We start from the raw sequence: 72,089 nt of genomic DNA, 5'->3' as shown, positions 1-72,089 counted from the left end.
GAATTTGTCTCTTCTCAGAGAAGCCCATGGATTCATCCAACTCCTTGATACCCTATGACTGATGGAAGGGCAAAAAGTGCAAAAGGATCTGCAATGCTTCTCAGGGCCAGAGGGTGCCTCCAGAGGCACTGAGGGTCAGAAATACGAGCTTGCTGTCCAACAGCAACAAATCTTGGGAGCTATAGGCTCCACAGCACTGCACATCCAGGTTTGATGTGCTTCAGCAATGACCATGACCAATTATTAGTAGCAAATTTGGGGAAATTTAAATTTCCCTGAATTACTTAACATTTACATAGTCTTTCTGATGACAGCCCAAATAGATATGGGGAGGTTTTCTGTTTGTTTGTTTTCTTAAACTTTAATTTGCTGTCGTTGTCATTGTTAGGGTTTTTGTTTGGGTTTGGTGGGTTTTTGTTTGGTTGATTGGTTGGGTTTTTGTTGTTTGTTTTTTGTTTTGTTTTGTGTTATGTTCATGTGCTTGTTTTGTCTTCATTTCTGTTTTTCTGCTTTCTGTTTTTCCAACACTGGGAGACAGTCCACCCTTGCAATAGTTCTGATGTGACTTACACCCAATGGAGCTGGCTCCATATGACAGAGACTTCCAGCCTTCCTAGGCAATTCAGCCCATGAACTACAGATTTCACATTACCTTCCCTTGTTAATCAACTGCCCAAGAAATCCCAGCATTCGAAGAGGAACAAGCATATTCTTTACAGGTTGTCCTGGAGAAAGGGAGAAGCCCATGAAGGGATACTGCATAGCCCTGTGCATGCAGACTGCAGAGGAGACCAGCATCATAAACCCAAAAATGAGCCTGTCATGCAGGCTTGTCCATCTCCAGAAGAATTGGCACCATCCTGTGACCACGTGTGTTGACACCTAATAATCTGATCCTTTAGTACTCTGACAACTTGGGAAATCTACCTGTGTCCATCTTCTGAGCTTGGTTCTGAGAATCAAGTTTGTCTGTATTTATCTTTGTAAGACTTTAACACTGGTGTTTGTTTTGCCCCTGTGTGTGTGGGGATGTGCACATTTTATTTTTTTTCATTCTCTTTCATCTTACATATGAACTTCTGGAGCCATAGGAAGAGAAAATTCTTGCATCACCCACAGACATGAAAATCACCTCACAAATGTCATGTACAAACAAAGAGGCAAAATGATGGCACTCTCTGTCAAACTAGATTTTTCCATCACAGCTGTGTGCTGAAGGGGGTCTGGGTGGGAGGGATGGACATGTCACTTTCTACCTCTGGTCTGAACTCCTGCTGTGACATGTGAAAGAAATCAAGGAAGGGAAAACCGTCAGGCTGTTTCCCTGTATTTAGACATCTTGTGTCTTTCTCAAGCTGGTTGAAGCATCTGCACGTAGAGCCACTGCCACTTGAGCAATCTGTCTCTGGGACAGCCCCAGGGGTGTTTGTGACCTGTGTGTGGCCGGGGCTGTGTGACCAGGGTTTGCACAACCTGGGCCAGACAGCTCCCTGGTGCAGAGCAGGGTGAAGCAGATGTTGTGAAAGTCATCTGGGTGGCAGTGGGCTGAAGGCAAGTGAGACCTTCATTTCTCATCCCTTACCTCTCCTGGGCACAACCCAGCTCCCACTCTGGCACTGCATTCCTCTCACATTGGGGTTTACTCCTGAAGAACTGCTACATCAAACCCAGGATACAATGGCGTGAACATGGCAAAACCAGAGCCATTGACCTCCCCAGCAGCCCCTTCTCTCCCTCTTTGATCACCCATCAAGTGCTAGGCAGGTTGTATTGCAAATACCTGTTTTCTAAATATGACTTGACCATTCATTTTTTCCATTTCTAGAAATCAATGAGAAATGGAGAGCTTGGAGGGAAGCTCTGGCCACTTCATGCTGCTGCCAGCAGCTGTGGTAAGCCACTTGGACCTGAAGCAAGCACAAGGACATCTCTTCCAGCCTCCTCATACCAGAAGCCACAAAAGCTCCTGCAGGATGCTAAAATAACCTTGGAGACTTCTGCATCAAAGACTCAGATCCCTAGGGAGTTCACTTGTACCACACTCAGAAAGTAGGAGGACCCTTCTACATATTTGGCTCCTACAGTGCAGGCAAGTCAAGGCCAAAGTTGCTGAGAAATAAAAACAGCCCATTCCTCTGTCCAACAGCCAAAGACAATATGATGGCAATAGAGATGCATCTCAAGGATTTGGAAACAAGAACTTTCTCTTAAATTGTACTAATAATTTTCCTGCAAGAAGTGAACTTAACTTGCCCTCTCCATTGGCAGCCACAGCTTAGGAAGCTTCCCTTGTGTCTTGGTTTGCATTGTGCTTTCTTCCAGGGCAGGGTAGATAGGTGTATTTTAAACTGGGATTAAGAAAGGCAAAATGTCTGAGCTCAAGAAGATTAGCAGTGAAATTTTGTTTGGCTAGACAGATCACTGACTGCACTGTACTGCAAGAGCTCCAGTTCAGCTGGCCTGGCCCAGCTGTTGAGGTAACAGGCAGTCTTACACCTTTCAACAATGCTGTGGGTTTATTTCCCAGCAGAAATACTTGAACTCTGTCCAAGTGAATACTGCCTCTCACTTTTCCCCCTAGCACAGGAGGACAAGCAGGCCTGCTTGGACGGGAGCTCACATTTCTTCCTGCCTTGCTCTCCCAAGGCATGTGAGCTCAGCCGGGTCTTTATCACTCCAATCTCTGCGGGTCTGAGCCTCTGGGGTTAAGAGAGTTCAGGACCACACAGAACCAGATGCTGCATTAGATGGATGAGTCCAAAGCTGAGGCTAACACTGAGAACTGTGCAGTGGGAAAGCAGATACTGCATTAGCTGAGTGCCATGATGCTTTCAAACACTCTTTGATGCCATGATGCTGGGGTGTGTGTTTTATAAGCACAATTTGAACACCTTAGTGAGATATTTTGCAAAATTCTGCTAATCAGTTGCAGTATCACCTCTGTGTTTCATCTTCTTTTAATCAGAATGTTACCCCATCACTTATTTCACCATAATGATCCTAAAAAAGTCCAAAAAGGTTAAATGCACTACTCCATGGCAAGGAGCTTGGCAATGAAAGCATAATTTTACAAGTTGCTGCCAGACAGTGAGTTGCGAAAGATTCACCATGACCAACAAAGAGATTGGATATGGCCTTCCCCAAAAGTCTTTGCAGTATAAATATTTTTTATCAGCTGTGTAAAATACCAACACAATGAGTGTGTGCTAGAATGCCAACCAGGCTGCAGCATGTCTGCCTGACCACAAAGGCAGTCTGGACAGAGAAGGCTGTGATGGATATAGGCTGGAAATCTTCTCCTTGGGACAGGCAGCAACAAAGGGTTTCTAGGATTTTTCAAGACAATAATTTCTCCGACCTCCGAATGCAGAAGGACACTCATAGCATCTATGCCCCCTAAAGGCTGATTGTTATTGTTCTGGTTACTTAAGCACCTCCCCAGTTCTAAACAAGTAGCAGCAGATGCCAGGCAGCACCAAGGCTAAGAAATGGACTATTGGTAGCTCAGAGAGATTCTCCCAATGCTGGTTCCCTCTCGTGTGGGTCCACTACTGCTCCAGCTGTCACCAGGGAAAAGTTGCCTTTGCTGCAATTTTGTTTTATATCTCCTCCCTCTATATCTCTCCCACAATGTAAATTATGGAAAAAGTAAGAGTAGGCAATACTCTACATTCACTGAGCAACAGCAGTGAAGTGAAGTAGCCTTATCAGGGAGATTTTCCAAAATTTCAAGGTCTGGTTTAGCATTTCATTTTGGCACTTGTTTGTTTTGATTTATCTCCTCAAAAGGGGACCAGCCAACTGTGATATTCCAGAAGGTTTTACTCAGTTGAGTATGGTGAGAAGTGGGCCAAACCAATAGGAGAAGGTTTGGTGATGTTTTCATCCAGTATCATCTGGTAATTGTAACATGTAAAATGTAAGGCAGTATTGAGTCATACATGCCCTGACCAAAGCTCCCTCTTCCTCAGCACCCCATCCCTGCTACTGCAACCTGCAGTTCCTCAGCAAAAGTGGAAAATATGAAGGCACTTTCTCAGAGGTACTCTCCCAAATTCCAGCTAACTATGGCTCAGGTAACAGAAGCTGTCCTTATTCATGTCCTTCGTGAGCTCTTCTTGTATGAAGTGGTAAAAATTGCTTATGGATGCTCCCCTCCCTTTTCTCTTGTATCTCAAACTGAAGTACAAAACACAAAGTTCAAGACAGAATGAGGGGCTCATGGCTGTGGCCTCAAACAGCAGCAGGAATTCTGGGAGAAGGGTGAAAAGGAAAGGAAACCAAAGTAGTTGGCTGTGCAATATCATGGTATTTTTATGCCACAGCAATGTCAGATTCAGCGCCTTCTTGCAAATTTCAAGAGTTTCAGAGATTAGGTTTTCAAATATTGCTGTTTCAGAGAAATTTTATTTCTACCAAACATATATCAATGTATTTCATAGCTTAGTGCCATTTCTCTAAAGAAGGGATAGGACAAATACTGCGTGACTTGAGTGACTGATTACACTTCATTAAGAGCAACTATTGTATATGTAAAAATCCAGGGCAGGAGCAACCTACAGGAAAGCACATTCCTGTAATCCTTAAAAATAATCAACAAATTCCCAGAAATTAGGGAATGATTAGAAGGCTATGCTGGTTGAATAGTTAAGCCTGAACAGATTGATTCACTTACTCTAATCAGCAAAAATACATGGAGAGAAACTTGAAAACCACTTAGCTGCTGAATTGCTTGGCCCAGTGGTAGTAGCACTTGTTTTTATTGGCCATTAATTAACGGATACATTTAAAAAGGCTAAATATAAAAAAGGCCCCTTACAAAAAATGACGGTGGCAAGCCGAGCGCTGTGTTGGACCACGACAGCTGGAGCAAAGGTCTCTGTGTGGTTATTGCCATCACTCCAACTCACTCATCTGCAACCTCTGCTGCCGTTTTGCATCTGCCTGCTGTGGGCACAAGAGCTGTTTGTCTCAGGGCTGTGTGCTCCTCAGAGCCACAGAGAGCACTGGGAGCAGCCCAGGGCCGTGGCTGGGATGGAACCCCCCCACCATGCGCTGCATGCGGCTTTTCCCCACTCCAGCTGTGGAGATAATTTAATTTGTCCATGGAGCTTTGGTCACACTTGTCTGCACTTCTGAGTGCTGGCAACTGTGCTGCCAGGAGGTGGGGTGGGCTTCAGGCATCTCTGTGTGTATTTATAACTGCGCCTGCGCCCCGCCACCGCGGGCAGCTGACAGCGGCAGCCGGGGGGACTGAGCCCAGGACCCCCGTGCCTCCTCTCCAACCAGCCACTGTCAATCAGGATGCTGAGATTTAAATTTCATGAGCTAATCTGGTTCTGCAGTGAAATGTCTCTCAGCTGGAAACTGCTGCTTGCATTAAGACAACCTTTTTTTTGGAAAATTTTGGGTTTTTGCATGCAAGTTATTTTCAAAAAATTTGTCAGAAGCCATCAGTCAAAAGCATTCCTATTCAGCCTTTTTGAGATAAAATTTTATTTTCCATTTCAAAGCAACTTTTCCATTTTGTATTAAGAACATTTCAGATGTTCTAAGTCCCAGAAAAACATAGCATTTTAATTTTTTCCCAAAACTTATTCTGACCAGAAGCATTATTTTTCTCTTTTCAACATTGTCTTCTAAATGGTTTATTCTTTTTGTCATTTTCTCATCTTCCATTCCCAAAAAGCAAAAAAATTTTGAATCATCAACTGTTCTTTGAAATGTAAAAAGTTTGTTCCCACAGAGCCCTTTTTAACAGAGGGAATATATTTCAGTGAGTGTTCCTACCATAAAGATCTTCCAGTAAAAACTGGTTTAAAAGTAATTTAATTTAAATTTCCTTTTCTGCATAAGCTTCTGCTGGTGCACACTATTGTTTCTAGATCTCTGTTCTTCATTCATAGCAGACTCATTCTGACCTCAAATCCCTCTTCCTACTAAGCCTGGGAATAGAGATTCACGACTTCACTGGGTATTGAATACTGTGGATTTGGTGGAGATACTGCTTTTACAACATTTCATAAGTTCCTCTCCTCACTACATTCTCCCTGTCCGATAGGCATAAATGAGGAGACTGTCTCTCTTTTCCTACTAAAATGAAGTCTACTTTACAGGTCCCAACAACCTCCTTTCCAATCCTCTGAAAAATATCTGCTTACACTCGGGGCATTTGTTCACAATCCCTATTCAGCTTTGAAATTTGCTGCTTCTCTATAAAGCCTGAAAAACCTCTTGCCTACCTGACAGTCTGTCTGCTTTTTCAAACTACATTGTTTGTCCAATTAGAGAAAGTATCTTACCTTGACTTTTATTTCAGCTCTGCTGTACAACAATTATTATTTTCAAGGACAGATGTCGTGAAGCAGAGCATGAGACAGAGAGGAGAGCAGAACACCGTTATTATACCAATATCATGTTGTAGGCCCTGGAATAGGATTCAGGAGACCAAATACAGACATATCTGCTTGCCTCCTCTGTCTGCCAAGGTGGTCCCACTCTTGGTGTCAGGATAAGGCCAGGCTACTTCACACAGACCCTGCTCTTCCACAGGAACACTCCACATCACACCACACAGAACAGCCCCCCATGCACCTTCCATCTTTAAGAGAGTTGCTAAAATAGAGCAAGAGGGTCTTCTAATTTGAAGAAATCAATGCAACTAGAGCTAAAAGCCCTTTGAATATCCAGTGAAAAACAAAGCCAAAGTCCAACAGTCCTTCCAACCTCGTAACATACAATCCTGCTTGCAATTCTTCATCAGATAAGAATGTTTTGTGTACATTGGGCCAATTTATTCCGGAGTAGAAAGCTGTAGCCACACACAGCCCACCCCACTGCCTCCTGTGGGAGTCACTAAAAAATCTTCTGTCCTTCCATTCCCCTGACCAAAATATTTCTAAATATTCTGGGAGGATATTGCAGGCAACCATATGACTACATTTAGGAAGCAAGCAGACAACAGCAGGCAGTCACCAAGGGATGCACATTCATTCCTTCTGTATCTCGCTGAAGTTTCTATGAAAGAGAGCTTAATCTTTCTTTGGCTTGCAAAGCCCTGATCAATTAACTGCTATTTATACAAGATAATTCCTTATAATTGTAATAGGAAGAAATTCCCCTTATCCAAATCCTTAGAGGGCATAAGAAATACAAGAACAATAAAGAATATCTAGCCCTGAATATTTGACCTCTTCTACCAAATTTTAGAATCAGAGTGGAGTAATTATTCCAGTATAAATTCCCTTCTATTTCAGAACATAATGTCTACCTAGGGAACTATCATGGAATCACGTAATCTGTTGGTCATTTCCCCATGTAGATTAGACCTAAATCTTATTTTCTTGCAGTTCCTCAACTACTGTCCTGCTTCAGATATAGTTTAAAGAAAGGGAAATTCATACCATGTGCATGAACTCTTCTGCCAAATGAAATTCAGTAGGGTATTCTGTTTGTAATTCTTAAAAACTATAAAGTGGAGTAGATTATTCAGCAAATCTCAGAGACAATGAATTAACTTAAGAGCTATATAGGAGATAATCCTCCAAATAAGATAGATTACCAAGCAAAAGTTTTGTAACAAAGGAGAGCAAGCTGAAGTTAGGCCTGCGGGGAAAACTTTTTCCATAGTTTGAGTTTTTTCCTCTTCCTGAACCTGTTTCATCATTATAATGGGATTGCCCATGTAGAGTACCCAGATTATCCAGTCCTCAAGTAGAGGACTTAGGATCCATGAGCTTCATTTTAGGGTGCACCTGGAAAGCAGCTGGGTTACAAGAGAATTATGCCTGAACTGCCTCCAGTTCTGTAGAAAGTTCCTGTGGGAATTTGTTACAAATGGAGATGTGGGCTTAGACAAGTCCTGCCCTTGACTCAGATTTCTGGCAGTACCTCTGTTTGGGGTGGCCTGCACCCCAGATTGCTGTCATTCACAAGTTCTTAATAATGGCCCATTAGGCCTATTGCAAAATGAATTATTTGTTGAATGGACACAAAATTAACAGACATAAGACTTTTAACAGGCTACTTACTGCACCCTTCAGGTGGTTATCACAGATATCATTGTGGCCTCTTTCCACCGCAACCTTAACTTGCTCGCAGCAGCTTAAACCTTGGGCAGTAGTGTCAAAATTTTTTACCCTTGACAGGCAGACTAAATTCCCCCTTTGGGTTTTTCCACAGGAGGCCCTCAGCCCAACCGCAGCAGACTGTATTCTCCTCTCTAGTATGTGGCTTTCCTTACTGGGAACATTCAGTTTGGAGGGGTTGTGCAGCCCTCAGCTACCTTGGTCACGCCCAACATTTCCTATAGCTCTGTCACAGCCATCACCTGTTCCTGCTGGGCCCCTCTTCTGCCTTCCCACCCCTTGTCCTTCATGCCTCCAAAGCAGCATGTCTGCAGCCAGGCCAAGAAAGCTGCCATGGCAGCTTAGCTCTGCTGCAGGGAGCACTACAGGGGTTGTTGAGCAAACTTACAGAAAAGTTACATCAAGCTTGCAGCCAAGTTTGTGTAGGAGCTGGTGGATGATTAAATGGTATGGTGTGAATTGTTGTAATCAGAACAATAAAAAAAACAGTTTCTGAATGCTCTGAACTGCAGCCAAATAAGGTGTCCTGAACTGCAGTATATAGAAAACATCAGAATTGTCATGCTTGTTTCACATTATTCCACGATCTTCCCAACAACTCCATCCTCAGACAGGCACTAGTTTATTCACAAGTTATTGCACAGAATCAGATGCAAGACTGGATATATAACAATATAATTAATATTTCAGAGAAGTATGATGTAGTACAAATACCTAGAGTACCCCAGGGTATCCTAAAAATGTGGAAAGAGATCACCTGTGAAAGTCAAAGAGCTTTTTCTCTTGGCTTAAAAGAAATCAGCATATAACCTTAAAAAATACAGAATGTTCAAGAAGAAAGTCAGAGGTCACTGAGTTTTTGTCACGTTTTTAAAGTGCTTCTGCTATAAAATAGAAGTCTTTGCTGCCATTAAAACACCATCCAAAATATGATAGCCTTGATATTGTTGAGTCTGCAACAGAGTATAAACACATTCTATTGGCAACGTTGCATGAAATAAGTGCTTTCAAGTGACCTTCAGAGTGGTAACACAACAGATCATATTCTTCATTATTATTATTTCGAGGCTGTTCCCCATAATATGTGAAGTATGAGCCAGACAAGCAAAATTGCATCTCACTGAGCTGATTTTTAATGTCTTGATTTGTCAAGTAATGGGGTGTCTGTTGGCATACATGATTCTCATTCACATACATTGGTGATAATTGCAGGAGAGTATCCTGAGCAGCTATTTTTCAAGCACTCAATATTGACGATTATCGTGAAGAATTTCCTAGCCTGTCCTGGATATAATTAACAGCTTGAGCAAAACATCTTATTTACTGCTATTGCTAAGCTCTTCTGAATACACTTTCAGGGTGGTGAATTGACTGGTGCATGCAATCTTTAAAGGATCAGATTGATGGTGCGTGCTGAGAAGACAAAAGGCTCTCTTTGACAAATAATAAGTCTAGTTTGTGGATTTCACTGAAGAAGGGCTTCAGGTATTAAGAGGAATAAATGCTGCAGTATGGTGGGCTGTATTTTAACTCTGTGCATGGACTTGATCAGCAGCCCTGAAAAACTCTTTTAAACAGTAATTTACACAGTTCTGGAGGGGAAAAAAGCTTCTGTTCATTGTTTGCATATTAGAGTAAATAACATTTGATGACAGGAAAAGGAACATTTGGCTCTCTCCGCCCTAGGACTCTGAATTTGTCTTTTAAATTGCTCACTTATGGTTATGCAGTGGATTCTTTGATGTCTTTTTTGTAGCATTCTGAGTTTGGAGGTTGCTATATTTTCTTTTAATTAGTGCATCCCTGGCCCACCTTGGGATGCTTGGCCAGGGCTGGAAAAGGTACAGTGGCTGAATTGATGTCTGCCTCTGCCCCACCAGAGCTGCCGGCTTTTAAAATAACCGTGCCTGATTACAGGATGGCCATGGACTGACTGACTGTGAGGGCTCAGCTCATTAAAATTGGACTTGAATAGTATAGCTTGACCCACTTACACAACCCAAGCGATCAGTCACTATTTTTACAGAGAAAAACGCTTCAGGAGGCTGAGTGTGGTCTCTCCAAAGCAGTGGGAGGGGTTATTCTCCTCACCAGCTTCTTCTCTGCTTCTCATAAACACTGGGAATGCTAGGTTTAACATACCAGTATCTGCTGATGAGAGAAATATTTTGCTGCTGCAAACCCTGGGCTGTTGTCACCTGAGGCTGTCCCCAGCAGACCATGCTGCTTTCTGGGGGCTTGCTCAGAGGTTACATATCACGGGCAGAGGTAGATCTGCCTGCACAGTGGACTCGCAGCCATCAGGCTATGGCTGGTTTGATTGTTATTAACAAGCACTGGAACCTTACACTTAAATTTCACTGTAAAAGCTCCCCCTACCTTCTCCTTTGCTCCTCCCAGAGGAGAAGGTGGCTGCTAGCCAAGCAGCTTTTTAAAGATGTTTTTCAGACAGGTGCCTATGGAGCTATTTTTTGGGAAAGGGAAGGAGAGGTAACGCCAGAGGAAGCCATAGCTGCTGAGCCTGTGCTGTGTCACGTAGACTTTGCAGTGGTCTGCATTCCAGGAGGATCTCATCCCATGGCTGGGGAGCCTCTGCACCAACACAGAGCTGCAGTATGATTTTCCTTAACCATGTTTGTTAAAGTTGAAAAACAAACCAGCCATAAATCTTTCCATAGGTTTTGGTGCCTTGTTTTGTTGGCTTTTTTCCAAAACCCCAAATATAGAGCAGAATTGAACCTGACAGTGTTTTCGTTATGTTCATCATAATCTTGCCACTAATTCACCTCATGCCATACTGGAAATATGCCTGACAAGTGTTTTTAATTTGAAGGCAAAGTACCAAAAAAAGCTATATCACTTGCAAATTAATGAATGTATTTTTTTTTCTTTTTGAAAAATGATCTGCTCTCGTTTCCAACACCCTGTTCTTGTAGATGTTATCAGTATGAGAAAATTGAGGTAATGCTGGAGCAGGCTGTTCACAGATCTGCTAAGAACCATTCCAGGCCTTTGCATGTTTGTTTGTTTGGGTTTTTTTAAGTGCATGAATGGTTCAAAAACTCAGCAGAATCTCAGGTGACTTTGGACAAGATTCTGCCACTTTGTCTCCCAATATATACTGTGGTACTGCACGGCTCCAGATGCTATAGACAAGGCTGTTAAAACCATTTAGTTACCTCACTCTTGCTGGTAATCTGGGCCCTTGATCTTCCTGAACCCCAAAGTGCCCTAAACAAGCATCCTTTGTTACACCTGTTTTCTCAAAACTGTGGATTTCCACACTCTAGACTGGTCCTACAGAGACTTAGGAAGTCAAGTGGAACGAATAAACTTTTGAATTGTCTCAGTAATTACAAAAACTTGTGTTTGCACCACAAAAGAAATTAAAAAAAAAAGAGGGAAAACAGGAAGGGGGAGGAGGGAAAATTACTTTGAACACATTGAGTAGCAAAATAAAAATTCATTAACGAAGCTGGAATGAGCATTCCAGTGAAGACCATTTCAGAAAATAACTGGGAAACATAAACATATGCTCATCTCATCTCCTCTAGGGCCCTGTTGGAGAGGAAATGCAACCATAGAGGAACTTTCAAAGCAAAGCACAGGATTTCTGGTCCTCCTCCTGTTTTTGTCTCTTGGACACAGACCAGAGCAGCACGGCAGTATCCACAATAAATACTCCTTGCTGGTCAGTGCCAGCAAGAGGAAGAATATAGGTTCAAGCCAAACATCACGACTGACCTGGCATGCCCTGAGACCCAGAAGCCTCTGCATGGGGAGAGGGGCAGCTGAGAGTCATTGGCCTGTGCCTGCTGCAGCACTACCAGGGCAGAAGCTTGGCAGAGCGCTCCTTGTTACCTGTGTGTTCCCCATCTCCGGCATGGTTGGGCAGAAATGCTCCTTTTGATCAGATTCCTGAGAGAGAGCTTCTGTCACAAGTCAGGCTGCATCTCTAGGGCACAACAGAGACTAGAAGGGTAGGGAATATAATGCATGCAAGGGAACATTCCGCATGAAAATACCACATCCACCCCAAATCTAGCAGGGGGGTGGTGAGCTATACATTTACTAACACATGCAGTATTTTTTAACAGAAAATCTGTCATATTTTGGCTCAAGCAGTAGACAATAACAAAAACTGCTGACGGTAAAAATTCAGTTCAGTAGTTGCTGAAAAAGCTGATTTCAACCAGGAAAAGAAAGACTGTCTTACCAAAGCTCGCAATTACTGCACCGCAATGAGTTAATACAGACTACAGCTTGTTAAAAGGCCAGAGATGAACCAGCAGATATATGTAGGGAGGTTTATGCTAGCACCTACTCCTACAGGGTATGAGTCAGGCCAGTGCTGTTGCTCTTTCACTTTTATAAGCATTAAACTTTGCCAGCTGTTGAACTACTCCAAAATTTCAGGTACGGATTTTCAACTGACTAACCAGCTAAAATGTCTGCCTGGTAATAGAGGCAAGCTTTAAGAAAAAATTTAACACAGGTAAGGGAGAAGGAAAAAAAGAAAAAAAAAAAAGAAAAATAAAAATAAAAAGAAAAAGAAAAAGAAAAAGAAAAAGAAAAAGAAAAAGAAAAAGAAAAAGAAAAAGAAAAAGAAAAAGAAAAAGAAAAAGAAAAAGAAAAAACTGGGTCCATTTAAGAGTAACAGTACAAGAGTAAAACTGAATGTCTACACCTTGAATGTTTGAGGCATTATACAGGTGTATACTGTTTTAAAGGTGATTTGCTAACTTGACTTAATCAGGGATTTACTTCTTAGCTGTAATCCAGTCCAGCCTCTTTCTTAATTTGAGCTCTGATCTATAGTGTTTAAAGTATATTAATTCAGAGGGTACTACTCTCTCCTTTAAAGCAAACAATAAAAAAATCCCAAATTCATTGCAACATGAACTATGCTTTAGAATTTACTTCATTTCCACAGGTTTCCTTTCCTTCAGACAATTAAGTCTTGTGAGTAGTTTTCATTCAACTGTTTTTCCATAGTATCTACAGGTGGAAGGAATTTTTTTATTCCTCTTTAAAACCACACATACATGGACAAGGCCAATTTAGCTTCAGAGGTACCATGTTAAGTTAAAGGATGATAGTGGTACACACACAAACTTACACATAATATGTGTAAAAGTTGGTGTTGTTTGGGCTAAATTATGGGTTTAGAAACTCCTCCCAATGCATCAGCAGGAAATCAGAGAGCTCATAAAGATAGGTCTGCTACAGATCCTCACCACAACATGATACAGACCTCCTGCAAGTGGACCAGCACCCTGGCCCTTTTCAAATATCCTGATGGAGATACTGAAGCTGGGAGTTATGGCACTCCTGAAAGAAGGTGGGAGGGTGTGCCTTCACAGATTCTTTAAACCTGGTTCCCAGAAGTTACAAACCCTACTGGGAGTTATTTGAATAGAACTCATCCATATGGCCAACACTGAACTGCACGGCCAGGAAAGTGAACACTGAGCAACATGTAGCAGCTAGCAGAGAAAGCACAGGAAAACAAGGACAATTATCCTAATGAGCCATGGCTGAGAGACATCCTCTAGGAGGCTCCTGCCAAGAGAAGGAGGGCCAGAGCTGTCATTCATGGCAGTTTTAAGGGAGGTACAAATATGCAGAAAAACCCACAAAAGACCTTTGACGTAAGAAGGGCCAGGACTTTCTGAAGAATTTTCTTTCTGACACACCATTTGCTGGGCTGCACTCAGCCATTTCCAGTTTTGAAGCCTTTGTGCCTTTCTTCTTTCACATATAAAACTTAAAGTAATAATACTTTAGAAAGTCTACGTCTGACAAAATTCAACACCTCTCTGGGTAAATACATCCCACTGCACCCTGTAGCTTTCATTGTGAATCAGAAGAGATGACTAATGCCATAACTGCTTATTAAAAAGAAAATTATTAATTTCTTTGTGAGCTAAAGTCTTAGAATTCTTTTTAACACTTTAAAACCAAGGAAAATTAGTTTTGGTGATATAAAGCACAGGCATTTGGGTTTTTTGTAGATATAAAAGAGCATTTTTTTCTCAAGAGCTATTGCTGATTTTTCTTTTTGCTTGACAGATGAGCTTATCAAGTGTCACTGACATTTTTGCAGTACTGTGCTAAAATATGCTTCATTTGCTACTCATCTGAGCACTTCAGATATGTGTCATTCAGATGGCACTAAAGGCCTGATCCAACAACCCTGTGGGCTGGAAATGCCTCAGTTTCCTAGAGACCTCTTGGTTTCACTCCCAGTGCCTAAACCAAGAGTAACAGATAACCTGGTGAAGAGAGCTCTTTCCCAGGCAGTGGGAAGTGATGATTTGAACCTCCTCAAGCTGGTCCAGAATGCCTTTCACCACCTTTGGTGCACTTTTCTCAGTCTTCAAGACAGCTCAAGGATGTACTTAGGCATTCAGTGCTTTTTTAGGCGAGAATAAACCTACACAATGAAGAATCTGTTGCTTACCCTCTGCATCTGTGAGGCTTTAATCCTCAAAAACCACCAGCCATTTGAAACAATACTGTAACTGGGGCTCAAACAACAATACCTGACTGAAAAGCTAAGTAGACATTGATAGAAAAAAAAAAAATTGAGTGATAGAGACACTGCAGTCACCTCATCCAGCCCTTTACTGAAAGGGGAGCCAATTTCTAACCTAGATTTCAGGGTGGGGTGTCCTGTAAGCCATGATCTGCTTATATCCAAGGATGTAGATTTCCCCAGCCTCTTTGGACAATCTGATCCAGTTCTACAGAAGTGATTTAACAAGCACGAAATGTTGAGGAAAATCGCTTCCCTGAACCAGCTGGCATCTGCTGATACAGCTCAGGATCCTCCTGACCTTCTTCACCCAAACTTGTTGTCCTCCTGGACCCCCAGGCTGCTGTCTCTAGGGCTGCTTTCCAGGCAGTTTGTCCACAACCCATAGTGCTGGTTGGGATTTTTGCACATTTGCACTCACCTTCATTAAACTTCATGAGGTTTCTGCCAGCTTGCTTCATGAGCTTGCTGACACATCATTGAACAGGAGCCCTACTTTCTATTTCCTCTCCCCAATTTGGTGTTGTTGGTGTACTTGCTGTGGGTTCACTCAGTTCCATCATACATGCATTTAATAAAGATATCAAACAGTACTAGCCCCTTTATCAAACACTAAAGAATGTCAATGGTGATTAGTTCAAGCTATTGGCCTTTATTATTTCAGTGGGAAAGCCCAGATAGATTTTTTTCACCAGCTTTGCGATCCACCTACCACATCCAGACCTTCCCAATTTCAGCACAATGGCGCTATGGGACAGTGCATTTAAAGCCTTGCTAACAGGGTTTTCTTTTCTGAGCCAGTCATCTCACCAAAGAACAGAATCAGACAGGTCAGGCATGATTTGCCCTTGGTACTGGGGCTTCTCCTGGAAGCCATATCCAGGCACATGAATTGTGGTCGTCCCGTGCAGAGCCAGAAGTTTGGCTTTGATGACCCTTGTGAGTCCCTTCTAACTCAGGATATTCTATTATTCTATGATTAAGTTATGATAATTCCATGATCAAGATGCCAGGTCAGTAATCCTTCTTTCTTTCTCTCTATGTCTGGATATGCCTTACAAATAATTTGCTCCAGTGCCTTCCCAGGGACTAGGGTTGGGATGATCCCACCCAATAATCAATTGACTGGTTTGCAACTCATTTCATAGCAAAACTTCTTGCTCTCAAGCCAGTCTTTTATTCAAAGTGGAAGCTCCCCACTTCACCTCCTCTTTCAGACCTTTTTAAAGACAGTCCATGGCACTATGCATCAGCCAAAATCTTATTTCATCCCTCTGATCCTAACTGAAAGATTGTGTCAGGCATACATTTGTTACTGGAGATTCCTATTTACTTCTCTCTTAGCAGCAGATCCAGCCTCAAGAAGAAAACATCCAAAGGGACATATTTAGTTCCAGAGGTTATATTTGTAGTTTATGTTATTACAGCACATGAGCTCCTTTGCCTTCCACTATCAGTTTTCACATGCTTTGCAGAATTTGAGGATTCTTAAATGCTGGAAAATAGTCTTAATGTATTGCACCTCTGACAGTAAATGTATCCCTTCATTGAAAAGATTTGGTTGTTAAGTTTCTTCACTTTATGGAGATTGATGAGATTTACCATACACTTAGGGCTATGCAAATAATTGATTTTGGAGTCCAATGGCAGAACACAGCTAAAGCCAAACCCAATATTTTCAAGTCTTTCTTGCCAAAATAAAAGACTGAAATATTTCATTTTCTTTTTGAAAAGAACATTGAGCTCAATCAGAAACCAAATGTTTCACTTCTTTTTATTTTTAGCAAAAAAATTAAACAAAACAAAACCAACTCCCCCAAAACCTTAAAACACACACCAGCAAAACACCAACAACTAAGGGGTAAAGTCACAAAATCAGCATGGGGCAAATTGTCCATTTTACCTGTTTTCCCAGTGTTTGACAGACTTTTCCTGACCACAGAATCATCACTGAACTTTGAATTTGCTAGGGACCTCTGGAGATCCTCTAGGCCAATCCCTGTGCTCAAAGTAAGGCAGATGAGACTACCTTAACCTGAAAACCAGGCTCCACATGAGTCCACACTTTCCACCGGACAATCCCTGCATCTTTCTTGCCATGTGTTTGCAATGTCACTTTACTGGCACCAGCCTGAATGGGTGCATTAAGGTTGAGCTGAACAGGAAATGTCACAGAGACACTAGGGTACAGGTTGTTACACTAGTTAATGGGGTGAAAATTCCTCTCAAATAATTCTTGCTTTTTTAGAAAAATTGAATAAATCTTACCTATACTGCTAATTAATACTTTGCTGCAAAGAGAAGATACACAGCAGAGATAGGATAAGGTAGAGCAGCTCCCCACTGCTGAAGAAGCTTACATAAAGCAGGCTATTCATGTCTCTTACAAAGCATTAGTCTTTGGGTTTTGGGGTTTCTTTGGGGGGGGGGGGGGGTTGGGTTGGGTTTTTTTTGTGTGTGTGTTTTTTTGTTTGTGTTTTCTTCTTGGTTGGTTTTTTGGGTTTTTTTTGGGTTGGTTTTTTATGTTGTTGTTGTTTGTTTGTTTTTGGTGGTGTTTTGTTTTTGTTTTTTTTTCCTGTTTGGTACTGATTTCTCATAGTGAGTCTCTACTCTTAAAAGGAAGATTACACTCCTGAGTGGCAGAGTATGACCCTGCAGGGCTCACTGTGCGCTTGCTCCTTGTCAGCAGCAGGAGAACCTTGTGTAGGAGGAGGTGGCTGCCAGGTGAGGAGGCTGGGTCATTCACTGCTGTATGTTTGTAGCCAGCCCTGGACTCAAGGCTGCTCCCAATGGTACCCTCAGCATTCAGGGCACCTCAAAGCTATGTGCTATGCATCTGTCATTGTTGTAAGTTTGGCCAGATCTGAGCTGTTGAAGAAAGATTTGACCTTGGCCATTTTGAGGACCTGCTGCTAATACAGCTCAGGAACAAGGTACTATGACAAGAAAAGGCCCAGCTTTCACCCTGCTGACAACAGGTCTGGCTGCTCATTTGGTGCACCCTTCCTTCAGCTTGTTTGTGCAGATGGAGACCCAGCAAGCCCCTGTGGTGTTACACACTGGTCCACAAGGACCAGATCCAGTCAGTGGCTTGCGCCTGCTGAGATTTTACCTGGCTCCCCTTTTTCAAACAAGGAGGTTGCATGGGGTGGTGTTCCCACATCTGAACTGTCTCACATTCAGCTGAAAGGTTTTGGGGAATGGCTTTGTGCAACATTTGCAAGGAAAGACAAGGACTTCCATTCTGGTGTGGTGGTGGTGTGGGAGCAAGCTACATGACTTATCCAAGCTCTGTGTCCTGTGGTGCTTCTTTTCCACTTCACCTTGAAATCCCTTGCCCTTGTTTCTCCTCCTCCACAGTATATTCATCTCTGATACTGGCAAAAGGCATGTGGAGAACCTACAGCCTTTCCAAATGTCTAATATTTAAGCAGAAGGACTGGAGCAGAAGGAGAATCCTACATCCAGTTTTTTCCCGCGCTGTAGTCACAGCAAACTGCTCGCAGCATCCAAAATTTCTGTGGCAGGTGGTGAATGGGAGAACAGCTTTACTGTTTAGGTTTGAGTTAGAGTTGAGGAGTGTTAGACTAGTAGATTCACTTTGTAAAACAGCTCTACAATGTCCTCAGAAAAAAACAGGAATTTTCACCACAGCCCCAAATTTGAGCCTTTATTTGTATTGAAGGAATTTTGGACACCTTGTAATGGATCCCCAGATCACTGATGTTGGGGGCCCATGGGTAAAGAAAATGAAATGACTCCTCAGACAGCACTATTCAGTGAGTCACTAGCAGGGGTGGATACAAATTCAAGGACCAATGATGTTGAATCCTGTGTAAAAACCATTTGTTGCCACTATGTTGTCAATTTTTTTGGCCTCTCTTTTAGACATAAGAATAGAATGGTTCATAAACAGTGTTGCAGACATGAACAGTAAGACTTCAAGGCAGTTTTACAGACAGAGAAAGTGTTAAAGCTGGTTGAAAGTTCTTATAAGTGACTCAGAACGTGTTGGACTCTACAAAATTAGTCATTTATTAAAAGGTGTAAGAATCATTTCTTTATCTATTAATGAATAATGCACTCTACTGTAAAGTGTGACTAACTTCCCATAAAAAGAGAGCAAAACTGTGGGTGCGCATAGTCACTTTGTTATCCTACTGCCATAACTCAGTCTGTTTCTGTACTCTGCAAAGGCACATTCAGGAACCAAGTCCACAGGTGCCTGAAGGCACCTGGGGAGGGCTGACAGACTCACTCCTTGAAAGGAAACCTTTTCTTGGAAAGTCTGACTCTATACTTATTTGGAAGACAGGGAAAGCAGCAGCAGCAGCAGCCTCTCTCATTTGCTGCGCCAAGCCTAGACCTGTTTCCAGTCAAGCTATTAGTCCCAGCCACTTTTTAACTGTTGTGGTTTTACTGACCCAACACTTATTTTATATTTAGGCCATTTTCTTGTAAGAAGTCACAGCTGTGACTGTCATTTTACTACAGCGAAATGTGTCAACAGGACCAAGAATAGCAGCTGTCTATCAGACCTGCACCTAGTGTGTTAATGGAGATACCAAGCACTGGAAACAAAAGGCACAGAAACAGAGAATGCAGCTCTGCAATGAAGGTCATATTTGAAACAGAATTCTTACTTCTTTTCTTCCATAAAAGAGAAAATAAAGATTTTTTTTAAAGTTAACTGATAGGGGCTTATCATGTCTGGGCCAATCTAAGGTAATGGAATTTACTGGAATAAACCTTCTGCTGGGAGGAATGGAATGTCCAGGGTCATCTGTACTTCTTCATCATCAGCCCAGCCACCTATTCTGATTGATATTAGCTGAGAACTTGGGACTTCCACCTTCATAGGAAAATATATGGCCTGGGAGTACAGCATGAGACTTGAGAGGACGTTGTCTCAGGTCTGCCACAACTGCCTCAGTTACAGACATAAAAACTTTCACTTCTGAAGGAGCTGCTCAATTTTGAGATGCTGTGGTCTGTGGTGCAAAGACCAGCTCTCACTCATTAGCTAGCAGAGTCCTTAAGGGATCTGAGACCTTGTCACTCTCCTATTGCTCAGATGCTCAAATCTTTCATTTGATCTGCTAATCAGCTTCTGGGCACTGAATACTTTTACTGAAGCCACTAAGATTTCTGTGGCTATAAGGACTAGTGTGTAGTAGTAATAGCCTACAGATGATTACACATTCTGATTTAGTTGCCCCTCAAAATCTGTCACGAAAATTTCAAGAGCCTTGACAAATCCTGCTTCATAACCCCAAATTAACACATAGTAAGTCAGTATGTTGAGAGAGGCATAAGCAAATAAGAGAGTCTGCCTTAGCCTGCCTGAGTCACCATTTGTTGGGACAAGTTTAAAAACTACAGGTTCCCTAAGGCACAGACAAAGCAGAGGTAGCTGAAAGCACTTCCTTCAGCATCTGTACTGATGCTTAAGTGGTTCACACTAAAAGGCTTTAGAACAGGGTTCCTGAGATTTTTTTTTCTGGGAGGGCTGTTTAATGAATTGAACATCAGGCTGGGTCCAGATAACAAACTTTGTGTGAAATGAAATTTCCTTCTGTTGAAGAATGTAATGTAACAAGTTTTGGAAATTGACACTGAAGTAGAGCAAATACAAAAGCAATTCTTTTTCCATGTTCAAGGGAAGTGCATGAAGAGGATTTCATTTCCAATCATTTAATACAAACTGTTCAAAACCTTCCTCAACCTGAAAGACTGAGCAAAGGTCACCCCCAACAAAGATCTGCACATGCCACTTCTAAAGGAGATTAATCCAGATCCCACAAGACTGATGAGTCTACAACAGACCTCAAAGAAGTTTGTTAACTCAATATGGGATAGCAGGAGGGCTCAGAGGAGTGCTAAGGGACAGAGAAGTTGCAGAAATTAAACTCATTATCACCCTTTCCAGCAGCCAGTCTGGGCTGGTCACTTTTGCGCAACATGGCAGTGTTTTGTGGAAGGAACTTGGGTGCAGGGCAGGGAGAAAGAGTGGTGTAGTAATGTGTACTGTACCTTTTAGAGAAAGAAAAAAAAAAAACGACCATCAATAATTATTATCATGTTACTCTAAATCATACAAAGAAGGAGTATACCAGCTCAAAGGATGGAAATGGAGTTTTTTCAGTCTTAGACAGTACCATATCAGCATGATGCAAATAGTTAAGAGATTCTGAGATTCTAAAAATGAGAAAAACCTTTTTTGAAATAGCCTATGGTAGTATAACCTCCTCATCCTTAGGTAGTTCAATGCTTGGGTCTGGTTAAATGCTTATTTTTCAGAATAATATGTAGAGATGGCAAAACCATTACTTCTTTCCATATCTTTTTTCCATATCTTCCATATCTTTCCATATCTTGTTCCACTGGTTAACCCTATTTGTCTCCTGATATCTTGACCTTTATGATCTGAAGGTTTTTGGTTTCTACATCTGTACATTGGCCTGAGTTCTCAACCAAACTAAAAGCTCTTTCCATGTGATGTTTTGCCCTCCCAAGGAACAACAGTATCTATTATGGTCATTCTCCAAAAACCAGGTTGCAGTTAAACCTTAGTTTGGATAAACAGACCTAGCTCTCCCTATACAGCATTTTTCTTAGACCTCAAAACATTTTTATGGCTCCTGTTATGACCTTGGATGCAAGTACTGTGCTTCAGAGAACCTCTGGAGAGTGAGGGCTGAACCCATGAGAGTGTGGCTCTGCTTCAGATACTCTTGTAAGAGATTAAAGATCTGGGATGAAAAAGATGTGAGTTCCCCAGGAATGCTGAGTGGCTCCTCGGGGGAGAGCTTCAAAGCAAGGAATCTAAAATACCAAAAGTATCTTAAATAAGAATATTTCAGAAAAAACATAAAGATATTTAATTCAATATGCAAAGAGTTAAATCAGGCAAGACAGATGGATAATAACTTAAAAATGAATTTGCATTTATGAGTTTGTGTTCACAACCACTACTGTCAACTGATTGTACCATGTGTCACTAAATAACAGGCAATGTCGAGATCACACTCTCCTATTATTAGAAATGTAATAGCCGTATCTTTTTTAAAAACCTGTTTTTAAATCTGTTGCCACCTGGAAAACTGGATTAAACAGATCAAGAGTTAAGGTTATCTACAAATATTCTGGGCAGAAACCTAATTAGGGCTGTTATTAGGATTATCATTTAGTGGGCAGTGTAGATGAGCCTGAGAAGCCACTATCAGTTGTGGTTGAAGGCTAAAGTGATTATTAAGCTTGTAAGTTTGGGCCATGTGTTTTCCTGGCAATGTGGACGTAATGTTGAATAGCTTCCAAAAACCCAAGGTGGCACTGCAGGTGGTTTCTCCTAAAAAGCTTTTCCAGTGTGGCACCATCAGCAAACAGGTAAAGTGCTGGTGTGTGCCAGAGCCTCCTTGCAGCTCTGCAGCACCAGGGCAGTGGATCATGTAGCATGAGGTTGCAAAGTGGGACCTAAAGCTGCATGCCAAGCAGCCCCATGAGTGTGCCACCTGATGTGGCCCCCTTGGGGCCCACGCTTTCCATCCCAGATGATTCACTCTGGACTCAAAGCACTCAGCACTGCTGCACAGCACCTGCAAGGGCAGGCTGTGGTGAGAAGAAATTTTGTGCTAGGATGGAAGATTGAAATAATTTTTGCATTGAACCATGGTGAACAGGCTGAATCCTTAAATAAACATATTTCAGGATGTGTAACATCCCAAGCACTCTGCATGTGCCTGCAGTGCATGACTGGTGGACATAGAATCATAGGATGGTCAGGTTGGAAGGGACATTAAAGATCACCTGGATTCAACACGCCTACCATGGGCAGGGACACCCTCCACTAGCACAGGATGTTCAAATCCATGTGGGTGGAAACATTTACCTGATCTAGTTGAAGACGTCCCTGCTCACTGCAGTGGTGTTGGACTAAATGACCTTCAGAGGTCCCTTTCAGCCCAAACCACTCTATTAATCTGTGTGGGATCACCGCTTGGAGCATGTTCCTGAGTAGGGTGAAAAGTCAGCTCTGCAGCACCAGCTGTTCTTCTCTGTACCTCTCACCTCAGTGAGACAGACACCTGCCCAGCAACTCACCCTCCCTTGGAGATGCACTTCCCGACTTCCCCAGGCCTTTACCACAGCTGCCACCAGGGATTCATTGCTGTAACTTCTTGTCACATGGAAATCCTCATGGGATTGGCTACTGGGACCTGTGTGCTTCCACTTCCCTCCCTGGCATCTGCAGGGGGAACTGGTGGCACCTGCAATTTGATGCCTGCATTGCACCAGGGACATGGGGAACTCCCCAGCAGGGACCTTCCAAGACACAGCCAAGAGCACAAGAGATGACAAAGAGCAGCTTGGTGCCACAGGCAGCTGGCAGAGGTCAGCACGTCTCTGCAGGGACTATAAAGGTTAACGTGGCTGTCACTACCTCAAACAGGCTTACTAACCCAGAAGACACAGGCACTCCCTAGCAGCCCTTTCTTTCTGCTGCTGTGGCTTCAAAGTATCCAGGAGATATAAGGGAGTTGGGAATGATGCAGGTTTGATGGGGTTGGTGAGCTCTTGTCACAGGAACAGGCCTTTTCCTTGGAGCAGACTAAGCACTCCTACTGAACACAGCAAACCAACAGCAGCCCCTGATTCTTTGAAGTTGCTGATGTTTTGCAGCTTGCTGAGCTGCTTGGTGAGAAACCCTCATTTTGTTTTCAGAAACATAAATAAATTGCCTTCCTTCAGATAACTGATATTTTTCTTCCTCTTGAAATACTCAATGGACCTGTTTTTATCTGTGCGGTGTTTACTTTCCAGGAGGCTTTGCCACATTTGCAGCTTCATGAAGTTTTTTTGCCTCAAGCTCCTCCACAAAATACACAGAGAGCCCAGGGCTGGTCTCTGCTGTTGGGAGGGTAAATCTGCTCCCGAGACAGAAAGGATGGCCCTTCTCATGACTTTTTCTTTTCTTGGTTCTGTTTTGACATTTTATCTTCCTTCATGCTACATGAACAGGAAGCTATAGGGACAGCCACAAATCATCTTGCTGCCTTATGTCCTTCAGCTCCACTATTTTTACACTTGTTTTTGTAAAAGTGCCTGTACATTTACAAGATGAAATGGTGATGGCAGAATGTCTCTGATTACAAATTCCATTATGTCTAAGAAGACCAAATGCTGTTCCCCTTATTCAAACCCAGCCAAGGATCTTTCTTACTCTGAATTTATAGTAACCATAATTCCAGGAGATCCTCAGATACCTCACAGTGGTTTTTTTTCTGCACAAATAGATTTTACAGCTGGGCGAGGTCTTACATTACAGAGAAATTTATGCCTAAACATCTACTCTTAATTAGTCCTTCAGCTACTTGAGGTGGTTACAAATCCATCCACAGCACCCACTAGAAGATATAAAAAACCTACTCCCCTAATTTAATGTACAAAATTATTTGTTATTCCACTGACAGCCTGGATAGCAGGAAGGAAGATGTCAGGAAACTTTAGATTCATGTCAGACCTCTCAATTTTCTCAGTGGTAGGGAAAAGCTCTCCTCTTTTTGTTTTTCCTCTTTGTACAGTCTGAAATGTGACCAGTTGAACCAGTGTATCCATGAATAGACAGTCCTAGAAGTCCTAATAGGTAGAAAACCACATTCACTTATTTATGCTTGCCCTAAAACTTTTGATAAGGTTTTGCTGAAGCTCATTGTAGCAGATTGACTCTGCACACATAATAAAAAATTTTCCTTGATACAAGAAGTGCATAGCTAGGAGGTGAAACCTAAAAAAACCTGTATATGGGGTTTCTTTTGCTGTCATGAGTAATGGCTTCTTTGAGATAATAGGGCAAGCATGTCTGCAAGTACTGCTGCTTTACTGAATTAATAAATAATCTCCCTTGCCTATCTTTACTTCGCTAAAAGAACAAACAAACAAACATCAGCAACCAATAACAACAAAAAAACCCAACAAACCTGGAGAGTTGTCATTTAGCAGACCAGCCTGGCGTCATATGGTTGACCACAGGAACGAAGTCCTATGAAGTCATTCTCCATGGTGCAGATCTTCCCAGTGGTTTTCCTAATTCATTACTTAATTTAGCAGGGTATTGATCTAGACCCGATCACTTTTGTACTTCAGCATCTTTGATGTTGGTCTTTCTAGTATGATAGTCCATACAGCCTTCTTCAAATCCAATGGCACAAGAAATCTTTGTTACCCAAAATTTTACCCTGATAGATTCCCAGCAATAGTATACAACAGCAATTTCATTAAGTCAAAGAAGCTATGTCAGTCATTGCAGAATTATATACATTTTGCTGTAGTAATTATGTGAATTGGAAAATAGGAATATTTATAACTGAAATGTAAACTTCTCCAAGATGGACTCACTCGGGTTCTGTAAATGCTTTAAATAGTTTTTATTTTCTATGCCACAACCTCTCTTTTTCTGCCAGCACATTTAAACATGAATAGCTCTTTTACAATACTTCTGTGGAGTCTCTGCATCTGCAACAGAGCCAGATTCAGCCTCATGTTCTCTTTGAGCATTTCATATAGTAAATTTCTTCTTTAGTAAATTAATCCGATGTTGAAGTAAAGCTAGCATTTCACGTGGGCTACATATTCAGAAGGGTAGACAGATGGAATCATGCCAAGTGACACCAAGCAAGGATAGAATCAAAGGATCATTTAGGTTGGAAAAGAACTCTAGGGTTATCCAGTGCAGCCATTGTCCTAACATCATGAAACCATGTCTCCAAGTGCCACATACTCACATCTTTTAAATTCCTCCAGGGAGGGTGAGTCTGCTACTTCCCTGGGCAGCATGTTCCAATGCCTGATAACCCTTTAGGTGAAGAAAATATTCTTAATATCCAATCTAATCCTCCTCTGGTGCAACTTGAGCTGTTTTGTCTTGTCCTATCACAAATTACCAGGGAGATGAGACCAATCCCACATGTCACTACAACCTCCTTTCAGGTGGTTGTAGAGAGCAGTAAAGTCCTTACTGAGCCTTTTTTCCACGCTAAACACCCCCAACTCCCTCAACTACGCCTCATCAGACTTGTTCTCCAGACCCTTCTCTGGATTTGCTCCAGCACCTCAATGTCCTTGGTGTGAGGGGCCCAGAACTGGACAAGAAGTTTGAGTCCAGTGCTGAGTACAGGGAAAAATCACTGCCCTGGTCTTGCTGGCCATACTATCCCTGATACAGACCAGGGTGCATTGGCCTTCTTGGCCCACTGGGCACACTTCTGGATCATGTTCAGATGCTGTTGACCAGCACCCTCAGATCCCTTTCTGCTGAGCAGCTTTCCAGGCACTCCCTGGCTGTAGTGTTACACAGGGTTGCTGTGACCCAAGTGCAGGACCTGTTATTTTACCTCATTGACTCTTGTACAATTGGCCCTGGCTCATCAATACAGCCTGCCCAGAGGCCTCTGTAGAATTTCCCTATGGAGGGCTCCATAGAGAACAGTAGATCTGGAGAGATAACAGATCAAGACTGGTCTGCTGATCAGCACTCCTGCCCAATGTCAAACTGACTGAGGATGCACTCAGTTCCCTTGTTCAGATTGTTGGTAAAGACATTGAACAGAACTGGCCTCCATCCTGTGCCCTGGGATCACCACTAGTGACCAGCTGCCACCTGGATGTAACTCATTCTGGATGTAACAATTCTCTGGGCCTGGCCTCCAGACAGGTTTTTACCCAGTAGAGAGTGCACCTGTCCAAGCCATGAGCAGGCAGTTTCTCCAGGAGAATGCTCTGGGAAATGGTGTCAAAGGCTTTACTAAAGCCCAGGAAGACATTCTACAGCCATTCCCTCATCCTTTAAGCTGATCACACTTTCGTAGAAAGATCATGCTTGTCAAGCAGGACCTGCCTTTCATACACCAGTGGTGGCTGGGCCTCATTTCCCAGTTGTCCTGTACATGCCACATGTTGGCACAAAAGATGATCTGCTTCATGACTTTGCCCAGTTCCAAGGTCATACTGTCAGGCCTGTAATTCTCCTAATCCTTCTTTCAGCTTTTCTTGCATTATATTTTCTAGCCTCCTGCCAACAGGGACATCTCCCCATCAGGGCTGCTGACAAATGATGGAAAATGGCTTGGTGTGCACTTCTGCCAGCTCCCTCAGTTTCCTTAGATGGATCCCACTGGGCCCCAAAGACTTGTGTGGTTCTCAGTGGCATAAGAGATTGCAGACCATTCCCTCCTGGATTGTGGGGGCTTCATTATGTTCCTCATCCCTGTCTTCCAGCTCAAGGGGCTGAGCACCTGAAGAACAACTGGTCTTACTATTAAAGACTGAGGCAAAGGTGGCATTAAATACTTCAGCCTTTTCCTCATCCTTTGTCACTCTGTTTCCTCCACATCCCATAAAGGATGGAGATTGTTCTTTGACATCCATTTGTGGCTGATGTGTTTATAGAAATATTTTTTGTTGCCTTTTACAGCAGTGGCCAGATTTAGTTCAGTTTGGGCTTTGGTCCTTCTATTTTTCTCCCTGCATAATTTCATGCTATCCTTGTAGTCCCTCTGAGTTTCCCTCCAAAGGTGATAAGCTCTTCTGTTCCCCAAGTTCCAGTCAAAACTTTCTGTTCAGCCAGGCTGGTCTTCTTCCCCTCAGCTCATCTTTCAGCACATGGGGACAGCCTGCTCCTGCACACTTAAGATTTCCTTCTTGAAGAATGTTCGACCTTCCTGGACTCCGTTGCCCTTCAGGACTGCTTCCCAAGGGACTCTGTCAGCCACGCTTCTAAATTGATCTAAGAACCTAAAATCTCTGTAATAAAAGACAGGGACCCACCTCTTGGCACTGATTAAAGTAATTTGGATTTTTTCCACTGATTTTACTAGTGCATATATTATGCTGTCAATTTTTGTCTCCTTTTCTCTCAGCAAAATTTTTCTTCCTTGGTGCACACTGTGGGTCTCTTGTGTGTGATGAAGAGCTGTTTAAGATATTTTCCACTCTTCTTTATTTGATTCTTTCATAGCATTTTGCTATGCTGGTGTGTGGGCCTTACGTGACTGGTAAAAATGCAGAACTGGCAGAAGATGCTACAGATGCAGATAAGGAAAAAAGAAGCACGTGACATCTTTTAGAAGGGAGAATTTCTGTATTAAATACTCACTGCTTTGCCAAGTGCAAAAATGTCAGTGTCTGGAAATAACAGATCTCCATTTTTTCTTTAAAAACTTGTAAAATATATATAATATAAATAAAATCAACATGCCCAGCACAGGAGGTTACAAAGCTTGAAAGGAGTCACTGACTTTCTAAATAAGCTTTAAATCCATGTTAAAGCAAATTTAGGGATCTAAAATCATACTATGGAAGAGCAAAATTACAGCCTAAATATTATGCTATGCTGAGCTTGCTCTAGTCAAATTCATTTAATCCCATTATTTTCTTTCTTGCATGTAACAGATGAAAACAATGGAGCCTTCTCGGCAAGAAGCCAGTCTGAAACCATCTATTACCCTCCATACTGAAGTTCTGACAAGGAGAACAAGGCAGCTGCCCTTACAGTAATTGATATTAATGACTCAGGTTAGAGACCATTGTGCCAGTTTGGGACTGACAACAAAGAGAAACCACAGCCCAGCTCCACGGTAATAGGGACAGTAGTCTGAAGACAGATGGATATAATGGAAGCAGAGCAGTGTAGTCCTTAAAAAAAATATTTTGCCTTGGATGTTATTTAGATGAGACATCAATATATATTAAATGAGAACAAGAATTGCAGTTGTAATTGTCTTTTTGTGCCATTTGTCTGATGTGTCCTGCACTGTTTTCATGGGCTGGAAAAGGTAGATGTGGGGTGCACAGTGTGCAGGACAATTGCACCCCTAGGTATGGTGCAGTGCAGGGGGAACTGCCTAAAGGTTCCGCCCCTGCTGTTCCCCAGCAAGCTCTGGACTGAGCCCAGGGCATGTCCAAACTCCATTCCCAGGCTTCTTACAATATTCATAGTAAGGTTATTTTCAGTGTTTTGTGGAAGTCTGCTCTAGTTTTATCAGATGCCTGCAGATTTCACACATTTTTTGCTGAAAATTAGCTCTTGCTTTCAAATTAGCTGGAGCTATTCTAGCCAGCAGAAACAGTGATTTGCATTGGTGAAAACCAAAGTGATTGTACCTACTCTGTATAACCTGTAGCAGGCTCTGCTCTGACAAAACATGGCTCAAGGTTGAAATGTAAGGATGGAGAGGCAGCCCTTACAATACAAGAGACAGTATTTACACGGGGGACCAGAAATTTTGCAGTGCTGCTTGGTTTAGTTTGTGACAGGCTTTGATTCTCAGTTCATTGAGGGAAAAGTGGTAAAAGGGACAAACATAGGCAAGGGGCCTCTGTTGTATTAGCGTGGGGACAGATGCTGTGTTGTGACCCTGGGAGTGATACATGACTGTGAGCTGTCTCAGGCCTAACTCAGGTTTCCCTGGTCTTCTTCATGTGCTATTTTCTCTTGCCACTTTATCCTTCTCCAAGCTCTCATATCCCTTAGCCCCCAAACTGTCTGGAACATCATGCAGATCCTGTGAACAGTGATTACCACATATCACTGTTCTGCCTCTTGGGGTGTTGTGTCTTTTGGCCATCTTATCATCAAGGTGTTGAGAAGCTCAGCATTGCAACATACACTGTCTGTTAAAATAAATGTGGTGTCTATGTTGTCATTGTTGTTGAGTAAAAGGCTTTCCTAAGTAGGTCCTTGAGAAATACATTTTCTTCTTGACCTAATTCTCTTCAAAAGACTGAGACATAGAGTCAAGTGCATCACACTTTTGAAATGAAAATAGCACTCAAGCTTGCTCTATAATTTCTGGTCTCTCATGTAAACATCTGCTGACATTCCCTTCAAACTTTGACTGCTTTTGCACCTTTGGAGTATTTTAGCATAAAGTGAAAAGAATGAAGTCTTTCAAAAAGAAAAATTAGTCTGTATATCCATTCCCACTATTCAGGAAGAAAGCAAATCCCTGGGTTACTACACAAATATCAACACTGGAAATGCTCTTGCTCTCCCAGCCTCTTCTCTACTGTCACACCACTGAAGTCCAAATAACACAAAGCGTTTCCTCACTATATGTCTGGGCTGGTAACTATTTAATGACACAATAATCTGAAATGTCAAGACACAATTAAAATCTGATTTTAACTGTTACTTTCAAGCCAAAAGAGATTCAAAATTGTGATTTAGTCTCCTATTACAGAGAATAGGGTAAAATTTCAGGAAGCACATATTTATCTGATAGAGGAGACACCATAATCAGGCAGGTAGCTTTTCCAGTGGGAGGCTCATCCCCTGCACTACCTTTTTTTTTAGATCATGGATCAGATAAACTTTGAAGATATTTTGAAACCTACAGAAGGCAGGGAGATGGTTATACAGAGCCAGCCAGTTTCCACCAAGGGCAAATCCTGCCTGACAAATCTAATAGTCTTCTAAGATTACGTGAATGCATCAGTGGACAAGGTAAGAGCTACAAACACCCTCTCTGTGGCCTTTTGTAATACCTTGATAAGGTCCCCATAACATTTTTACCTCTAAATTGGAATGATATGGGTTTGATGGAAGAACTGTTAGATGGGTAAGGAATTGGCTGGATGTCCACTCAATGACTCAAAGACCAAGGGTAAGTACTGGGTCCAATGCTGATTAACATCTTCATAAATATAGTGGTGCACTTGACACACCCAAGAGAAGAGATGCCATCCAGGGAGATCTAGGCAGGCTTGAGGGGTGGACTTACGTGAGGATCATGAGGTTCAGTTAGGACAAGGTCCTGCAGCTCGGTGAGGACAATCCCCAATACCAGTACAGACTGGGTGAAGAATGAATTGAGAATCATAGAATCCTAGAATGATCTGTTCTGAAGAAAGAATTTGGGTCTAGTGGTGAGTGTAAAATGGGACACGAGCCAGCAGTGAGCATTTGCGGCCAACTGTAACAAGTACAGACAGCAGGCTGAGTAATTCAATTTTCCTCTACTCTGCTCTGGTGAGACCGCACCTGGAGGACTGCAACCAGCTCTGGAGTCCTCAGCACAGGAAAGACATGGACCTGTTGGAGGAGATGCCGAGGAGGACCACAAAATGGTCAGAGGAATAGAAAACTTCTCCGATGAAGAAAGACTGTTCAGTCTGGAAAAGGCTCTGGGGAGACCCTCATGTGGCCTTTCAATACACAAAGGAGACTTTGAGAAAGAATTTTCACCCAGGCCTGTAGTGTCAGCATGAGGGGCAATGGTATTAAAATGAAAGTGGGCAGATTTAGACTCCATGTAACAAAGAACTTTTTTTTTACTATGATTGTCATGAGACAATGGAACAGGCTTCCCAGAAAAGTTGTGGATGTCCCATCACTGGAAGTGCTTAAGGATAGGTTGGAAAGAGCTTTGAGCAACTTGATCTTATGAAAGGTGTTGCTGCCCTTGGCAGGGGAGGTGGACTAGATGATCTTTAATGGTGCCTTCCAATGAAAACCATTCTAGGATTCTATGAAATCCACTAAGTATGGGTATGTGTATATCCATATACATATGTGTGTGTGTGTGCATATAAATGAAAAAAAGTAATGTCCCAAATAGTTCCAGACATTTAGTGCCTTTTCCCCCCTTTCTTGTGCTTGAGATGCTTTTGAGACCTTTCCATTGTCTCTAGGATGCCACAGCTAGAGAGTGTTAAAAGATTCAACAGTGTAGTGTGACTTCTGGGCCAAAAGCAGCCCATGAGGAGTTCACACATGGCCAAAGTAAAAGGCCATAGGCTGCAGTAAATCTGTACAGGTGGGTAATCCTAATTTCCAGATGTGAAAGGAGACATAGGAGCCCACAGTGCCACTACTATCTCCTTATGGGAACATCTCCCAGAGTATTCATAAGCTCTCAGCTGTGTGAGGTCTGCCATAAATGTCCTGTAGTTGTCAAACTTGGACATCTCAACTGTGTTTGCTGAGTAGAAAAGATCACTATCTCTGTACAGCTCTATGTGATGTCTCTTTTCTCAGTCTTGGCAAGTTCATCTTGTACAGCTCCCTCCTGAGCTTTGGCTCTCCTTTCTCTTTATATTTGCCTTTTTAATCTTTATTAACATACCTTTCCACACTCTGTCCTCTGGGCTCAGAATTTCTTTCCTAGAGGACCTGGCAATGTCTCCTCTCAGATCTATAGAATACTGCCCTTCTATGAATTGCCCAGATACAAGACTGGGTTTTTTTCTCAGTCTGAGTATTCACTGACAGAACCTTCCTTTATGCCTCAAGTGAAGTCTTGTCGTCACAACAGAATTACTGACATTGTTTACAAAAGTCCAGATTGTACATTAACATGAATTCTCCACTTGTGCCAGATTCTGTAAGAAGCAGCTCATAAGACAGTTCATTAAAAAAAAAATTAAAGTATATACATTTCAGAAACAAGAGCATTTACTGTCTGGAGATCTGGATCTTCCTACTTAAATCAGTTCCTTTTTTTTTAAGCACCGTGGATGCCTGAAGGCACTGTATGAACATCATCCATTTGCCCATATTTTTCTGAGCAAAGGTGAATCTCACTTTTTCTTCAAACAAGTATTTGGCAAATACTGAAGAAGTGTCTTGGTGTAAGAGATTGGCATACTGAGTTTAAGTCTTAAGGCTCATAGGCAACAGTAAGCCCACCTGTTACACTATTTGTGTTCAGATATTCTTCAATTTACAGGGAAACAAATGGATTCTAGCCCAATGTGTTGTCTGGTCTGTGACCACAAGACAAATTCCGGGTCATGACTGCCCTTCAAGCCTTGAATCCGTGTGTGATGGGAGCTGGAAGGTTTGCTTGATTAAGATTTTAGTTCTGATTAGGGTAGATTGTTACTGAAGAAAAAAGCCTTAGCTATAATACTTAACTGTGCTAGTCAAAGCCTGTCAAATCCTTCAGATAATGTAATGAATCTTGTAAATGGAGTAACTGATATGCCTCTCTGAGTGTCACATTCCAGCTAGTCTTCAAAAGATGAGAATGACACTGATGCTATTAGTTACTAGGGACTACACAATTACAGAATCACAAGTGGTGTTCCCCAGGGCTCACTAGTGGGGCCATTTCTGTTTAATATCACAGAATACAGAATCACAGAATCAGCTGAGTTGGAAGAGACCCACAAAGATCATCAAGTCCATCTCCTTGCCCTTCACAGAACCATCCCCAAGAGTCACACCGTGTGCACAAGAGTGTTGTTCAAACACTTCTTGCACTTCCCTGGGGAGCTTGTTCTAGTGTCCAATCTAAATGTCCCCTGACACAGCTTCAGGCCATTCCCTTGGGTCCTGTCACTGGTCACCACACAGAAGAGATCAGTGCCTACCCCACCTTTTCCCCTTACAAGGAAGTTGTAACTGCAATGAGCTCTCTTCTCAGTCTCCTCTTCTCCAGGCTGAACAGACCAAGTGACCTCAGCTGCTCCTCATGTGGCTTCCCCTCAAGGACCTTCACCATCCTCATTGCCTTTCTTTGGACACTCTCTAACAGCTTAATGTCTTGTTTATTTTGTGGCCCCCAGAACTGCCCCCAGCACTCGAGGTGGGGCAGCCCCAGTGCAGAGCAGAGAGGGACAATCCCTTCCCTTTCCCAGCTGGTGATGCTGCGCCTGATGCACCCAGGACAGGGTTGGCCATCCTGGCTCAGATTCAACTTTTCACCACCCAGGACCCCCAGATCCCTTTCCTCAGGGCTGCTTTCCAGCCTCTCAATCCGCAGTCCATACATACTTCCAGGGTTTTCCCATCCCAGGTGTAGAATCATTCCCTTGTTGAACTTAATATGGTTGGTGATTGCCCAGTCCTCTAAATTGTCAGGGTCTCTCTGCAGGGCCTACCAGCCTTTGAAGCAGTCAACATTCCCAGTTTTATATCATCTGCAAACTTGCTTAGTATTCTTTCCAGTCCTGCATCCAAGTCATTACTAAAGACGTTGAAAGGCCCAGGGCCAAGGATGGGGCCCTGCAGAAACCACTAGTAACAGGATGCCAGTCTGGTATCTCCCCATGCACTAAATCTTTGCCCCATGTACTCAGCACTGGTGAGGCCACACCTCAAACCCTGAGTTCAGTTAACTCTGAGCCCCTCACTACAAGAAGGATATTGAGATGCTGGAGTGTGTCCAGGGGAAGAAATGGCTTCAAGTTGCACCAGGGAAAGTTTAGATTGTATATTAGGAAAAATTTCTTCATGGAGAGTGTTGTCAGGCATTGGAACAGGTTATTCAGTTAAGTAGTGAAACCACAGTCCCTGAAAGAGTAGAAAAAACTTGTGGATTGGGCACTTGGGATTATGGTTTAGTAATGAACACAGTGGTGCTGGGTTAACAGATGGATTGGATAATCCTAGAATTCTTTTCCAACCTAACCACTTGTATCAATTTAAGTGCAGCATTAGAAAGGTCATAAATAGCTATCAAGAGCCCTTATATCTGTACCTGAGAAGACTTAAATACATTAAAGTGAGCAATGAAACAAAATTTGTACCACCTTATACCACTATTATACGGAAGAAGCCCTAGGTGTTAAAGGTGCAGGTTTTGTTGAACTATCATCCCCATCAAAATAATTTAATTCTAGTTGGCACAGATTTTCAGATCTGCTGTTCTCAGGGGTTTAGAGAGATCTGTAGATATTGACTGGAGAAGGGAAGCCCTCAATTTACTTCCAACAAATCAACCAAGAGGGTACAGCCTACAAGCATGCATTTGGGCATTCTGCCATGTTTAAAGCCCATTGTCATTTATAAAGAGCAAATTGAATTACTGTGTAATTTGGAAGAAGCAGCTTCTCTCCTGAAGAGGTGAGCAGACACTGAACCGTGGTATTGATTCATAATTCAGTTTGTTCAGTTACACACTCAATAGAATGACAATTTGTACATTTCGGTGTCCACATGACAATTGTTTCTTTTCTCAGTGGTTTACACTGTTTTCTATCACTCCAGCTTACTAGCAGCTCAGATGAAGCATAGGTTAAAAGGCCTCAATTGCTAAGGCTGGATCTGGACAAACACTGCAATAAATTTTGCTGATGTTGATTTGGAAAGCTTAGGTGCATGATTTTGGTTTCTACTCCCTTGACACAAAGTTGCCAAAATTACTGAAGCCCTACCAGTGTAAGACAGAAGCACAATTTTCTCCTGCTGTTTTTTTTATTTGGTAGACATACGCATTAGCAGGAACTCAAAGTCCCTTTTCTTGTAAAGACGTCATGAGCAAAATGTTAGGCTATAGTATTACCTGGTATTATAAAGCCCTCTGAAGCAGGCAGAGTCCAGTGAGTTCTCAGCAAGATGGGAACAGTGGCTCATTCACATCACAGCTATATGCTATTTTTGGCATGCAGTTCACTTTTCCTTATTAGAAAAATAAAAACTATTCAAATGGAAAGTTCTTCCAGCTTGGTGTATATACCAGTTTGGCTGCTTTCAGCAATGTTGATTTCCTTTCACCTGCAAAACCTTTCTTTGAAGTCTGCAGAATTTTGTTTGAGGCTGGTTCTTTTCAAGCTGCCTTTGTCTCTGTGCTTCCCCTCTGACTGTGGAAAAGGGTTATCCCTTGGGAATGATGATGTATCTGGTAATGTGCCATGGGGAGAAGGAGTCAAGGTAAAAAACAAAGGGTGATGAATGCTCAGAGTAAATTTGGTGTTCTGTGAGCAAAGCACATACCCATGTAGAGAGGTGACCCTTCATACAGAGGATGTGGGGATGCCACATATAGGCAGTGTGTCCATACCACTCTCAGTGTTTCCCTTTTACATAATTCTCTTCAACTTGACCTTCCAAAGACAAGCTCTAGAGCTGGCTGGGCCAAGGATTTTCAAAGAACTAAGACAATGTTGATTTTGTGCCTTCAACAGAGATTAAACAGAAAATTTTAATTAATAATATCTGGAAACCTTGGTTTTTTTTATTGTTTTAATTGAAATACTGCATCTTAACACTGCAACAAGGCTTGATTCAGGGCAAGTCAATTCTAATGGCATCACTCCAAGATGGTTTTTGCTTTATCCATTTTTGCACAAAGGTAGTAACTTAACATATTAGTACTTACTGACGTACATCAACATAATATATAAGGTATAAGAAAAGACGAGTTGGTCTACTTTTTATACGCTTTACTGAGGGGATGAGATTATACAGTTGTACAATATGACTTTTCCTTATTAGGAGAATAAAATCTCTAATGTTGGAAAGCATCTCTTTGTCATCTCCTGAAGTATTTCAGATTTTCTCCAGTGTCTTCTTGCTATTTAAAAGGAATGTAATTCAGATCCATAGTGGTCATGGGTTATTTTCTGGACTTGATCTCTGTCATGATGGCAGGCATATATTATACAGTAAAATTGTGCAGGGCCAAGTGCAGTTTCCATTTCATTCTGAATGAATGGAGCAATAAATGAAAGATGAAAAGCTCTTCATTTCAGCTTGTGTTTATGGAGATCAGCTCCCTTCCAGACTAACACAGAAAAGGGAATTGAATTTTGTCGAAATAATCCAGCTTTGTGCGTATATATATATATATATATATATATATATATATATATAAAACCTAAACTGCTTTCTCAAAGTTTTATTGGGTTTAACCAGAACTAAACAGATTCCAGCTGAGTCTGATGAGGAACTCACCCTGCTTCATCCTACCAGCTTATAGAGGAGGTTAGCATGTCCTGACACCACTTGAGCACTGCAGGAACCACACCTCTTGTGAGACTTGGATTGAATCAGGTCTTAGTTGTGGTTAATCCAGAATATAAGTATTGCTTTACTGCCATACTCCACCTAAAGATGATGAGTTCATAAAAAGAGGGATTCATCCCAGCTCAGAACTGGACATTTCATTTAAGCAAGTTGTCTTCTACGTTTACAGTGATAGATGTAAGGATACCCAGAGGAACATTCACAGAGAGCCCAGGTGGCTACTTTAGACTAATTTCATGATTGCCAGGAGACTGTTGGACAAGAATTTCACAGTTGAAATATCTGCACATGTACTGACAGCTCTTGCTATTACAACCAACTGCTCCTTTGTTCCATAACTCTCCAGCTGATATCTTCCAGCTGATATCTTCCTGAGACACCTCAAAGCAAGAGCTCTGTGAAGTGACTGGCTTCCATATCATATGAAAAGTTCATTTTTTTCAAAAGACAGCTTTTTTTTCCTCTGTTTTAGCACAACCTGGCAGCAGCAGCATTCTGAACAAAACCAATGGAAAACATGCACTGGGAAGTCCTCATGAGCTAGGAGAAGTGACAGAAGGCAATTTTCAATGTTTATTTTAATTTAATTTCCACGATTGTAAGAAAACAAATGGTAAGAATCTCTCTTGCCTCTTTCCTTAGTTCTTGTTCCATCTGTAACTAGTCAGGAAAAGATTACAAAGAAAGAATGGGTTGTTCAAACTTGTTTGTCCAGGAAAGTATCTGTTGCAAAAATTATTTTTCTCTCAAAAATCTAAAATGCTTCATTTTACCAGACAGACTAGATAAATGCTGTGAAGTAGTTATACAAAAGCAGTTGAAATTTTTTTAATGAATCTACTTAGTTGTGTTTGCATTTGGTCTGGTTTTGCTTTCCATAAATATTCATGCAAATAAGTTTTTTGGGACAAAGTCTTTTTCAAAGTAAATGTTAAGAATGAGCAGTCAAATGTAAATGCAAAGGAAATTTTACATTGCCTTTCTGCAAGTCTTCAGAAGGAAAAACTCAGGAGTATTAGGTTTGTTCCTGATGTCAAGAAGCTGGAAGAATACAGAGTAGCTGAAGTGACACATCCAAAACAAGAAATCCAGGTTTTAGGTCCTATTTCAAGGGTGAAATCCTAGTTCCCGTGAATTCTTTTGTGGAATGCCCATACATTTCACATTGACAAGATTTTATTCTATTTCTAAGGTACCGAGTCCTCTTTTTTTTAGCCTAAGGATTAGACAATGCTGACTTAATAAATTCAAAAAAATCCCTCTATATTTTGGAGACCTTTAAATAGCACAGAGTCGGCAAATAATCTTTTTCCATTGGTGCTCCATCTTAATTTTAGACAATTTTTGGGCTGTGTCACTGCCAGAAAAGTTATTTTGCCAGCCCTGGCCATGCCCTCCGGTTCCTTCCCTCACACCTGGCACTCTGGTTGATTTGTTCAGCTTGACTGATGAGCTGAGCTAGCAGAAATAAAAGGTTGTGAGCTGGCTTAGAGACAGATTGGCTTCGTTGTGATAAGCCCCCCTGATCTGGCTGGCAGCTTGGCTGTATAAAAAGAGGAGTCTGTGGAGGGAAGGTGTCAGCAACATCAGCTCTGGGGGGGCAGCATGACATGGGACTGCCTCTACATTGTTTTCAAGACAGAAGTGTGGAAAGAGACACCTTTAGCTGCTCCTCTGACTCCTCTGGACATTTTGCCTCAAAAAGTTGGAAAAGTAAAGATGCTATTTCAGTTTTCAGTAGTAGAGGAGGGTTGTTCAGGAAGCAGCAGCAAAGCAGCACACAAGAACATGCCAATTTGGAAAATGAGGGTTTTCAGCCCTGTATCAAGGACAGGGAGGAACAATCTCCTCCTTCCTGGTATTGGCAACATTTGCTGAAACAAATGCCCCCCTCCACACTGTGTGCTTTCCCCTTGGGCTGGGCCTGTGCCCCAAGGGGCCCACAAGTGCTAAACCCAGCTGGTGCTCCAGAGGCCCCAGGGTGATGCATCTGAGGTGTCATCTTGCTCTGCTCTCCTTCCCCCAGTCCCACAGCACAGCCTGCCAGGCTGCTCCTGCTCTCCCGCCTTCCAGGATACACTGCCACTGAACTCACGTGGATGTTATTGCACTCACTGTGCTCTTACCTGTCTTGGCATTAGGAAGCAGCCCTGAACTGCCTCTCCCAGATGTCACTTTGGAAGCCAGTGCCTCCACAGAAGCAGGGCAACCACCTCTTTCCACTCCCAGTGGAAATCCCTCCAGCATCAGGATGTTCAACCTTTGGCCTTTCTCTAATCTTGTCCATCCACCCCTTCCCACCATTCACTATCGACGCCTCCACAGCTGTAGATGTGTTTTGCTGTAGCCAAACTCAGTCATTTCAGGTTCCCACAGGAGTACTGTTTCTAACCCCTTACAATTTTCCACTGTGCCTCTGTTGAAATAGAGAACACTGAAAGTCTTTTATGGAGGAGGCTTATAAAATATGAACATCTGTTTGTTATGAAACTTAATGCTGTCAGCTTGTAAGAGCCATCTAGAAAAGTATTTAACTCAAAGTGCTCTTTGTGCATATTGGAACAAATAACTTATATAGGTATATTGGAGGGGACACCTGCCTCAGGTAAGATTTATTTCAAGATAGTGTCATTGGGGATTTAGAAAGGATTCAAAACAGAGGATGTGAATTCTCCCAAGACTCCTCTCCAAGGTACACTTAAAATGCCAGATTTTCTCAGCTCAAGACCACTATCAGACTTGTTTTGTTACCTGGAAATACCTGCATTTCTTCAGTTTTGGCTTTCTGAGATGGTTGCACTATGAAGTCAAAATCATTGGCGCTCACCAGCTACACGTGATGGTTGACAAAGCTATGTGTTAATATTCTGTGGCTACAAAATGCTGCCTCAGATGATCTGATTCCAATGGGCTTATCTTTGAAGGGATACTATTGAATTATATTTGGTGTAGTAGGTGGTTTCAATATCTTGCTTTTGTATTAAACTGGTTTAATAAGCAGAAAAAGAGTGAAAGAGTAAACAGTGAGCTTTGTTCAAAGCATTCATCAGCTCATCTATGTATCCAAGAAGGTTGAGTGACTTACTCTTTTATAAAAACTATTTTTTCATATTAATAGACCACTTGATACATTGCCACATGTGAGTGTCAGATATTGCCAATACTGGTGACATTGGGATTTTAGAAATTAGGAAGGGAAGAAGGTCATTAGATTTACAGTCTGCCCTTCTTGTCTTGATACACCGCTAAATGACTTTCTCTCGTGTGTTCTGCAATTGCATTTCAAATTAGTCCAAAGTTATACTCTGTTAGTCAGTAATCAGGGCTGAGGAACTCAGAGCCAGAGGAAGTGTGCAGGTTAAGTGTCAAGTCAAAAGAACTTGTTCCTAGTGGAATTTTTGTTTTTTCAAAGACTATTTACTGTTTTGCATTAATTCAAATGGAGCCAAGAAGACTCAAACTGACAAAGCTGTGCCTCAAAAAATAAAGTGCAAAACAAAACCTGCTGGTGATGTTTTAAAGAAATGCTGAAATATAGTTGGACCATATTGCATCTCTATGTTCTTCAAGGATTATAATTTTTTTATCATGATTTGTGTTCTTTTCCCCCTTTTTGCTATATAAGCAACAGAGAAAAAGAGGGGAGAATACAGGAGACACAAAATAACTACATCACACACACAGAGTTATAAGAGGGAAGGTTCCTTCTACTCTGTTTAGTCAGATTAGCTCAGGTGTAACTTGAAACACTAGGAGATCCAAATGGAAATGAACAGAGGGTAAATTTAAAAGTTTTGAAGAGATGGTGTAAAATATTTCAGCTTAAACTTTGACAAACATTTATTTGTGTGCACACTGCCAGTTTAAACCCCAATATATAACAAAGTCATTCAAAGTGTAACATAACTAGTAACACATTGTCTTTCATACCATCGTATAAAATGTCAGTTTAGCAAATATTACACTTCTGTAAAAATTACCAAAAATTACCAAAATTTGTCTTACAAACCAAGACAAACCTCTGGTGCCATGGCCAAGTTCAGTTCACAGTTGCTGGACCATGCACAGGCAGGCTCATTTGTGAGATATGAGTGCATATGCATGCAGGGCATGCAACATCTCCTCTTGTTGTAATAATGCACTGATATGATTATCCCTGGGTCTGTTTGGGCTGGCTATTATTAAGTTTCCAGCATGTTATCTTTTATCTATAATTTGTAGCTTTGATAGCCTTAAATCCCTGAATACACTGAAGAGATTACTAGGGATAGTTCATCCTGGAAGGTGCCATAGTTAGGAGACTTTTGGAAATGCATGATACTCTCCATCCCCTCCCAAACCAAAAGAAGCCAGGATGTGAGTATGTATGCTCAGGTCTCAGCCTCACAGGCAGCAGAGCTGATTCCAGCTGTGCTCTGCAGATCAGGGCCTCAGGGCATGCAGCCACTCACCTGCCCCGGGAACTGTCCAGAAAAGCACAAAGAGAATAAAAGGGATGCTCTCTTACTTTTGCAGTAGGCAGACCTCTTTATCAGCCCACAAAGCCTCTCTGAAATGCCCCCCCAGTTAGTAGTCCTGTGCTATGAGCTCTATAGTTTGGCACAAAGTCAGCTGTACTCCAGCATGTAACCACATTAAATGTGATTACTTTGCTCATACTAACTCTCCTTCTAAATAAGCCAGGCTTGACAAAATGAGAAACCGCAAAAATACCTGAAGCAATTAATTTTTTATTGACATGATGCTACCAACTCCAAGTGCCAGATTAAATTAAAACTCACTCCAAGTGATCAAAAGATGCCCAGCCAGCCTACTGCTTGCAAAGCTCCACTCACTTATGATTATAGTGTTTTGAAAACAGGAGTAGACAAAATCCAAGAGATTTCTTACAGCCTTCTGGCTGTATTTAAGGCTAAGGGGAACGGGTCTTCATCACAGTTTCAAACCACAGCATAAACAAGAGTTCTTGTTACCAAGAAAAATTACAGAGACTTTTAGAAGATCTGGTAAAGGGATTAAAAATAGAACAAACTACCTTCTTGCAACTATTCACTATACTAAAGCTTATATTTAGTCACAAAGGACTTAATGATGAACATATAGCAAAGACAATTTCTGAACAGAAGAGGCAATAAAATGAGTTACTGATATCTTTGCTTTTTGAATAATCAGTCTTGGTTATTTACAAAACATTTCCCACGGACATCATATAAAATACTACTGGAGTTGTATTCTCCAACAGTGCAAGTGATTCCATTTTTTAACTGTTCGCAAAATTGCATTAGATTGGCTTGTTCTATGCAATTTGGAAGGAAAATAGGCTTTAGTCACTAAAACATTGCTTTGCTTATGTTTTCTTCATTTTCTACTAGGAGTACTCACGGAATTAGGGTGAGCTTCAACTCCTGGACTGATAAACTCATTTTGGAGAAACAGGGTGTCTGAACTATGTGCAACTCAGATGAACACAGGAGACGACCAGGGCAGTTGGCTTCAGAGGCTGCAGGACTTTTGCAATATACTCTCTTTTGCTGCAGCTGAGTTCACACTCATCCTAAGGGAGAGCTTGGGCCCAGCTTTAAAAGGGTTTCTATTCCGTGGAAACCTCGTTCCCTTTTCCAACTTCACAAAGCTCAGCAGGACTCTGCAGGGTGACTCACAGGATACTTGGCCATACCAAGAAACTTAACTGGAAGTTACCCACAACAAGTCAGTCCTGCTTCTAATTTCAGGGTGTAAACTGGGAGTAATCCAAACAAAGTGAACCCTAGATAACCCAAGGAACCGTACAGTGATAAATGCATCATTTTCAGAGGGTGACCCCTCCAGGCTCCATAGTGATCCATAACCAATAGCTGTCTTGGGAGAATCCAAAGAAACAGTTAAAATTCTGCTTGTTGAAATGCTCTCTGGGCAAGGCTCTCCTCCAAGATCAGTGCATGTCACACTCAGCATTGATGTTTTGCCTTTCCTGCATGTGAAGAGCTCTCACAGTTGACAGTATCAAAGAGCAGATATATCAAAGCTCAGGGGTGCCCTGCAGATCCAGGAATAGTACTTTGCCTCCCTACAGCAATTCACACAAGGTGCAATGTATACTACACATGGCATGGAAATAAACTTGTCATTTTCATAAGATTCCTTGTGATTTTTCAAAACTCAAGAATGAAAACCAAGCAATATGTTTGTGTGACTGGAACACCCTTGTGCATGCAGACTTCTGCTTTCACACATTTTTGGGCTCATCGGGTATTCCTCTTTCCAGTGAATCAGGAATTGAAATATTAAGCTTTACACAAGTGGAGAAGTGTAGAAATTTTTCATCTTTTCAGGTCTAAGTGTGCTTTCATTTCCCCGATTTTCATTTTTTTCCCCAGGCCCGCTTGTTCCTCAGTGTTTTGCACACTGCTGTTCTGAAAACAAACACAAACTAGATAAGACTCTGTCTATCAAAAATTGAGTCTAATCTAACTGGAAGGAAGAAGAAGGTGGGGGGGGGGGGGAAGTAGCATAAATATGCTTGCAGCCATACTTTAGGGCACACTTCAAAGTAACTCCATGTGGGGCTCCAGGAGGTACTTTGCTACATACATAGAGGCAAGAGCTCTGTGCAGAGCTGCATACATGAACATTAAAAAAAAGTTAGGCTACTTCAGTAATTCGTCTATAACTTTGATGTAGATCTCTTATGGCTAACGATATGTGTGCCATGCCTTTTGGGAACTGTGTTATACACCACTAGGCCAATATTCACTGGTATATCTTCTGGCACCCTTGGAAGAGGCACTTCTATGAGAGGAAAGCAAAGCAGAAAAGGAAATAGTATGTATTTTTTTCATTTGAGGTCTTAGACATGTTAATACCTCCAAATGCATCTTCTGAACACCTGTACTGACCTGACAACCTGCTCCATCCACCAATAAGGCCTCTCACTCTACAAAAATTCCTTCATAATCAAATTTGAGGGAGAAATGGTGCTCATTTCTCACCCAAGTTTTTCCATAATAAGCCTCAGGAGGAAAAAAAAAAGAAAAAAAAAAGGAAAAAAATCCTTAAAAAATCCTTCACAGAAAACTTTCTTTCTCCAGGCACTCACATCCTTGTAAACATATTGAACTCAACAGAAATAAAATTAGCCTCACTGGCTCTGCTCCCAACACCTTAAAATCAAAGGACAATCCCTGTACAGACATTGTTTCTATTGTATCCTCACTGCACAGTAAAACACATACCTAAAGGAGTACTGAAAGAGAAGACATGAAATTTAAAGAAGAGGTAAAAGTGATAAAAAGCATGCAAGAAATGCGGATTCCAGAAGTGACAGCTATTTCAATAAGCACAGCATGAACAGGCTGATGTCCAGGGCAATGACAGGTGTTGGGAAGGGCTAATTTTAGGACTTGTTTTGGAGTAGTTTTGCCAAAATAGTAAGCACAAGCTCAGTCTCCATCAGCACAATGCCTTTCCCTGGTAGTTTGACGATGCAGAAACAGTAACTGAGGTTTTAGCTCTAGCTGAAATCCTGTGCTGGCCTGTAATTAACTTCACATTTATTAGGCTTGGGAGAGATCTTCCCTGCAATATAATTTGGTGAAGATGAATGGAAGCACAATATAAAATCCTTTTCTACTGATGTTTTTGCAATGTCAGGATAACACATTAAGTGCCACACCTATTCCTGTCCTCTCTCTTCCTGTGTCCCACTCCCGTGGCAGGGTATATGAAGGTCTCATCCTAGGATCTGAGACCCATAAGTTCTCATCTCCATGAGAAGCAAAGCATGCAGGTATCTCTTGGGGGAGGACTCCTTGGCAGATAGATGCATTTGTGTCACACCAACAGCGGCAGAAATTGCCTCAATTTTGTATGCACTTAACTACACCAAACTGACACAGCACAGGGACCTGGTAATGCAAAAATCTGGACACGTTTTGTGTTTGGAGCAAAAAAAGACATAAGAAAAATTAAGCAAATGCATTACAATAAACTTGGAGTCTTGATGCTGTGAGAGAAAATATTGGTGAATATAGTAAAAATACAAATTAGGCAAACTGGGATTTCTTGATTGTTTTATTTGAACAGGTGATTGCTTAGAAGACTGAACAATAAAGATCTCAAAAATGCTTCAAATGTATCTTGACTAAGAAAAGCTAGGGAAAGGCTAATGTATTTATTTGGTAAGCAGAGATATAGCCTCTAAAATTGCTAAATCTCTTCTGTCTTGAAGTGATAGCAATCAAACTTCAAAGAAAAGATCAGGCAAGCAAGGGAAAGGCATAGAAATTTCTTGGAGACACACAGATGTTTTGATTCTCGTAGAGTTTTAATTTCTTTTCTTCTTAAGTTGTTATTAAGGCAAAGCCTTCTTCTTCCATGGCCTCTCTGGACTGTCTTCTTTCCATTAAGTTGGCAATGCATTTGATATACAGGAGTGATTTGTTTTTCCTGGGTTTTAGCATTTAACCTTTTCCTTCCAACAAACACTCATACAATAAACTGCTGAGTTTGGCAGCGAACTTCAAAGAGAGCAGCATGCATCCCTCCCCCAAATTTGTAACCTCTGTTCTCTCACCTCCTTCCAAAATTGTGACAAAAAAGCACAATTCCACCTGAAGTACAGAATGATGTAAACAGTGTAAATCATTAAGTGTGAGTAATGCAACTTAAGTCCCACTTTTCCTTCTGCAAAGATTTTTCAATGCTGGCAACTGATCCACTTACTAGAAACCCACTAAGCTAGCTCTGATTGGTAGGATTTGTACAACACAATATCATTTTTCCATTTGTCCTCCTGGCTGGTTCCGTGAAGAGGTGCCAAAATCATAGATTCATAGAATTGTTAGTGTCAGAGGGGACCTTAGAGATGATCTAGTTCATCTAGTTCCAGCCCCTCAGCCATGGAACCTTCCACCTGACCAGATTACCCACAGCCCCACCCAGCCTAGTCTTGAGCATTTCCAGGGATGGGGAGTCCACAATCTCTCTGGGCAACTTTTTCCAGTGCCTCATCACCCTCACACTGAAGAATTTCTTCCTAATACCTAATCTAAACCTTCCCTCCCTCAGTTTAAGTCCATTCCCCCTTGTCCTATCTCTACATGCCCTTGTGAAAAGTCCTTCTCTAGCTCTGTTTAGGTACTTTTCGAACCTGTCAAGGCCCCTGTGGATGGCCTCCCTTCCCTCCAGCATGTTGACCACACCACACAGCTTGACAAATTTGCTCAGGGTGCACTCAATCCCACTCTCCATGTTACTCACAAACATGTTAAAACTTGACAATCCCAATACAGACCCTTGAGGATCACCACCCATCACTCGTCTCCACTTGGATACTAAACCATTGATTGCAACTCCTTCAGTGCCCCCATCCAGACAATTCCTCATCCATCGAGTGGTCCATCTGTCAACTCCATGTCTCTCCAGTTTAGAGGGAAAATGCTGTGGTCTAGAAAGAAAAAGAAGGAAGAGAATGGAAGAGCAGACCTATACTACATCAGGAATTATTCCAGATCTCTGCAAGTGCAGTGAAAAGGGGGGGGAGGGGGGGATGCTGAAATATCAAGCAGACACACAAATGGTAGGTACACAACCAAAGGTACGAAAAAGAAAACCAAGAGGGAAAACCAGTGTGGTTATCAATGGGGATCAACTGGTGAACAAGAGCTATGCTTTTGTCTGCTGAGATTTATATGTTTTGCTGTGAAGGTAGTACATGCAGACATGATAAAAAAGAGGTGGATAAGATCCCCAGCACTCAAGATATATCATCCACCATGCCATATGAAGAAGCATGACTAAGACCAATGATACCATTTAATTTTGAAGTCCCATTAAATGATATTGATAACAATTTTGAGAATTATACCCTCACCAAAAAATTGCCTTTCCTTTCCTTTCCCAGCAGCAGATTTTCACCTGTAATTTACTGATATCTTCCCATTCTTCTCCTCCTCAAGTTTAATTTCCCAAACTTTCTGCTTTCTCTTCTGTATGCACTTACTTTCCAGTGTGTTTTATTTGGGGAAAAAATGCCTCACCATTTCTCTCAGAGAACAAATAATACTTCTGCATATCATAGGAAGCACAATTACATTTTTGTTTCCTTATACATCCAGGAAACTCATTAATGAGACAAAGATCTCATTCTCCAATCAAATAAGCCAGGTGAAGTGTAGCACAGACCAGTAACTACAATGCCCCATTCTGGCTCTGCTGCTCATTCAGGCAATAAGGACATTTCCAATAAAACAAAAATAAACAGTTAACACAGAGTTGTGAACTCTGATAGGCTTCAGCTTATTGCCTTTGCAGGAGCACACTGTACCAGTGAAGTACAGAAATTAGGCATTCAGGCAAATGATCCGGGAGTCGGTGACAGAGTGCGATCTTTCAGACCTTTGCAGCTATTTAGCTGCTCTCAAAACACACACACAACAACTCTGATAATTACACTCAAAGCAAAACCTAGGCATGGTGCATTGGAAGCCTTTTAGGGGCTCTTCATAATTTCCTGCCTCTGCCAGAATAAGGCCAATTTACTCCTATTTCAGAGGGCTTGGGCAGAGTGAGAAAAGAGAGACTGGGTCGTCAGCGTTATTGAAAAGATTCATGATTAGTCACATTCACTTGAAGGAAGTTACTTGCCAGACACGACACCACTCATTAAAAGGCCTTCAAGCTGGCAGCCCTCCAGCAGCTGCAAAACAGCTCCAGAGCTGGCAGACCCAAAAGGACCCCTGAAGCCCCATGTTGTCCTGCACACGGGAGTGCAAAAGGCCAGGTCAAGCATGCCTGGGTGTGATTGGCACCCCAGGAGTTCAGCAAGTAAGACTAATGTTCTACAGTGAGGAAAAATAAAGAAAATATTCCAAAGCCCAGCTGTTGCTAATGCCAAGGTAATACCTTTTGAGGCTGGTCTGAAATTATTGCCTTTGCATGATCCCCATTTCTTGGTAAAGCTCATGCTTGTGTGGCCAGAAGATTTTTTTCAGTGATATGGAAATTTGGAGAGTTTCCTAACCTGACTCATCTCTGATCTGACTTCTGCAGGAAACACTGGGATTTTTTGGGAATGCCTTGCTAGGCTCAGGCCCAAAAGAGCTGGTTTCCCATTTGTGGTGTCATTTCCATGTCCCTGACTGCCACTGCTTTTATGGGAGAACAGAGCATAAACAGTTCCTACCTCTCCCCCACATGCTTGCTTTGGATTTGCCTCTTCTTGTTCAGTGCCAGCTAAAGCCAAACTGCCCCAATATTTTCAGCACCTGATGAATGCTGACTTCTCACCCCCATTTCAGAAGCTTCAGAAGAACCAGACGTTCACGTGTACCTTACTACATGTCCAGGCTGTTTTAAAACAGAATGTAAGATGCAGCATTAGCAACTTATATTTAGCTCATTTAACTCTGGAACTTTGTGGGATGCACAGGAGTGAGGGTTGGTAAGATGGCCAAGCCAGGCCAGCAGCTCCCTGGCTATCAACAGCACAGTTCTTCTCCTCTTTCTCTCTCTCTCTCTCTCATCTCTCTTAATAAAATCACCTAATTCAGCTCTCCTTCCAGCTCCTGTTCTCATGTCCCTCAAATATTCAAAAACCAAGCCCTGCTAGCTCCCAGAGCAGTCCACACAGCGAGAGCAGGTGGCTCCAGAGAGATGGTCAAGCCACACCCACCACAGTGAAGGTAGATAGTCACACCCTTGACACCTTGGAGAGTCCTTGCAGCCTGGTGGATCAGCATGGACTTAGGCAAACATGAGCTCTATTCTCAGCTGAGCCAGGAAAGACCACTGCAGGACTTAATCCCAAATGGAAAGCTGCCTGTGTGAGCCTGTATGGGGAAGAACGGTTTCTCCTAATAACCTGAAGTAAAGTAGTATTTCCAAGAGGAAAAGTTCTTTGCAGTTAATCACTCTTGCTGTTCCCAAACCCTCTTGTAAAGAAGCTTTTCATAGAAAACTAGTGCAAAGTCTGCTCCTGTTATGCTAGATTTGTATATTGTATATATAGGGAGTGTATGCTGCAGTATATGAATAGCATATACTATTCATATACTATTTTACATCACTTCTCTAAATTCCTCCCTGCCAAACCATAACACAGTCCCCATGAATAAAAAATAATCCTCCTCTTTTTTTTTTTTTATTTTTTCCCCCTTTTTGAGTAAGAAAATCTCATCAGCAGCAAGTTACACCTTGAGTGGTTGGTGGGTCTTAAGCTTTTTTCCTGTCCTCAACAGACACTGTGTTTGCAATATCTCTGCTGAAGAAACACCTCTGAGGAATCATCACAGCATGGTGTGGATGGCAGGGCTGATCTTGTCCCCTCTGTCATCCCACAGAACTCAGAGGCAAGGCTATTCCCCAGCAAGGAAGAACTATTATCAATACAGAATCCTAGATGACAACTCTCCCTCTTTTCCTGGCTGCATGATAGCTGACATGAAGAACTGCATGTCAGTTTTCATATGATGGACATTGAGCATTATGTGTTCTAGCTTGGGTTTTAATACACTTAGTGCTTGGCCCTGTGCAAGTTTGGGAGCCATGCAGGTCACACCTCATCTATTCCATCTCTCTGCCCCTATCCTCACTAGAAACATCCTGAGTGCTCCTAGGCCTAGCAAAAGATTACCTTTGCTTTCTCCAGTGATCCTCATTTCCACTCACTGGGATATAAATCTGTGTTGTTCCCTCCATCCTTGCCTCCCAGAAACACTGGTCACAGGACTGCAGTCTAAAGTGACCCAGTGAAGTCATTTGAACTCAAAGCACAACTGAACTCTCCCCCTCTATATCTCTGTATTCAAGAAAGCAGATATACCTATCTCTGTATTCAAGAAAGCACTGGATGTGGCACTTAGTGCCATGGTCTAGTTGACAAAGGTGGTGATCAGTCTAAGGTTGGACTCCATCTCAGGGGTCATTTCCAGCCTAAATGATTCTGTGATTCTGCTTCTTTATCTGTACATCATCCCTTTGTGGGTGGTTCAACTTTTTCAGCCTTATCCACCATCACAGCCTGTGGATGCTCTGGCAACAGCTGAGGAGGGGGTGAGCAGTGGGCTGCTGAGACACCAGAGCACAGGAAGGTTTAAGCTGGATTAATCCACTGAGGTCAATATATACTGTGTAACAACTCTGTGCCAGCCCAACTGCAGGACTCTCCTGGCAGCGTGTGCTACCCTGTTCTGTGCCCTGTAATTGCACAGTATGACTTTCCATGACAAACCTGACTAAGAGCTTCCTACACCTGCCCACTCCCAGCTGCTCGCTGCCCTGTCCTTCCCCGTGTGCAGATTCAACTGAGCATGTGGCTACTATCTAAAAATGGATGGGTGTTGTTTTTTTTTTTTTCCTTTTCAGAAGGAGAGGAAGTGATTTGGGTCATTATAAACAAACATGCCAAGCTGAGAAGTGGTAAAATTGGAACTGAGAGGAAGGGTTTGGGGAGACAGGACGGAAACATATGATTAGGATACAACATGGAAAGACACCTGGAGAGGCTTGACCTTCTATATCTGTGCAGAAACACAAAAGAAACTGGGAAAATCCTGGTGTAAAATAGAATGCCTTTCTTTCCATTTCTGGAATGCCTTTTGACATCTTTATGCTGTTTACTGGCTGAAATTAAAGTTGTGAAGGTTTTGGGTTGAACACATATTCCTTATAAAATATTACTCTATTTTAACAAGTGGAATTTAGCTTCGTCTCTCTCTTGTTTCTGACCACTCAAAAGCCTCACAGGTGAAACATGTAAGATAGAGCAGCCTGGACCCCCTCAGCTGAGAGTGGTCTGATTCATATCCTGTGCTTACCCACTAACCCTGGCATCCACCACTCCAAGAAGCAACTTTTAAAAATAAAATAACCTACATTCTGAGGAAAATCAGGAGTCAATATATGTTCTCCAGCCAGAACCTAAGTTGAAAGACTGTATCCTCTTCCTTCAAGCATTCTGTGATAGAGATGTCCACATGTGGGACTCAGGAGTGTGGTTATGGGAGCTGGTGGTGGGTGGGGCCATTCACTTCTGAGAATCCATATTCATGCACATGTCCAGAGTGTGCATATTCAGCATGTATTTTAGACAGCTGTTAAGGCTGGTGTGACTTAAACAACATTTTAAAATGCAGATTCTCCCTTTCCTGATCACAGACACATTCAAAGCTCTTACAGTGATAAAATTTCTGACCATTTCCCTGAACAGGAGACCTTTATCACCTTTAAAAACCCCCTTTTTTGTTCCATCCTCCTTGCTGTCAGTATGGATGCTGGCCATTTGCCTGTTCCCACACTGCCATGCTGGACTTCCCCTCATCAGCAAGGACTCTTTCATTCTGGTTCATGTCCAGGGTTTTCTGGAAACTTCTGGAAACACTATGGAGCCTTCCACAGAACTGCCACATCCCATGGAGTGGAGAGGCAGCATCCAGCTTGTGTTGGGTGAGCACTGGTACATTTCCAGTGGGCAGAGGGCAGACAGTGAGCGCGAGAGCGTGGGATGTGTGAGCTGCGGCAGAAGGTTAGTGATGAATACCCAAGAATCCCAAAATTATGAGTTGTAACCCACAGGCGGTTTCAGGGGAGTTTCCATTCAGGACTGTGATTCAGCAAAGCTGCTGTCACAGGCAATAGCATATCAGCCTGAAGTCGCCACTAAAACCATCTGTGACAGCCAGCCTCTTCTCAGATGTCTGGTTGCCTTGCCCCCATGGCTTTTCACTAACTACCATTTTGCTCTCATATAAAATGTTGACAAGGCAAGAAACCAGAAAACTCTAGGCTCTGGCAGATTTGGTCTCAAAGTTAAAGCACAAAAGCCATGACAAAAGACATAGGCTGCTTCTGCAGCTACAGACTTGTTGAGAAAAGTCCCCTCAGGTGCAACCTGGACTGGAGACCGACAACAGGGAAGGTGAGCTGAGAGTGCAGGAGCCGTGCGAGGCTCACCATGAGATGGCAGCCTTCCCCGCCACCTCTGCACGCCCTGGCAAGATGTGCCAACACCACTCTCCAGCACAGAGCACTTCTGTCTTCCCGGCAGAGATGTGCTGCCAAGATTTTAACAAAGGGCTCCCTCAAAAAAAAAAAAAAAAAAAAAATTTCAAAAATCCAGCCTTGCTTTGCAATATATAGAGCAATCCCTTGGTGAAAACATTCTCCTTCGTTGAAGTAAAACCCCAATCCAGTAATTAGACATTTCCGAGGTATGTTCTCCCCACACAAATCTACCCACTGCAGGTTGGCCCCACAAGTGAACTTGGCAGTCCTGGGCTGCTCCAAGCTTGGGTTCAGCAGGCACATCACCCTCTCCCTGGCACTGCTTTGCACGTGGCAAGGGCCTCTGAATGCCGCCAGCCACATCTCAGAGAGGAGAGCTCCGTCATGGGCTGAGGGGCAGCAGGAGCTGGGGTGGACAGGCAGCGTTCAAATATTCCAATGTTCCCAGTGCCTTCTGGTAGCACATCCAACATGATGTCAACAGAAAGTGCTGGCATGAAGGAGTGGGAGTACAGGGCTATTGGCCCCATGGCAATCCACTTCAGGGAAATAGTTTGTGTTTCAGAGCCTGTTGGGATTAACAGTGTACCACTCCTTCCTTTAAGAACAGGGAGACCAGGCAGAGCTCTACCCCATGCTGGTCTCACATGTGTGCTGTTATCACAAGAGGATCCAGACAGATGTGGAAACATCAGGATATCTTTTGACTCTCCTGGTAGTTGTGCTAGTAGGAGTTAACCCAGGGGATAGAGACACTGCAAACCTACAAGGAAATAAAGAGAAAACTTAATCCACAGACCTGACTTGTCCCTTTCCTTAAACAGATGGAATCACTCCACATGCAGGATTGTGTCTATTTAAGCCCATTTCAATGAATTTTGATTTGGAAATGCACTAAGGTGAACCTGGAGAATCAGCATTGCCTTGGATGAGTCAGAGAAACCCTCATGTGTCAGATGCTGACTTCAGTCACACCGCTGTGACTCTCAGCTCTCACACCTCTGCAGGTAGCAGAGTGATTTCGGTGGGAGAATTGCACAACTGTGCTCAGAATCTGTCTCTCTCACCCCAAGGTGTTGTACTGGTATTACTGACAGCAGTATCTGACCTCCTGCTACTTCAGTCTTTGCTGGGTTTACATGTGAACAGCGAGGTTGGTCGCTGGGCACACTGCTGACAACAGGAGGTGACAGGATAAATGAGCAGGACTTGCCTGCCAAAATCAGCTTCACATATGCCACTGTACAGCTGTGTGAGCAGGGATATAAATGTGGCACACCCTGCTCCCCTCTCCAGGCTCTCCAACCTTCATCTTCAGAGCTAGATCCAGAGTAACCTCATAGCCTTCAACAAAACAATTCCCAACACACCCTTGTATAGAGAGAGGCCTAATCTGTCCCTTTGGTCTTTTATTAATGCCACATTTGATGACTTTCTAATTGTTCTAGAGAGTCCCTATGCCTTTCACAGCTTTCTTCAGGCTGTGAGTACAGTAGGCAACTTTAAAATCATGGGCAGCCACCAAGTTTGTATACAGAAAACATTCAAACATAGATGACTTTTCACCTTTACTTGCCAGAGGCCAAATTCTTTCAAACAATTATAAACCTTATTTAACCAGGAAGTCTTCAAATTCTAGAGTGGGCCTAAAGGTCACAAAGTCTGAGATGACCTTGAAAAGTGACTTTTATCTTGGTGGACATCCTGGGCACTCAAGGCTTAAACAATTATGTTCTCATATTTAATTCTCCCAAAAACCTTTGGTGCCAAATGTTATATACTTAGTGAAATATTCTGTGCAGACATGCAGAGCTGTATGTATTTCCTCATAATTAACAGGGATTACTCCTAATTAATAAATACAGGTCTTAAGGAGGAGGAGGAGGAGGAGGACTATTTGGAACATGAAGGATGTGTAGGCTTCATGCAAAATGCATGACAATTGGTATGATGATGACAGAGGATCAGAAGATGCAAAGCCAGAGGCTACTAAGGATCACTAGTCCTTAGCATGGCAATTTTGCTATTTTTCAGGACAGCAAGGAAATAGCAAGGACATAATTGCACCGAGGACACTTCAGCACAGAGCAGAAGCAAGCTGTGCATGAAGCTGCAGCTACAGCTGCCCACGACCACAGAACCACCATGCAGGCCAAGAAAACATGGCAGCAGAGGCAGGAGACAAACCAGGGCACAGGGGGAGAAGAGGCCTGCACAGGGGTCGGAGATCTGAACCCACCAAAATGATGTGGAGAAGAGACGAGCGGAGGCAGAGCTGGGAGGCTGCAAACCTCCAGAGTCCAAGGCTCAGCATGAGTAACAGGCTAGGCATGCAGGGCTGGGTGGAGCACCACTGGGCAATCACCCAGCCAGGGCAGCCCCGCTGCAATTCCATTTATCTTAGGACATTTACTCCAGGGATTAATTGCAGCAAGAGCCACAAAGGTAATAAGGAGCTTTTGAGGCACCTGAGTATTACTGGGCAATCCATGCAGACTCTGACCATGGAGATATTCTGGCATTCGGAAATGTCTACCTCTTACTGACTTTTAAAAGTGGCTTCTCTTTGCTTGTAGCTGGAGCATCTCACTCCATTCGCTGTGACATTGCAGCCTGAAACTCTGTGGTCTAACCCTGCATGTTCTCCTGTGCTCTTCAGTTTGTATTGAGCTTGGTCAGATGGGAGATTCTGCAGTGCACCCAGCAGCTGCCGTGTTTTGTATCCAGGGGCTGTGGGTGTCTACAAACCCTCTGTGATTCCTCACCAGCATGGGTTATAAATATATGCAGGTAACAATCTGAGAGGTTAATTCAAGGACTCTTTCTGCAATGATCTTTGTTTTCCTGCATGTTTTCTCTCCTTCGGCTAAGGTCTCTTTGGCTTGACTCTGGTTTTATCATGGTTATCTGTAGACGTGTGTGCATCACACATGTAAACTCTGGCAGTTCTACTCCATCATAAATGCCATTTTTATTGCAGCCAGAGTAGGCATTGAGAAGGTGCTTTACTTAATCTTTCTTCTGTGTGTTGCAAACAAAAGGATGACTTCCAGGAACCAAAGGCTGGTCTCAGGAGTCTCTTCACTACTACAGAAAGTAGGGGAAAGGCTTAAGACAGCTCTTCTGTTGCTGTAGACCAGACCCATGATGAGTTTGATGCTGAGGGTGCCTGTGAAGTGAATGGGGGTAAAAGGACAATTGCCAGCAAGTTGCATGGGGAGACACCTTACCTCACTAATGGGATATGCCACAGAGAAAGCTGAGTCTTAAATCCTGTTTCTGGTAAGGACTTGAGTACTTTATTTTTGTCTGAAAAGGGGATGTTTCCTTTCACTTAGAAACCACAGTTCTATTATTTTTTTTCTGGAGTCATTCAAGCCCTTTAAAATCTCTCCCAAAGAACAACCACCAAAGAAGGTAGGGTTCACATCCACATCATCCTCCTGTCCATTAGCTCAACATTTAGAGCACAACTAAATACCTCTATTTCTCAGGCAGTGGAGGGAACCAAGCCCATGCCTCCCAGGCCCTGACAGGACTGACCTGCAGGACTGACAAGGAGGGCGAAGCTGTAAGTCACAAACCTGCCATCAACAACTGGTTTTGATGACCCCTCATCACTCCAATAAATTTTTCTGCTCTCACTGCCAAGCTGGGCTGGAAGTCAGACAACACACAACAGTACTAGAGAGTACAGACAAGGCAGATCCTGAGGTGATACTTGAGGTAGTCAAGAGAGATTCCTTTCTGAATATATGCAGACAGAGCTGTGCTGGTAATAGGTTGGTCCCATTTGATTAAATAATGACTGAAATCAGAGATAAAATCCAAACTACCTGTTACAACCTGCTTCAGTGCCCCATTCTTTCTTACTGCTCTTTTCCCTTTTGCCCACATCATTAGCCTTTGTTTCAGAAGGCAGCTCATTTTGCTCTACTCAGTCTCAGATTCATACATGAGTGGTGTTGCCCCATGTCCTGCAGCTTCTCCTCGTCTCCTCCCTGGTGTCCCTTCACGAAGATCTCTTTTTCCTCTTTCTGAACAAGGTGTTCTTGAAAGTTTGAAGTGCTGTTGTGTGGAGAAGCAGACCCTGATGAATCTGTGGTAATTTGCTTGAGCACAAAGGCCACTGGGATGGCAGGTGCCACCCGGGTCTGGTGGCAACACCTCTGAGCATTTGAGAGTCATATTTTTGCATACAGCATCTAAACCCTCTTGTGGCTCCAGCCACAAATCTTGAAGCCTTGCCCCCAGACAGCAGAAACCTGCCTTGGAGGGATATTGACTCCCTCTGTCACCTGCAGGTTTCCAGGGAAATTGAGTGTTCTGCTGAAAAGTGGTCCACTCAAAAGTGGTCCTCTGAAAAACAGGGACATCCAAAGTAAAAAATTCTCAGCAAAGTACTGCCACTAACCTGGTAAAACAAAATCTGATTATATTGTTTTTTATAACCAGACACTACAACCCTGATGCAGACTGTTAGCCATATTCAAGGCATCCAAACAGCAGTGTTACTCATCTACAAAAAAGGTGTCACAGGCAGGTTTCAAGGCTGGGATTTTTTTTTTTTTTTTTTTTTTTTGCTATATATCATCAGATTGCATAAAAAAGACATAATTTAATGACAAAGCTCATTCAAAACAGGTCAGTGTAAGAGTAAGATACTGTATTAATAGGGCAATGAGTATGCCTTATAATTCTGTATCATTCATATGTCACCCCAAATTTATACCTGTAAATTCCTTCTCTAAATTCCCCTGTCATTTCTACAAATTTTATACCCTATCACCTCACCAGTGTGTTTCCATACCGTTTCCACACTTATATTGGTTTTGAATGCCAAAGAATCCTTGAGCCAGAAAGATCTCTGAAGGATGGAAAATCGAAGACTGAGGAGGCACTGCACTTGTAGAAAATGGCAATAATTTACTTTCAGCTGAGGTTTCCTGGGCATACACGCACACAGACTTAGCAATAGCTGTGTCAGATAAATCTGGGAGTAGCTAGGCTAAGCAAGATTAATATAATGGTGTTGATAGGTCAGCTTTCAGTGGCAAGGTCCAAAGCTAAAAAATGGTTTGCAATATTCATTGTATTCAGCCCTAAATCCCACTTCTGCTTTTATTTGTGTGCATCACATTTACAAGATTTCCGAGGTATGAGAGATAAATAGGAAGCTTGGTCATGTGTGATGGCAAGTGAAACCCCCAGGCCTCAGTGGTTTTTTCTAACCCATGCTTGGTGCTATTGCAGAGTCCCTGGGGCACCAGGACTGATGGAGGGGAGAGGTGCCAGTGTGCTCACCTGAGCCCAGCTCTGAGGATGGGATGATGTGGTCAGAGAACATATGTGGATGTGGAGGTTTGCAAGCTCTCCTGGGTTTGCTGCTCCAAACTTAGGCTGAGAAAGGTGACCCTACATGAATTTACATTGCATTTTAGAACCCAGCTGTTATGCAGCTGACACTGCAAAATCATGTTTTGAAGAATTGATGCATATTAACACTCCTCAGCATAGTGCTAATAACAATAATAACCAATAGTAATGAAATAAGACCATTCTTTTGGGAAGGAAAAGAAGTGTATGGAGCAAGACACTGAATGGATTTATTGGCAGAATAAAAATCATAGCAAATTGCTTTGAAATCAATTCTGAGGTGAAACGCTTCCTTCTCATTGGAAAAGTTTTTTGATGCACTTGGGAAGGATGCATATACACAAAGTTTTTCCATTCTTCCCATTCTAAGAGTTCTCTTTTAAAGGACACCACAATTCTTCACTCAGTTATATACTTGTACTGCCTTGACTACACTAACTCTCCAGTATGTGTTTGCATTCTTCCGCGTGTAAATGGTGATTGAAAGACTTGGCAATGTGGGGTAGGTGGAATAATTGTTAAAGTTGTTCAGCCTGTCTTATTAACACTCCCCCCTTCCCCCATAAAATCATTTCTACTTTATAGCTGGACTTGCAAATGCCCAATGTCTGTCTCAAACTGACTGGACCCTCCTCTAGAGAGTGCATCACCTTGTGGTTCATACTGGAGCTGGGAGAAGCAAGGCAGAGGCTGGCCAATGCCATCCCCTCAGAAGTCCCTCTGGCAAATCTGTATGTTTTTCCCACAGTTAGCTTCTTTGCGGGACTGCCCTCAAAGGAATCAGCACTTAATTCAGCAATATTTGGGAAATGGGTCCTCATCACTAGGAATTGGCTGGATGAGAGCTCGTTGGGTACACCCAGCCAAACTGATCCACTTTGAGATGGTCACAGAGTCTGTTTGGACATAGTCTGATTGGGCTCAATGATCTTAAATGTCTTTTCCAACCTAAAAGATTCTAGGATTCTTTGACCTACAGGGAAATACTTTGTTTTTCCCCTGCAACATTGTGTTAGGTTTGAAACGAAATTAATTTCTCTGAATGAGTGCACTCCACTGAATGCTGTGGCAGAGACTGTGTGTCATAAATTCTGCCCTCTTACTAACCACAGGCAGAATGTCTTTTGGTGACAGTAAGGCAAATAAGGGCTGAAGATGGACCAGTATCCCTTCCTGGTCAGTACCACACTGTCTCTGTGCAGCTTCCTGTAGAGCCTTGGGGATCTCTATCAACTTTTTATGAGTGTTAAATGTTCTTATTCAAGTGAAAGTCAAATAAATGACTGATGGAATTAAGAGAAATTCAGATTATTTTCTCCTTATTTGTTTTGTCTCTAATCAAAATGCAAGTTAATGCATTATGTGAAGAATCTCATGTTCCCCCTCAAATGATTCCACATTATTTCCTAAATGCAATACAAAGATATTTCAATATTATACACTAAAAGAAAGTGTTTGACTATTTCCAAATCCAAATATTCCATTCTGTATGCCAATGCATTTCACTGAAGGTCCTTTCAGCTTAAGTTACACTCAATGCTTCAATGAGGTCTTGGTACTCCACTGCCTTTTGTTGTTGATTTTACCCATTGGATTTCCTAGACAACCTGTACTTCCCTTAATATGTCTGCAAGAGTTCCTTAGTACAGGCTACAGCTCTCAGAATGCACAGACAATTTAATGAAACATTTCTAAAAAAATACCAATACAAAACAGAGGTCGATTCTCCTGAAGAACAAATACAGAAAAAGGAGAGTTATGGAAAATTTGGATTTTGTAGAAAGTACAAAGTCAGTGGAAGTTTTCCACATGAGCAAGAGCTATTAGTCACACTGACAGTACACTGGAAAGCTCAGGAAATGGAGCTGGACTGTCACATGTCCTGGCCCGTCCATTCACCATGGCTCCCTCCTTATTCCTTTCTGTGGCAGCATTCACCAGCCCTAGAGGGAAATTTTCCCTTTTCCTAGGAGGAAAGAAGGTGCCTAAATTACAGGGGAAAAGGAGGAAGAGTGGAATGAACCTCCTGGAGGCTTCAATTTTCATAGCTCTGCTTCTGTGCAGTCAGAGGCTGCTATGCAAGTCAGCAAGGAGTAACTGAAGAAAATAAAGATTGCTCTGAGTACTTCCTTTAATCTTTTCGCTCAGGCAAAGGTTAAATTACCATTTGAATGCTGCTGTAGAAGAGCTAATAATGTTGCCTTTATGTTCTAAGGATCCTCTCTCTTAAAAATACATTCTTTTCAACTCCAATTAAGGAAAGCTGCGGTTCCAATCATCTCCAGGGAGAAGATCCCTGTTTTTGCCATGCACTAGCTGGTTGTCCTGTTGTTCCCTCATCAATTTCCTGCAGTGCTTTAGGTAGTGATTCAGGAACAGCTGACTGTGAGAATATGCTCCTGTAGTTAGAGAGAAGGGAACTATACTTTGAGGTCTTTATGAAATTACGCCAAGTGCCTTGTGACTTTCAACTTCTGGACCCCAGGGAGAAATCTGAACCCCTGGCTGAGAGTTGAACAAAAACCATGTTACTGTATTACTATCCAAGAAAGCATTTTTGGACCACGTTTAAAGGTACACTCTCCCTCCTGATTAGGAGATTGTGTTTTCATTGCCATTTAGAATGGACTTAGATATCTATGAGGTTATCCTGCAGACTTTCCAGCCTTTCCCATTGTAAGTTATATGTACACTAAGGAGGAAATTAAAACAAATGTTATTTGTCTTCAGCACTGACAATGGTGTCAAGTGAAAGACAAACACAGCCAGAGAAGTAAAAGGAATAACAAAAGTACTTACAAAGAACCGAGCTAGTATATATAATTTTTTTAAGGCCTGCTAGTTATTCAGCACAAAAATGCCCAGCTCTGCAGGTTGCAATGGGAAAGGATTTGCAGAGTGGTGTATCAGCATCCAAGTGAGGACAAAGCCTAGCCCATTCTGTCATTGTTGTTTGCTTCTGACTTTTCCCATGCTCACAAGGCACTACTGACACTCTCCTGGCTCAGCGGAGCTGCTGGGCCTATATTATGTCCTTCTGCTGTTGGTCCTACAGCGCTTTGGACCAGCAGAAGAGAATGTGTCCCACTCACCAGGGACACAGCAGGGGAAGAAGTCCACCCCTGCTTCTCCTGAATGCCCTAATCAGATTCTGAGACGTCTCTCTGCATCTGGGAGGATTTATGGAACCTCTGAGTCAGTGATTTGTGGCACCTTTGGTTTCTTTAGTGCAGTAACCCACCCCTAAAGGGAACCTGCATCCAGAGACTCCTATCTCCCAAATAAGCAAGGCAGTTCATTTAGGCCCTCTCATATTTTCCTTCCATGAAGGTCTTCCTCATTGCTAGCTGAGGGTATTTGCATATTCTGTATCCTCATTTATGAACTCCTTATGAAGATAAAGGCAAGGAAGAATGAGACTCTAGGAACAAGTTTGGAGTTGAAAATAACATCCTCACCCATACTCCAGGTCTTGATGGCATGACCTCTTTCCAAATTCTTGGCCCTTCCCAGAGAGGCCACAGGGAAATGTGTCCTGACCTCAGTACATTAATTAATGGCTGGAGTTGATGGGATTTGTGGAAATGGAGGAGGCCCTGAATCTACCTACTTACAGTCTCTGTTCAGCTTTGTGTACACCCTCTGTAATTTGGGAAGCTCCTCCTGTGAGCATTACCTCACTCATCCCAAAGCCCTGAATATCTCCACACCTATGCACTGAGCAAACAGACCAAGAGAAACAGACTAGAGGGCTCCCAGTTAAGCAATATCCCTGAAGAGCCTTTCCATGAATCCCACAAAGATCTTGTGGCAACAGGTTTTGCAAGACAGTTCTGAGAAAGGTCAAAGACCTCTGTCTTGCAACTGACTATGTGAAACCGTGCCTCCTCATAAATGCTTCATTATTACATTGCAGCAGCATTACAAACACTATGGCCTTGCACACACTAGGAGGAACTTCAGTGTTTCCTGTCATGGCCCAGCTCCACCTTTGGTAGCATTCCTGTGAACCATTGGATCAGCAGTAGGTACCCTGGTTTTTGCATGGTCAGCATGTGGCTACATGGAGGCAAACCCTAAAGAGGTACAGGCAAAAGCAGAGCTGCTGCATCTCAGCACCTCGCTGGGGCTAAACCCAGCTGGCTGCCAAGAGCTAGAGCTTCCTTTGCTGCTACCCCAGGATTGCTGACCAAGTGAGGCTCACTCTGGACATCTTCCCCACAGACTGACCAAGCTAGAACCCACGCAAGATTCAGAGGCAGCTTCTCAGAATGACACTGAAGGGAATGCACCACTTACCTCATCCTTTTCTTATGTACTTTAATTAACTAGATAGAAATCCCACCCTGAATGTAGGCAAGTAAAAGTAAATTGAGCCCTCAGTTCCTCCTTTACAAAGAAAGGCTTAAACCATCAAGATTTCATGCATTCAGGACTGCTTTAAGCATGCTGTGTGTAAAGGAATGGATGACTGAGGTGAAGTGCAATAATCCCCAGCCCTATGTTTATTATTCTACTTAGAAAATAAGACATTTTTTGAAACATTTTGGGGAGTGTGCACACTTGCACAACACAGCTCTCCTATGTCTAGTAGGATGCTTCAGCCATTGATGGAAAGAGTAGCTGTCCTCTTCCTTTCCTGGTCTGTTTCAGTAATACAGGAAAGCACAGAAACCCAGGTTTTTATCTTTACGAGGTGGCTCACCAAGGCTAACCAAGGTATCAGGCATTGCAGAATTTAGCATGGCAGCATCCCAGTCGACCTTTGCATCTGTTTCCCCTCAGTGTGCATGTGACTCTGTTATCTGACAGCTCAGAGGAAAGGAAAGAGGTGCCTTCCCATATGGCAGCTTTGGGTTTTTTTCCTGAAGACATTTTAGGAAATTTTAATCAGAAGCTTTAAACACATTTTCCAGAAATGGTTAAGAAGTTGAGTTCTCTTTAGGTTTATATTGCTGTAGGGTACAAAAATGGTTAGCCCTGTCTCAAAATAAGCATCAGACTTTAGCTAAAGCTCTCAGTCTGGTACAAATAGTTGCAGACCCTTTAATGTTTTCAGACCCTTTAACTTATTCTTTGGGTTTCCTGGTAAATTAATCTATGTATCTATCAATTTACAATGCAAAAACTCACAGGACTTAATGGCCAATTAAACTCCTCTGGCAGAGGAAGATGTCCTAACATTGGAGTAAATTGTATTAAAATCTAATATAAAGCCTTTCTACATTGTTACAATGGAGGGGGGGGGGGGGGGGGGGAGTGTTAGCTTGCATTTGGATCAAAGCCACTTGAAAAAATCTCATTTTATATATCTTAAAAGTGTCTTTGCTTTTTGTGATGTGTTGAGAAGAGAAATGAAGTAGCACTCTGGGAATGGATATCAGTGATGCCTTATATTCCACAGATCTGTGAATTGTGGTTTATGGTAATCTCCAGCTAAAGTTATTTCTGTGGCTGGGGCACCTGTATTGTCTTTCTTCTTTTACTGACAACATATGAATTCATTTGCCACACTTCCTCTATTTGAGTCATTCATAGGAGGTATTTGTGGACTTTTACACCTCCACCTGTGTACTTACCTTCTTGAAACAGTAATGTTGCTCTATCACATTTGTTTTCCTTTCTTATCTAGGGTTCAGCTTGGCCAAGAACAGAAAAACAATTACTGAGGGATGATCTGACAGAATGATCACACCACATGATCCCATAATTCTCATTTCACTAGGAAATGGAGCTAAAAAAAGAGCAGTTCATTAAAGCCCAACACTGGGTTTACATTTTCTTTTCACAAAATGTTAACAGCAAATGGATTTTTTTCCCTTTTATTTTTTTCCCCTGGAACAATGAACAGGAGTTATCTCTTACATTCATGGGAACATGGCCCCAAAACATTTCCTGCATTAATTCCCTATGGAGAAGGCAGGATGTTTAGGAATCGTGATGTTGAAGACAAAGGTTGGTCAAAATACTGCATCAGTCCACTGCAGAAATGGAATAATGACTTCAGTGATATTTTATATTTTTCCATTTTTTGGAGAAAACCAATAATAAATGTAGTTCAACTTTTTGTTCAGTGGTGAGCCAACAAAAATCACTTTCACGTCTGACAGATGTCTGTCTCAAGTCCAGGACATGTCCGGACAAGGGTGTATTTCTCACATCCCTGATCTCCAATAGGAGACTAATAAATTTTTGAAAAATCTGTGCCGCAGTCAGTTAACACATATATTTCTCAGTGGCAAAGCAGACTGTTTGATCTTTGCTCTAAGGCTAAAGCATCATTTCAGGGTTGCTTGGCAGCTCTGTTTTCCTTCCCTTAGCAAAAGAGATGGATTCATTTAGAATTGCAGGCCACAAAGAAGGGAGCTCAGGTGTGGCAGAAATGGCAGGTGGCTGGAGCTGACTTGACAGCAATTAAATGTACAAATCTTTGATTAGGCTCATGGGAATGGAGTCATTAGCTACAGCGAATGGACCAGCTTGCTTTCCACTGCCTCATTAGCCATAATACTGATATTACTTTAAAAAGCCTGGAAAAAAAAGCCCTCCCGTACAGAATTAGGAGAGTTGAGTTTCAAGGGAAAAAAATAAGCTAGTGTAAGCACTTTCTAGCCAAACAAACAGAGCCTGGCTTTTCTGGTCACTGACAAAAAAAGCCTCATGTTTGCTGTACTGTGAGATAGCCCCATATCCAGCACCGAAAGCAACGATTCACAGAGATCAACAAGTTGCTCTTGGCCACTGAAATTTACTGAGGACCTCATCAGGCAGCATCCTGCTGTGCTCCAGTTCTGAGTACTGGTGCCTTTAGCAACATCCTACCCTGCAAGGGGAGACCTTCGGTCAGGCACACAGCGGAATTATCAGGCTGGATATAAGTTGCACATAAATCTCCAAGCTAGCTGGCTTAGCCCAGGGGAAGATTTGGCTTGGGCTTTATTTATCTTCCTGTAACATGACTGGTTGAAGAAGGGCTGCAATAACAACATTCTGCCATAAATTAACATCCTCCTGTCCCCAGCTCTCCTATTGTCTTTATGTCTTGCTATTTCATGGAAAGTTCCTCATGAAATAATCTGTACCCACTTGCCCTTTCTCTCCCACTCTTCCTTTGGTACTCTCTGTCCCACTGCATTAATTTCTCTGACCTGCTAAACCAGAGTCCTCTGAACAAAATCAGAAGAAATATTTTCTTCCAGGGCCCTTGTGTAGGGTTTCATGCAAACAAGCTGATGGCACAAAAGCAGTTTGGGACACAGTGAGGGCAGTGTCTTCTCACCTCTCATACAGGTGAAGCAACTGGTAGTGCAGATGAAGCAGGGGCAGAGAGAAATATTTTTTGGTATGCAACACTGCTGGGCTAGTGTTTTGCCCTCTACAGCAAGGGCAAGATGAGAAAAAAGGATGCCAGTTCTCTAGAGATTATTATTGTCTTTCATAACATGGGACACTGAATGGTTGTGCAGTCATAACACCATCCCTTGCTTGCTTGTGAAGTCTAGGTTCAGGTTCTCCTGTCCCAGTGGTAAGACAAGATTGCCAGTTCCATGACTTGCTCCTTCCCAGGCTTCAGAGGGACTGAGGGACCAGATGCTACAAGAGAGCTACATGCCACAGGTAACTTACCCGTACAGGCATTAGGTAGAAAATGTCAGTTTCCACATAGGTGTGGTTTGAGGATCTTTGTGCTGTCTCCTTGCACTAGTAACAGCCTACTTCACCTTCTTTAAGCATATTTTTTCCTCATGTGCTTTTTGATATGTAACAGCTAAATATAAAAAAGGGACTGAGTTGAAAGGGATGCTTTCTCTGAAGAAGGAAGTTCAAGTTGTCAAAGAAGTATAAAATATGTGGTACAAACTGTCCTATGGAGTTACTGTTGGGATAGGTAACTCAACTGAAACAGAACATCCAACCTAGACTCAGCCACCAGTTCCCAAGGCCAAGTGAAACACCCCTTGTCAGCTGACTAATTCACTCTTCAGCTGACAGATTCCCACCAGGACAGTCTTTTCCAAGACCCTTACAAGGCTGACTGTATCTTTGTGGTCTGAGATAGTATCTAAACAGTTCACAGACTCAACAAATACAGCTCAGTCTCATCAGCTGTGCAGCACCACTTTTCTTTCCATGACTGGGATGTGAGAAATACGAGGTGAGATTCAGTCAACAGTGTCTTTGTTCTATTTAGCAGTGATCTTCCATGTTTAAACAAAGTGCTGTGAAAAAAAAATAGAAGTGGTCTTTGAGGGAGAGGAAATCCCAGGAAAGATGGAATGAAGAAGAAGAAAGATAAATTTAGGAGGAAGGAGGAAATGAGAAGCTGCTAAACATCTTCAAAATTGTTCTACTGTGGAAAATAAAAGTTGCATTGCTTTTGCATTCCTGTGTCTGCCTCCTCTGCATTTTAATTAGAGTTGAGTGTCCAGCCTGATTAGCATTTTTACAAGTCTTCCTAATTCCTACCTGCTTATGTATGCGTGTAATTTCCTTGCAGACCTGATCTTGAGTGGTTTCATCCTAGAATCAGAACTTTGATGACCCTTCACCACACCACAGGTCAGTTTTTACATGGACATTAAAGCCTCAAAAAGCTTTGACAGATGCAGAAAAGACCAACCTAAATTATTCCCATTTCTCCTATGCTTCCTTCTCTCAGCACTTGCTCCTTCCCAGAGCAGTCAGCAGGAGACTGACTTTTCTTTAGTCACAGTTTATTGCCTGATTTCTTAATTCTAGCTGCTGTGGGGATGGCATGGAAAAGACTTTGGTGGGCTGAAATATCTGGAATTGCCACACAGAGTTTCCCTGGAGATCATTTGTCAGCATGATAAGTGATTTAAAAGCCTCGGAGAAGTTCAGCCTCTATGACTTATTATGGCTTTTCCATCTCTAACGTCTGTGTCTCTGAAGAAAGTGCAAAATTTGTAAACAGTGCAGGAGAAACCCTTTCCAGTCAACTTTTATTTTTTCCTTTGCTTCCATTCACAGCAAATATTTTGGTAAAAAGATCCACTGAAACAGAAGACAAAGATTAGGCAACATCCAGAGCTGCAACTACAGAACTTGCAGTCCTCCACCATCATGCTGCCCAGCCAAAAGCTGCATCACAGCCAGCATGGAAACAGGAGGAAAATGTATTTTTCACCATGTGTTTTGACTCTGCTTTGGGGCTTAGATGACCTGTTGGTAAAAATGCCTGTGTCCTGTCTCCATAACAGATACATGAGTTGTAAATTATCTGTCCAGTTTTGCCATTGTGAGTGGGACCCCATGGGAATTGACAGTACTGTATGATTGTTGGTTTTGGCGGATAGTCTCCAAACAAAACCAGCTTCCCCACTGCTAGGGAGGGGGCAATGCTGGTGTTGGGAATATTTCTATTTGGAGCAGTTACATATTTTGGGAAGAGATGGAGGCGTGGGGTGCCAAGCTGTCCAGTGGGTGCCCCATGCCAGCGCAGGCAGGGCCTGCCTGCACCTCTGCCAGCTCCCTGCCGTGCTGCTCCGTGTCCTGTTACACGTGGTGGGAGCCTCGGAGCGGGGAAGAGAGGCAATTTGTAGTCATGTTACATTTCCTACTTCAAAACTGTTTTTACAACTATTGGCCCAGCCTGCCCCAGCAGTGCTGGCCGGCACAGCAGGCTGTGTTGTTTCATTTCTGTCAGCAGTGGGTCTTTTCTCTCTGCTCCTGCAGGAAGGCTTTTGTTTCATGCCTTTCCTCCCTGCTGCATGCTGTGTCGGCCAGGCAGCCTGCCATGTGCTTGAAAGCCTCCTTCCCACCCCTCTGCCCTGCAGAGCCATAGCCTCCCTCTCAGCTCATCCTGCAAACACTCATTAGGTGCTTTGGGTGCAGATGCTCAGGACCTGCTCCTGTATGTGACCACAACGTGTTTTGTGATAAGAGGGTGGACACCTGGACAATGGCCAGTCCAAGCATTACATTATGGCCCTCTCTCTTATGCTGTTTACTTTTGTGACAGTTTCTCCTTTCAATTCTCATGTTTGGAATGTTGATCTAGCAGGGTGGCCATCTGAACCCCTGCCTCCACTGCCAACCCTGTCTTCACCCCATCTTCATCTCCACCTCTTCATTTCCCTGTCAACCGATTCTGCTAAGTTTTCCTCCAGCCTCTCCCCATGCTGGGTCTTGTCACAGCTGGGGTAACCCAGTTTTCATTTCTCATCCTTGCTTTTTGTCCTCCTCAGGTTAGACTGACCCCAAGGAGACACTACCTCGGCTCTGTGCCACGGCAGTGGTTACAGCCAAATCAAGATTGATCCTCAGCTGTTTACAAACTGGGACCCATCTAACCCTCAGTGCAAAAACTGGACAAAGTCTCAAGCAAGGGATGTGAAGGGAATGCACAGACTCACTTTATTATTAGGATTGCCAGTCCCCTAGAGACCCTGACCTCAGAGACACTGCCTCCAACTCACAAAGGGTTTCAGCTGAGCATAAGTGTCTGACCTCATCTGGGACCCCAGGGTGTGGGGTAGTTTCAAAAAACATTGCCACAAGTCAAAAAAGCAGCGAAAAAATCTGTATCGTTTTTTTCTTTTCTGTTTTCTTCCAAAAATTTTTCTTAGAAACAAGAAGCAGCATTCCAGCCCGCCAGATCCAGCTATTCTCTTCAGTCCTCAGCTGGCCTCTCCACAGATTTTGCTGCCAGGGTCCTGGGCTCATGGGAAGAGTTTGTGGGACATCTGCACCATGGTGCAGAGATACACGCACTGACTAGGAGTGAGCAAGAGCTGGAACCCACGAAAATACAACTCTATCAGCATGGCTCCCTGCCCAGCCTAATTAGACCTGCCAAGAAGGGCTAATTAGCTAGGCTCAGTGCCACACTGATGTGACTATACCACTTTCAAGAACGAGCAAGCATCATGTGCAGCTGACTTTAGCATGGAGATGCCATGTGAAGCTGGGCAGAGCGCCATATCCACCGGCCTTCCCTCTCCAGAATGAGCCCACTGAGCTTGTAAGAGCCAATTGCACATCACTCTGTCTCCATTTGTGTGGTAAAGGGTTTTACAGCAGGACCTCTATGGATTGAAGCTTTGTGACACCCATGGTGAAGGAGAGAGCACTAGATCTTCTCCTTTGCTGGAGAGGAAAGCCGGAGCACTTGGAGCGTGAGAGGCTGGCTGGAGTTCCCTGAGGGAGCCCACAGCCAGTGTTGTCCTGTAGCCCAGCCTGCCCGCCTCACCCTTCCCTGCCCACAGCCACCCTGCCCGCCTGCCCAGCGGCGCTTGGCTGCCTTCCCTCGCCTCCACCACAGCCGTGGCCACTCCTGCAAGGCTCTCACGAGGCAGTACCGAACATGATCTGGACCCTGCTCAGGCCTTTCTGAGGATTCCTTTCCTGCCTTCCTGCGTTGTGTTTTTCCCCTAACCTCTGTTGCTGTACAAAATGCTGTCTGCAGCCTCTCACGCTTTGGGGGGACACTTACAGAAGGGCACTGGTTCCACTGTGTCTGCGGTTCCCCACAGCCATGAGAGGGTGGAGAAATCTGCTCTTAAGGTGCGTAAGAAGGCAGTGAATCATAAGAGCAGCAAGCTCTTGTTTACCAACACCTCACTTTGTAAGGATTTCTTTAACACAGTAATTTGTGAGATAGCCAGTCTGGCTTCCAGTTGAGACAAGCTAAGCCCTGTGCTCAGCTGGGGGAAAGGTTCCTCTTGGTTAATACAGTGAGGACAGTGACCATGGAGAATGATGGCCCCAGCTCCTCTGGTAGATAAGTTCTTTTGCAAAAGACACAGACACACACACAGAGGAAAGGCTCCAGAAATTGTCCCTTTACTTCCCAGGTCCATCTGACAGTTTAACAAGAGTAAAATAAATGAGAAGGAGTGTATGGAGCTAGTAATATTCCTACCTTTGGACCACCATGACAAAGTATAGCAAGAGGAAGGCATGGGTTACGCACGCACAGAAATACCATGACATGTATTACAGTGCCGCATAATGCAAGCAAGCGTAGCAGCAACTCATTACCCTGGCTGAGGGCTAGAGTGTAATTAGTGTAATTACAACGCCGCTGGCTGAATTCACTCCAGGAGTATGGCATTCTCTGTGCCCTACAGGGTAATGCATAATCCCAAATACTTCATCAGCTGAAGCAATCTCTGAGACACATTTGAGCTGCAATGCAGTCTCACAGCCACGGTTTTACTTAATGGCATTTGTGCCCAGCTCTCCAGAGGATCCAGTTGGTGCCACCAATACCTTTACTCAATTTGTCACTTTTGGGGAGAGACTGTGGCACTTCCTCTTCGGGGGACTTGCAAATGGGTCAGGGACACGGAGCCACAAGCAGCAGCAGCAGCTTCCTGCATACAGGGCACAGTGCAAGAGCAGCAGTGCTCAGCTGGCCGACAGCTGGGCTGTGATGAAGGGGCCCAGCCCCATAGCTGCTGTCCTGCTGTAAAACAATAACTATTCAGGGTGGCTCCAAGACCTGGTCAGCAATAATCCCTTCCTTACAGCACGAGTTGGACCTTCATCAACTGCCAGTTTTCATTGCCAGTTCTGCTCCCTCATCACCTTCCCCCCCACACATGTACTGTTCTGTGCAGCTTCACCTCATTTCCCAGAAAAAATTAATTCTCGACATTTTTTTTTCCTAAAGAGCAGTCAGAATAACTGGCTTTTGAATTCAGCACAGAAAGGCTACAATTACAAAAAATGTTTTGGGTTGACAGGAAATTAAACTGTATTTTCTTGGTAAAACAATAAAACCCAAAAATTGCAGTTTGGATCAAGCAAAGTGTTTGGTTCGACCTGAAACAAAACACTTCATTTTTGTGTTTAAACTTTTCACCCCTTTTTATTTATTGCAGGCAGGAAAACCTCAAAACAAAAACAAATGTTTCAAACTGAAAAGTTGAGCTGTTTCCCTTTGAAATCATCACACTGCATTGACTGCAATTTCTCAGAATTACCCTCTTTGTCTTTGGCAGAAAGTCTTTGCTAAATTTCAGGCTTAATTCACAAAAAGTTTTACACAATACCAACCAGTATCCCAAGAATTTCACCTGGCCCCACTTACCTATCATTTGAATTCACACCCTGAAACAATTTGGAAAAATAGTGCTATTTTGCCAACAATATTCTTAATACTAATGGCCTTTCAAAACCATGTTAATCTTAAGAATGCACTGGTTTTCTCTTCATAATAACTCATGCAGGGGTTGAAAGAGAGAAGGGGTCTTGCTTTTGGTGTGGTCCTTAATGTGCCCTGGAGGCAGGGCAAAAGAGCAAATGTCAGCCTCTATTGCTGGTCTCTGCCGGCTGCAGCCCAGATCCTGAGCTGGCCAAAGTGACACTTCACACTGGGCTTGAGGCAAGGGGCATCCAGCTGTGTGGTGCTGGGAACTGGGTGCATCTGGAAATGATCTTCAGACTTCAGTAAGGAGCTGTTCACCTAGTCAGCTTTTGTCTTCCACTGCTTATCAGACAGTGGGAAAGTTTGACTGTATATGGGGTTTTTCAGGCTTAAAATCTGTCTATGGGTTTTGTCTATAAGAAATAGAGGGAAAAGAGCCTCTTTATTTGTTTTATTGTTTCCATTTCTAATTGCACATGAAATAACAGAAGGGGGAATAGGTTTGTCTTTTGACCCTAAAAGACTCCAGGGCAAAGATCCCATCTGTTGTGCATTTTAACTGAACCTATTCACCATTTCTGGTAACATCTGAATATAATAATGCTGAAAGAGTGGAAACAGCCTTCAAATCTGTTCTCTCTCTGCCTCTAAGCAAAACTGTGTCTTCCATATCCTTATATCTCTGCTGAATCACCCAGATCACAAAACATATATAAAGCTGACTGGTCATAAGCAGATATGCCACAGAATGAGAGGTTAAAAGGAGTAGCAGAAGAGAAAGAGTTAAGAAAATGCTACAGCCTCTCCCAGTGTTTCCTTGGGTGGAGAGTGTAAAGGTTAACGATTTCTAAATATTCAGGAGTAATAAATGATCTGAGTAGTTTTCTGGCGGTACCTCATGTTCTCAGAGAAACAAATGCTTCAAGGATATGCACCATTTCAGAAGAATGTGACAGAGAGAGGGAGAGATTTGTTTTAAAAACTTGTGATGATATGTCTCATCACTGCTAATAAAGGTGCAGGTTCTTTCCATCCATAAATACCACCAGGTAAACAATGAAGAATGCAGTGTCTAGGGGTTTATGTCTCAGAAGGGCTTAAAATCATTTTATATTAAGTTTTTCTGTTTTCTTCACGTGCATGAACAAAATTCTGCCTTCTTTCATAGAGTCTTTCTCCTTCTCCTTGTTTTGGCAGCACACTGGTTGTTATTTCATTCAATGGTAAAGAAATCAGCTGTAAGGAGCAAACAGCTGTAGAAAATCTTTCAGGTACTTGAAGAGTGGTCACTCTTGCCCCCAACTATGGGGGAGTGGGGAGGGCTGACTTATGTGGGAAGATAATTGTCTTTGTGGCTGTCTCACTGCCAAGCTTGCATGAAACAAGTCAATCACTGAAGAAGCTACCAAGGGAGTCAAAGAGAAGACATCCCCACCCTGAGCTGTTGAAAATATTTTTTCTTACTTTCTCAACAAAAGGGAAGAAGACCCTTATCTCTTGTACACCATTTACCTCAGGAGTAGATTAAGGAAAGAGCCAAGGAACGTGGGAGGTCAGGTTAAGACCTGGAATGGAGAGCAGCATCGCTATCCTTCTTCTCCTACTTTTGGATGTAAGGCTAAAAAGAGAGAAGGAAAAGGGATGCAGCCTGTGGCCAAGATAAGCGTCAGTGACATGATTTGTAAGTGATGAGGCAGCAGCAGTAGGAAACAGAACACATTAGTAAAGCAGCTCCTGGGAGAAAGGGCAGAGTAAGCTTTACCTCCCATGAAATAGGAGCAAGAGTAATGTGAGGATGGGTTGAAATATGAATCTTAGGGCCTGGCTTAGATTGTAGGAGAGGTGCAAGTGAGGATATGTGTTTATTTATTTTAATCTAGCTGACACCTGGGCACGTGACTAATGGAAAACCCACAAACTGAGAGCTGATGTTTGGCATCTTCGCAGAACATATCCCCATTAAGTGAGCAGGATCTGGTGACGCTGCTTGCATTCACACATGGATGCTATCTTTTAACAAGCCCTTCTCACCCATAAACAAGTAAGACTGGGGTTTCTTACACAGCAAAAGGGAAAGTAGGAAAGACCTTCTGAAGATTCAGGGAAACCTGGATTAAGTCACTGTGGTTAATTACGCAAACATTAGCGAGCCCAAGTTAGATCAGTATCCATGGGGAAGGACCCCTGCACATCAGATTCAGCTTCTTATCTGCCAGTTCCAGTCTTTCA

The sequence above is a fragment of the Molothrus ater genome, chromosome 2 (assembly GCF_012460135.2).
Source record: "Molothrus ater isolate BHLD 08-10-18 breed brown headed cowbird chromosome 2, BPBGC_Mater_1.1, whole genome shotgun sequence".
In the NCBI taxonomy this organism is placed as follows: Eukaryota; Metazoa; Chordata; class Aves; order Passeriformes; family Icteridae; genus Molothrus; species Molothrus ater.
This window is presented reverse-complemented; position numbering follows the sequence as displayed.